This window comes from Poecilia mexicana, unplaced genomic scaffold (genome assembly GCF_051168715.1).
Source record: "Poecilia mexicana isolate PSO_F unplaced genomic scaffold, ASM5116871v1 scaffold_6, whole genome shotgun sequence".
In the NCBI taxonomy this organism is placed as follows: Eukaryota; Metazoa; Chordata; class Actinopteri; order Cyprinodontiformes; family Poeciliidae; genus Poecilia; species Poecilia mexicana.
The window spans coordinates 30,904,568-30,976,656 of record NW_028263375.1 but is presented as its reverse complement, the minus strand read 5'-3'; the positions used below and the strand labels follow the sequence as shown (position 1 = coordinate 30,976,656).

At 37.5% G+C, this 72,089-nt stretch overlaps 1 protein-coding gene, 1 long non-coding RNA gene and 2 other non-coding genes across 4 annotated transcripts; 2 read left to right on the top strand and 2 right to left on the bottom strand.

The window, feature by feature from the left end:
- The first annotated feature begins 19,171 nt into the window (after positions 1-19,171).
- Positions 19,172-24,315, top strand: LOC148159499 (uncharacterized). The gene is made up of 4 exons (XR_015763089.1): positions 19,172-19,897; positions 21,156-21,239; positions 21,826-21,917; positions 23,934-24,315. It is a non-coding gene; the product is annotated as an uncharacterized LOC148159499 (long non-coding RNA).
- A 10,393-nt stretch (positions 24,316-34,708) lies between these two features.
- On the top strand, positions 34,709-69,899 carry LOC106917190 (solute carrier family 23 member 2; the record flags this gene model as incomplete). The annotated part of the gene is made up of 10 exons (XM_014985974.2): positions 34,709-34,872; positions 36,904-37,087; positions 39,162-39,343; positions 43,271-43,388; positions 44,924-45,080; positions 55,632-55,885; positions 58,141-58,305; positions 61,270-61,378; positions 69,288-69,383; positions 69,463-69,899. Coding segments are annotated over 10 exons (1,614 nt in total), but the record flags the coding sequence as incomplete, so codon positions are not given.
- trnal-aag (transfer RNA leucine (anticodon AAG)) lies at positions 50,401-50,483 on the bottom strand. The gene has a single exon. It is a non-coding gene; the product is annotated as a tRNA-Leu (tRNA).
- Positions 50,819-50,901, bottom strand: trnal-uag (transfer RNA leucine (anticodon UAG)). The gene has a single exon. It is a non-coding gene; the product is annotated as a tRNA-Leu (tRNA).
- Positions 69,900-72,089: the final 2,190 nt, after the last annotated feature.

The window sequence follows — 72,089 nt, the reverse complement described above, 5'->3', positions numbered from 1 at the left end:
ATGTTTTCTACTGAAGAGTTCAGTTAAGCTGCACATAAATGAGTAAGTGTCAATGTAAATGACCTAAACCGTGAGCACCACATTTTTATCTCAATTCAATCCAACTCTAAATTGATTGAACCTTACTTGGCCTATCAGCAGGACAAACAGAGTTTGGTTGTGCTACCATCTGGTGGGCATGTGTGGAATTGCAGCCTTTAGATAATTAAGACTGCAAATAAATAAGCCTTTTAATGTAAAAAATATATATATTTTTTTATAAAATCAGTATAATACACATACTTATGAGTTTCAAACAATGAAAAGGGGATTATTGAAATATATTCTAAATTTAAGTGAGATGAAAATATTTACTGTATGTGGATGTGAAAGCTTAGAGAAACTTTTATCTTTTCAGGGTTGATGCCCATATAGCTAAAATATTTTTAAGAGCATCCTTAGGTGTGTATTCTTTTGAGTGTTTTGTGAAATGATTAAAGTCTGGTTTAGTTGGTTCTGTGTTTCTGTACATTTTCTGTTCATTAGCTGATTATTTTATTAGGTATCACTATTTGATTTTAATAACCTTACCAATATTCCTCTTAGCATATCTGGCATTACCATGTTTTTGTCCAACAGTCTACTGGATCACTGCCTTGTCCTCTCATCTTATCCAGTTTTTTTTTTACTGTTTCTATTAAATACTATCCCAGACTGCTGAAACTAAGACTGTTCCTCCTCTTTCTCTGTTTCCTAATTATCTTTCTCATTTACTATTCATTATGATAGATCAAAAAAGGAATGAAAAAAACCCCAAAAAAACTAATCACTGTACACTTCAAAAGTCTTCAAACACTAACACTTCTAAAGTCCAGAGTATGTAGGTGGTGAAAAGTTACCTAATAGAGGCAGCTGGTCCCTCTAGTGGTCACTAAAACAAAGTACAACTAAGATGTGTTAATTCTTTTACTTCCATTGTGATGCTACCATATTTTCCTCAGGGATGATTGAATCCCTACATGAATTTCGGTCTTGGTTACAGCAGGAAACATTTTAAATGTGGTGCTACATTCTTGAGGTGTGTTATGTTCTACAAATACAGACTGATCACAGTGAGGTTTGACTCGATCCGGCGATCTCTTTCTTCTTCCAAATATCTAGAGTGAGTCTGAGAACAATAGAAAACAAGGATAAACAAATGATGCACATCAATATCATCCTGCTGTCCCTGCTCTTACAACAGTAGAAATTATCATAGCCTTTGATTTCTCTGTATTTGTAACCAGGTTAATCCTAGTCAAACAGGACTGAGCAGCATCACTAGTACAACAAATGAATTGTGAGGAGTGAATTTCAGAACTAGGACCCATCCTATAAACAAGTCTTAGAGTAAGACTTGTTTCTGAGTCCTAGGCTCTCAGAGCTCCAAGTGACTATTACCAAACCAGTGAACCAGTCAGTCACCATCATCACCGTCTGAGATCAGACCAGCATCACAAGTCACTGTGCGGAGAGAGAAACAGGCTAAGAACATACCCCTGGTGGACACCTTTCCTAATGGTTGTATGCTTCCCAATAAATCTTGAACTCTTGTCTCTGCACAGATGTATGAAAGAAGAAGGTTGTTTAACAAAATACAGGATTTTTTTTACCAATGAAAAATATGTTTCAGCCCTAGGTGGCAGCCCTCTCCTTGGGCTGCCACCTTATCGTGGTGGAGGGGTTTGAGTGTCCCAATGATCCTAGGAGCTATGCTCTGGGGCTTTATGCCCCTGGTAGGGTCACCCAAGGCAGACAGGTCCTAGGTGAGGAATCAAAGTGCAGCCTGAAGACGCCTTATGATGGAAAACAACTTTGGATCTGGCTTTCCCTCGCCCGGAAGCGGGTCACCGGGTCTGGAGCCAGGCCTGGAGGTGGGGCATGATGGCGAGTCCCTGGTGGCCAGACTTTTACCCTCGGAGCCCGGCCGGGCTTAGCCCGAAGAGGAGACGTGGGTCCCCCTTCCAATGGGCTCACCATCTGTCGGAGGGGCCAAAGGGGTCGGGTGCTGTGTATTATGGGCGTCAGCCAAGGGAGGGGACCCTGGCGGTCTGATCCTTGGCTGCAGAAGCTGGCTCTTGGGACGTGGAACATCACCTCTCTGGTGGGGAAGGAACCGGAGCTAGTGTGCGAGGCTGAGAGGTTCCGGCTAGAAATAGTTGGCCTCACCTCGACGCATGGCTCTGGTTCTGGAACCAGTCTCCTTGAGAGGGGCTGGACGTACTTCCACTCTGGAGTTGCCCACGGTGAGAGGCGCCAGGCAGGAGTGGGCATACTTGTTGCCCCCCATCTTGGCGCCTGTACGTTGGGGTTTACCCCGGTGAACGAGAGGGTAGCCTCCCTCCGCCTACGGGTGGGGGGACATGATCTGACTGTTGTCTGTGCTTACGGACTAAACAGCAGTTCAGATTACCGACCCTACTTGGAGTCCTTAGAGGGGGTACTGGAGAGTGCCCCTCCTGGGGACTCCCCTGTTCTACTGGGGGACTTCAATGCTCACGTGGGCAATGACAGTGAGACCTGGAGGGGCGTGGTTGGGAGGAACGGCCCCCCCGATCTGAACTCGAGTGGTGTTCTGTTGTCGGACTTCTATGCTCGTCACGGATTGTCCATCACGAACACCATGTTCAGGCATAAGGGTGTCCATATGTGCACTTGGCACCAGGACATCGTAGGCCGCAGTTCGATGATCGATTTTGTCATTGTTTCATCGGATCTGCGGTCGTATGTCTTGGACACTCGGGTGAAGAGAGGTGCGGAGCTGTCCACTGACCACTACCTGGTGGTGAGTTGGCTCCGGTGGTGGGGGAGGAAGCCGGTTAGACCCGGCAGGCCCATTCGTGTAGTGAGGGTCTGCTAGGAACATCTGGCGGAGTCCCCTGTGAGACGGAGCTTTAACTCCCATCTCCGGCAGAACTTCGAACATGTTCCGGGGGAGGTGGGGGACATTGAGTCTGAGTGGACTATGCTCTGTACCTCCATTGCCGAGGCGGCTTATCAGAGCTGTGGCCGCAAGGTAGCGGTAACCCTCGAACCCGTTGGTGGACACCTTCGGTGAGGGATGCTGTCAAGCTGAAGAAGGAGTCCTATCGGGCCTTTTTGGCCTGTGGGACTCCAGAAGCAGCCAATGGGTACCGGCGGGCAAAGCGGCATGCGGCTCAGGTGGTCGCTGAGGCAAAAACTCAAGTGGGGGAGGAGTTTGGACAGCTTCCATACAGCTTCGAGGCGATTCTGGTCCACCATCCGGCGGCTCAAGAGGGGGAAGCATTGCAGCACCAACACTGTTTATAGTGGGGATGGTGTGCTCCTCTGACCTCAACTCGGGACGTTGTGGGCCGGTGGGCAGAATACTTGTTCACGAATGAGGGAAGAAGGGAGCGGGAGATCAACAGGCGGATTGGTGCAGCATCTGCAGTGAAATGGGCGTTGTACCGGTCCGTCGTGGTGAAGAGAGAGCTGAGCCAAAAAGCGAAGCTCTTGATTTACCGGTTGATCTATGTTCCCACCCTCATCTATGGTCATGAGCTTTGGGTCATGACCGAAAGAACGAGATCATGGATACAAGCGGCCAAACTGGGTTTCCTCCGCAGGGTGGCTGGGCTCTCACTTACAGATAGGGTGAGAAGCTCGGTCATCCGGGAGGGATTCAGAGTAGAGCGCCTGCTCCTCCACATCGAGAGGAGCCAGTTGAGGTGGCTCGGGCATCTGGTAAGGATGCCTCCTGGACGTCTCCCTGGTGAGGTGTTCCGGGCACGTCCCACTGGGAGGAGGCCTCGGGGAAGACCCAGGACACACTGGAGGGACTATGTTTCTGGCTGGCCTAGGAACGTCATGGGATTCCGTTGGAGGAGCTGGAACAAGTGGCTGGGGAGAGGGAAGTCTGGGCCTACCTTCTTAAGCTGCTACCCCCGTGACCTGACCCCAGATAAGCGGACAAAAACGGATGGATGGGATGGATGGATGGATGGAAATATGTTTATTAGCCAAATTATCTTTTTTGTGTGTGTTTGTATTCAAGTCCTGCAGTGCAATTTGAATTTATGCAGAAAGGCCCTTACTAAAAGAGGTTACATACCAGTGTTTTATATGATCCCAAAGGGTGAGTCTGGGTCACTTGACCCAGCACTAACTTCTCATGAACTTTGGTAGAAAAAGAGCTCTTCCTTTCTCCAGTTGCGTATCATTTAGAAGCACGCTTTTCACGCAAATGATCCACCGTAACTTTCTTCTTGTGACTTGACGCCAACAGCAGGTTACTTACATTCACAATGATGCAGGCTATTGGAAGCTGTTACAGTAGCACATGCTGGTCATTTGTTTAGCATGCATGTCATGGGTTACTGACGGAACTGCTTTTGTCTCAGGCATCACAAGAATTCATGCTTCAAGCCTGTAGATTAAGCTAAGGTTAATTTTATTCCACATATCTCATTAGCTACTGTCTATGAGAACGGTCTAACATTGGAAATTTGCAGTGACTTATTGCACCGTCTTATAATATAATGGCAAAAAGTAAATTTTGACTTAATACGAACACAATGACACTAAGGACAGATGCGCTTCCAGAACGGAGACAATTCTGCTCTACTTTATTGCACTCCTCCATGCCGACGGTACAAAGAATCCTTTCAGCCCATGTAGTACTGTTTAACATCTCTTCACACACCCTTTCTATGGGTTATAAACAGACACTTTGTTGAAAATGTAAAGCTCCACTTTGAAGTCAACTCCCACATTTGTGCTCCCGAGACATAAATACAGCAAGAGGCTCTAGTGTCAAATCCTCAATAAAGACCTCGGCTAAGGGTGTTCTTTGTGTTGAAGATATATGTAACTAGAGACACAAATGAAGTGTGCAGCGAGGAAAACATTCATTCTTCACAAAAGTGTCTCAGATGTTTGTTTTCATGTCAACCTAAATTTACAGACTCAAGCTGCTTTTCAGTTACCTCTACTGGGTTCACTGTGACTTCAACAGTGGATGTTGCCAAACGGCCCGATGAGTCTCACCAGGCAGCTTCTGGCTTCTGGTGGGTAAATCATGTTGTTCCATGAGGCAGTGCATGGAACAACATGGTATGCATTACTAGCTGCATTTCCATTGACCATATAATTACGCACTTTGACACTTTGAAAATAAATTTACTTAATGGAAACATGCCAATTTTGCGAAAAAAAACAACAAAAAAAACCTCTTAATTTTTCAATAAAATGTTTTGGCATGAGGCATGCTTTTTTGGCATTATTAAAATTTGTGTATATAAAAAAAGAAAAAGAATATATACATATATTCATATTTTCTTTAACACACAGTAGCTGTAGAAACTGCTGTATGTGTTGTAATTGTTCAACAGCACAGATGTGGTCATATCTCAGATTTAGTTTCTGTGTTCACAAGGGTGATTAAGTTTGAAAGAAAATGCAATTTTCTGAATAATTTATTTCTAAATGCATCATAGACTATGCACAAAATATAATTACAGACTTTAGCCTTTGAGACTTTTGGAAGCTCAAAGGCTTCCAAAGCTGCAGTATTGTCAACCAGTATTGGTTGGTGGTGGTGAGAATGAACGTGGAGACCCAGATGAAAATGATGAGTTTAATGATGAGAAGCGTACAGTCCAGGATCAGGCAGAATGGCAGCAAATTAGTACATAGCTAATACCGGTAGCAACTGACATAAAAGACTGAAACAAGCAACCTCAGGACTTCACAGTTCAACTGAGGAAAACTGGCTGACTGACAAGTGACATAGCATACGACGTTAGACAAGGATCTGACCAGGAACACAGACAACAGGTGGGACTAAATAGACTGGGAGGGTAATCACAGGAGCAAGACACAGCTGGGATCAATCAGCGGGGAGGACACAGAAACAGAGACTCACAGGACAGAAACTGAACACAGAAAAACCTTAAAAATAAATACACAGAAACACAGATCATGACAAGTATGTAACTTTTATATAAAAAATATGTATTTTTTTTTTTTTACACATTTGTTAAAACTGTCACCGTTTCATGAATGCATGACGTGAGACAAGTAATCTATGAAAAGATCCAGCTCCTCCACTGCCACCCTGAGCTTCTATTACCATCTGATGAAATGCATCACTCTCGACCAAAAACAACCTATCAGAGCCAGGAGGAGGGTCTCAACACTGCCAATCAATGCTGTTGAATGTGCTAATGGTAGAGAAATAACTTACCGTTGCAGAAAAACTGTTCATCCGCTGTCATCCGAGGCCATGCTAATTAGCCTTAGTATTCACCAAGAAGAGTACAGCTTCTGCTATCAAGAAGAAGCTGTACTCTAACACAGAGAAGTAAGGATTGGGAGGCAGGATGAGCAACACACACAGATGGTGATTAACATCACTAAGACCTGCCTCCAGACTCTGGTTGGTTCTTTCTAGTTAGCACTGGGACAAGGCACAGGATTATTTTTATTTACATTTTATTTGTCTCATATGTCACGACATAACGACAGTTTCAACAAATATGTAAAAAACTATGTATAAAAGTTACGTACTGCAGCTTTAATTCTAACTGAAAATACAAGAGAGAATATTACAACATGATGAGGTCACTAAGTTCCCTGTAAAAAGCAGCACTGAACCTCCTACTACTCCCACATTACAGGCTAATTTACGTTAGCAATTACAGTAGCACATGCTGGTCACTTGAGCACAACTGGATCACAAGATTCTGCGTGAATGCAGGAACAGAGAATGCTATTTCTCTGAGTTATCACAAGGATTAAAGCAACCTCAACCTTTAGAAACCTTAAGGAAGCATAAACTTTGATCTTCAGTCGCACGTATAGCTAAACCTAACGATACCCCAGCACTTTGCTACGTTTAGAGTAATTATTCTTCAAATTGAAATAGCACAGTTGCATTTGATTTGTCTTGTATATTGGTCACAACACCACTGTGTGTCCTGTGTGAAGATATTTGAGGTACAACCAATCAATTTGATAGTGATGTCACAGGAAGAACTGGACAGAAATATAAATCATGACCATGAGTTCATTCATGTTGAGTGATGATTCAGTGATAATTTATGATTCTACTTTTCCTTGTGCTGATGCATAGAATCAGCATAGAGTCCACTGTGTTAGTCATGGCAAATTATTAGCAAGTTGATAAATCAATCCCTGTTGTGCTTTAACTTCAGAATACCGATTGGAACTTTTACATAAATCAAATTTAAAAAAGCTTACACTATCATTCCACATTATCTGAGCTCTAAAAAAAAACATTTACAGCTCAGGAAAAAATTAAGTGGTTTTAAGAAACCACTTAAAATGATCAGTTTCTCTGATTTTACTTTTTAGAGGTATATGAATAAAATGAACATTGTTCTTTTATTCTATGAAGTACTGACAACATGTCTCCAAAATTACAAGCAAAAATATTGTATTTATTTGCAGAAAAAGAGAAATGGTCAAAATAACGAAAAAGACGCAGTGGTTTCAGATCTCAAATAATGCAGAGAAAACAAGTTAATAATCATTTAGAAACAGCAATACTAATGTTTAAACTCAGGAAGAGTTCAGAAATCAAGATTTGTTGGAATAACCATGAGGTTTTCAATGGGTTCAGGGCAGTGGACTCTTCATTTTTCCAGAGTGGTACATCATTTCTATTTACAAAAAAATGTTTGATAACTCATGACCTAAATTGATTAAAAGAGACCGTTAAAAAGGCAATAATTTAATTCCTTGAAATTGGGCCTCTGTCTCTTTACAAACTCCTGCTCTTTCTGAAACTCCACCTTCAGGTAGTCATCACAACATGGCTCCTGTATTAACCCTTTAATAACGTTTTAGCCATCATTGCACTGAGAAGTAGCTTGCATAATGAACTCAGCAAATGCATAGTTCCAGGTGTTTGCTAATTGCTGCTGGCTAGACTGACGGATCTGAATGGGGGAGTCATAGGAGAGAGCTGTAAGAATCAAGACAACACTCTAGGGATGATTTTGAAGAGGGAATAACACTGTAGGTTACTTTCTTAAATACAACATACATTTAAGGCTGATTTATTTGTTCCAGTTCCTCTTATCAGAGCCTTTGAGTAAAAATAGTAAAATGTCTTTAATCAAAGGCTTCGTTAGATCCACTGTCACCCAGACCTCCACAGAAGATCCTTCCTGCCAACAGTCATTAGCATGCTCCAGGACATAAAACAAAAAAATTGTATAGCTTGATACATTTAAATATTTCTTCCACTTGATTTGAATAATGTATGTTTGAAGTGAACTGAACTGAACTGAACTGTGCATGCACCACAAGTGTTCTGTTGACAATCTTTCAGTTGTCATGGCGCCCAACTGAAAGATTGGGTGCCATGAGAAGATAAACCGCTATGTAGTGTCCACTTTTAAAGAGAAACCCTGGGATTCTTTGAATTACACTTACGGCATAAATATTCTCACTCAAGACCTGCATAGAAGTGGATAAGTCTCACAAATTCATGTGACAAATTGTCTTATACCCTTGTTAGATCCATCGTCACACATCAGCAGACACATGACTGCAAGTCAAAGTAGCCCAAGCTTTCATTTGCTCACGAGCACAGCAAGAAACATTTCAGAGAGCGGGAGAGCAAGTTACAAAATACCAGAGCCACACTCGTTTTGAATGTGGCACTATGATCCTCTGGTGACGTGTGGCTGTTGTTCACCGGATCCCTCTTCCCATCTGCAGTCAGTTGAGAGCTTTAATCCCATCCGGTATCGTCACTGAGGGCCAACAGAAGAAAAGACACTCTGTCTTACCTCTGTCACCAGAATGCATCCCACTAAAGAAGAGAATATTGAGCTGGGACTCGATCCTGCATTTGGGGTAAGTAAAATGTCATCTGGATTCTCTTTAAAAGTTTCACCAGTGATTTGCGACTAGAACCTTTAAGTTCAAATGACATCATAACGTTACTAATCAGGATATTTTCTTTTAAATTTAATTTTAGTTATTTTTTTAATACAATGGACAGAGGGGTGAGATAAGTACAGAGTGGAGTAAAGGCTAAAAGTAAGCCACAGTGGAATGCAGTGACTAAAGCATGAATGAGTTTCACCAAGCACGAGAATATTTTAGTGGAATTGATTTTAATGCTTTCAAAACATATGGGTAGAGGGTTTTTTTCAATCTAGATGCCAGATTTAAAGTATTAAAAAGCTAAACATGAACCCCCAAAATAGACAGTTATAAATCCAGCTGGACGTGCAGAAAAGTGTGAACATTATTTTTGTCACAGTGACCTAAATCTGTTTACACACTCACATTATGGAAACTTTTCCTCCTTATAAATCAAACAATTGTTAGGGTTATGACACAGGGTTAGATGTAGGCCAGAACATGGAACAGTTATTATGAATAAGCTGAAAGGAACTTTGAATAAAATCATTTTCAGTCAGTTTCACGGCCTCCATGGCGACATGAACCCCACTGTGAGTGTGGGAATGGAGCAAAACAGACTGCATGGGGTGCACAAGTGTTCACAGCTGAGTCAGAGGTTGATCTTTTTCCTTTTTTCTTTCTTCCCTCAACAAACTTTTTAAGTTCTTCGGATGACAGGGAACATAAATGCTAGAACGCAGATGTGTGAACATGGCAGGCGGTCAACATGTGCACACACAGCAGCACGAGGTCTCATCTACATCCTCAACTGACAGTCATTGTAAAGCAGAACGTTAGGCTTCTAAATGCTGAGTTAGTCATTAGACAAGACAAAATGAGCCAATGCAAAATATCGAGTTGGTTAAAAAACAAAATGTTACCACTTTTTCACTGAGAATTAAAAGTCTCTAATCTGTTGCCTGGTTCAAAAGGCAGGATTTCATTTATTTATTCATTTATTTCAAACAGTTTTTTATAAACAAAGGAAACATCTAACAAGAGAAAACATATGGATACTTAACTAAGAACAAAAATAATTAGCATACCACTACTTTTCTGTTTGAAAAAGAGTAGAAAGAAATTAACACTTATTTAATCTCACCCCTTATCTCAATTTAATGAAATATATTGCTTACCAGAAATTTGTACTTAAGAACAAATTATGGTATTTGTATGACCTTTTCAGTTTACTGTGCTAATTTATGTAATATCATTTGAAAATAAATGAAATTACATGAAACAAAATTAATACAAATTGACTCTCATTACAGGACAAGAAAACTTACTGACCAGACTGTAATGATAGTAGTAATAATGACAATTGTAAATAATAACCGGACACAAAGCGTCAGAATAATTTAAAATTGAAGGCCATTTTTCATCCTAGTTATAACAGGTGTGGTAGTAGTGGTACACACACCAACACAAATGGATTTCCCTCACCAACATTCAGACATCAGATGGGAAATCTCACTAAACCTCTTGAGACCAAACGTGAGTTCAGAGTAAGCAAACGTGGCCGACTGAGAAGAAGCAATGGCGATAGTTTGTGGACATCTACCAAAGTTCCTGGTGTGCCCTGGCAGTTATTTTGTCTTCTGTGTTTTTTGGATTCACCTCAGTGTTTCCGTCATCTCACTTTCTTATTAGATAAACCTCATATGGAGGCTGTGTTTGGTTGTTCAAGACAACCAAACACATTGTATATCCTTGATTTACATCAGAGCGGTCCCAACATCCTTCCCAGCAGATCAGGTCACTGTTAACAAAACACACATGACAGATTATTTTAAGGGTCATCTGGATAATTGGACCATCCTTGGGTTTGCAAAAAGTGGAAAATTGTGACAAAAATTGGCATAAAATGTATTGTAAATATGTATTGAAAAACCTTATTTTTCAGAAACACAAAAAAGGTTTTTTAGTGGTGAAGTAGCTCATTTGGCTTTGATAATTCAAAATATTTTCCATTTACACCAAGAGATAAAGAGTTAAATTGTTCTTTTCTAAAAGGCTGATAGAAAGCACAACACCAACAGTTTGCCAGTAACTACATTCTCATTGTGTAAAAATGATGTCCTCTCTTTCCCTTTTCATTGGTAAAATATAATAACAATATATAAAAGTGGTGGAGTTTTCTTCAAAGCTTTGGTATCCAAGTCTTGAGGACAGCAATATTAGCACTATAAAGACACTTAAGTGAATCAATTAAAAATGTCACGGAACGTTTTCCAGAGTCCTGATACTAACTTGATTATTTGACTGGTAGCTGAAGCAAAGACACATCTGAAGGTTCCAGGGCTCCTGATTAATTTAGTCATCAATTATTCTATTGATTGTCCTGATAATTGATAATTTTTTCATTTAAGATTTTTCTCAAGACTTTTCATTTAAGCCTTTTTTTATACAACATTAGAAATATGATAAAAGATGTAAATAAACAATTATGTTTCTTTTTTTTTAATGAAAATATAATTTGTATTGCCTAAATCACAGCAGCAGCAGCAGCAGCAGCAGCAGCATTCCTTCAGTGAATCTGAACCAGGTGAAGCTAAAACTGCCACTTGAGGAGTTTTCAGTAGAATATACAACAGCTTGCAAAAGTATTCACACCCCTTGAACGTTTCCATATTTTGTCAAACTGCAACCACAAACATCATTATGTTTTGTTGGATTTTTATATGATAGACTAACACAAAACTGGAAAGAAAATTACACATGATTTGAAACATTTTTAACAAATAAAAAGCTGAAAATGCAAAAAATATTTGACTCCCTTTTCTCCGAGTACAGTCAGTTGCCTGATCACTGAATAAATCCCACCTGTGTGTAACTCAATCTCACTACATAAATGGCTGAATACTTTTGCGCACCGCACTTTTGAAGTTTTTATTAGTAGAAAAGTTTATGCATCATGTATAATCTGCCGTCTGGATCAAAACTGTATACAGTTTCAATGAAATATGTTTATGGTTTTAATATGACAAAATATGGAAAAGTTCAATGGGTAGGAATACTTTTGCAAGCTGCTGTATTTAGAGACAAAAAGTATTATTGTAGATTCAAAATGTACATATTCTTAGAACAGTTTTGGCTTAATTACTGACCTGATTGCATTTGTCTATCGGTAAATTGTCTTTTTTGAGTCTGTACAATTCACTTAACAATGAATTGATTACTAAATTAGTTGACGATTAGTTCTATAATCATCATAGCGATTGTTGAAATACTCATCCAGTTATTTCTATTGTGACAAATCACTTTAGCAGTAGAAGAAAATGGTCTCTCAAGGTATCAAGCTGCTAATCTCATGAGCTGAGGATGTATTAGTGTGCTGCAACTAAAAGGCTCTAAAAGTTAGTCTGCAGAGTTCATGACAAGCAGAGATACAAGTACAAGTAGTAATAATTACTGTTCACTACACTACACTGATTGATTTTTATGTCAATCATAAAAATGAACAGAGCAGGTATTTTATACTTATTTAATGCGTAGTTCACCCCAACTCCTCTGCTGTGTTCAGAGCTCTGCTTTATTAGGCAGCGGAAGTGGTTGTGTGTTCAGCTCGGCACACACAGATGCTAAGTAAGGATCTCTACCACGATTGATTCATTCACAATGAGCCAACAGTATTGATAATTGACTACTGCTATAACACTACAACTAAAACTATGAAAAATGATGCTTACGTACTAAAAAACTTGTCTCACACACAGTCGTGATCTGAAGGCTCCTACAGTTTTGCTATCAACTGGTGTTTCACCTAGTTTTGTTCTTCTTTAGGAAAATTAAATCAAAGCTAAATGAACAAGTTAAAATTTGTGGAATTTCAACATTTTTACTTTCATTTCTTAGAGTTTTAGAGCTGCTTTGATGCATCAGTGCGGCTCTTAATGACTCGAGTTCAATGTTGAAGTAAATAAAACTGAGTGTGGGTCTTGGAAATTCCACAGGTTCTCTTCACAGGGTCCAGGTTTCTGGCAATAATAATAATAATAATAATAATAATAATAATAATAATAATAATTGTTTATTTAATTTACCCTATTTTTTACATAATTATCATTAATGCAATTTTGTTAAATTTGGTCAAGTTCAGGAATGTCCTTTGAATCACAATTATAACAATAAAATAAATAAAGTAAAAACCTACATGTCTCTCTACCTAAAATAGATTAAAAATGTAAATAAGGAGTAAATTTTAACTCTTGACAGATAGGAACATCACTAAATGCTTTAGAGCATAGTATAAAGTACACAAAGCAAAAGTGTATATATAAATAAATAAATGAAAAATATGTAAGCACAACAATATCTTAGACTACCATTACCTTTAGGAAACAATTGAGGTGCTAATAACTGCAGTTTTTTGTTTTCATATAAAAATTCTCACCATTTTAATTCAATTCAGCCCGTGCTCTAAACTCTGGCATTTCTCTCTTGCACACGCAACTCAATTCAATTTATTTCTATAACACCAGTTCACAACAAGTCACATACAAGCATAAATATAATCAATTAAATATTAATCAACAATTTAATGTGTAATGACAGCAAAATGTAATTTTTCAATTGTTGACTGGGTTCTATGTCTTTGTATTTTTGTGTTTTTATCATTTAAAGCTCTTTGAAATGCCTTGTTGCTGAAATGTGCTATACAAATAAAACTTGATTTGATTTGATAAGTCACACATACATTCCAATCGATCCTACTTATCAAGCAGTAAATTACTGATGATTTTGATAAAACTGAAGTGAAACGAGAACAAGCGCAAATAGTAGCCTATCTAAAATTTCAGCCACTTTTTCTCTCTTAACCTTATTTATGAGTAAATTAAACGATGATTCGAAAAGCAGTGGCTTGCTTTAACTCTAATAATTGTTGCAAATAATGCAACAAATATGTGTGCATTCCTCTGCATGCGTTCCAGGTAACTGCTTCAGTGCCATCAGATGGCCAGTAGATGGAAGCAAATGCTTGCATATGCGACTTCCAGAGCCATTTTGTTTTTAGTTAAATACCTGCTGAGAAACTGTAAATATATAGTAAAAACAGAGAGAAAAATCCAGAACAGTAAAGTAGACGGTTTCTGTTTGTCTCACCGGTTTAAATCATGTGTAGCTTTAGTAACGATGAGATATAACTGAAGGTTCTTACCAGGCTGGATCTGATGAGTTAATCTCACACCCCCTCTTATTTAGTACCGAATCAAAAGGCTTTTTCCACAGAGAAATTATCGGTTTGTTGATTTCCGGAACACCATAGAATGTCCTGATGCATAACAGCAAACCTTGAAACATAACAAATAAAAAAAAGAAAAGCTTCCTGTCATCAATGCTTTTCTCTCTCCACCATTTTCCTGTTTCCTGTCCCTATAAAACAGCCACAATGGAGTTTCACGGCCTTTAAGAGACCAATTCCAAATTCACCAAAGGGTTTGTAAACTGGAAACCTTTTTTTGTGCTTCCAGGTCAAAGCGTGTGTTTGATGGTTTGTCAGGAGTCAGACACAAAGCAGAACTTTTCAATGTACATCTTCCACACAGACAGCAACGCAAGTTAGCTCAAAAATGACTATTTTCTGAAGATGGAAAATGTTTTTTTTATTTATTTATTTATTTATTTATTTTCTTTATAAAAATTACTTTATAATTACCTGAAATAGATAATACAATTTTACCTCAACAATTCTAATTGAAATCTGAAACACATGCATGTGCTAGTTCTAAAAACATATGATAAGATAATAAAAAAAGTTAATCAAGACAAAGACAAGAACAGTAAAATCGTTCCCCAGTAACAAATCACCCACAGCCACTACAGCTTCTTTTTGGATGGAGTCCCTCTGCCCCATGCAAAGTAGCTGTGTTTTCATTACAAATGTGTGCAAATCTTTGTCTATATTCTGCTCATGTCAAAACAACACAACTTTGCAATTTTGCTGTTTCCATTAAATAAATAAAAAATGATAAGATTCTTCATGCGATAAGTCACTAAAAATCATGACACCGACTAATGTAACATGAGTTATACTGTATATTCATACTTCAACCAAATCATGGTGGAAGTATAGCAGGACCAATAATGACTCATCATCTATCAGCCATCAGAGGAGATGTCTTTCTTAGCTGTTGGCGCAACAAGCCCCGCCTACTTGGGAGCCGCTACATATGCCGTGATTTAAGGGGAAATTATAATCTGTGGTTTTACAGAAGAGCTGCGGATTCAACATGTTTTAATGACACAAAACTTTTCATGAACTGTGTGATACTGTGAGAGTTCTGGTGGAGCCAACTGGACATTGGCTGCAAAATAACAAAAACAATCCATCATCCTCCTGCCACTCTCCGTCGTCTTCATTGTGGTTGTCGTCAGTAGAAACATCCGGCTGTTGATCACGACAAAAAAACCCTTATCCCATTGTAAGAACGTTTTGTCAAAAGAAATGTGTTTTATTTTTTTCTAAATTGTCATACCACTGAGCGAATTTATTAATGCAGCTATATAGTTGTCATGATTTCAGTTCCACCTTGATTCTTGTTGCTGATCTTCTGCTGATTGCTTATTGCACTCCATTTTTAAACACCTTCTCTTCACCTGCTCAGTGTGAGACTGCATGATGCCTTCAAGCCCTGGTTCATGAGCCAACAGTTTACTGGCCCTGCTTGTCTCACACCACTGCTTTTTGCCTTGTCCTTACCGGTATGACAGTACCGGTAAGGACAAGGTTTGAGCTGCCATTGCCAAACCTTGCCTGACTCTGACCCCGTTTCAGGCCTGTTGTATTCTGGATATTTTTCCCCTCTTGCCTGAGACCCTCCTGTGCATGACCCTGGACAGTTTATGAACTGTGAATAATTGGCTCTTGGACGCAATTATCTCTGCTCTCAGTGAACATCTCTGAGGCCCTCAAGGCCAGTCTTTCACAGATCCTCCAGCCCTGCAGAAGCTGGATTCTTGGACCCTGTAAATCCCTGATTCCTGGTAAATCTCCTTTTTGTTTTCCTTGTGTCCTGGTTCCCATCCAGTCATGTCACTCATCTTTGTTTTTTTGTATTCCGGGACCACTTCAATGACATCCCGCTGTGTTTTGTAATAAATCTTTTGGAATCTTCCCCGGCCTGGTTTCTGGCTCTTAAATGTAAATGTTACAATGATCTTCAGCAGTTGTAATCTCTGTCTCTGCTTCAGCTAACGTTTACTTTGTTTTTGCTATTTCACCCTTGATGTCACTTTTTGAAAGCCCTTGAAACATAACAAATAAACAGAGGGGTTTATTTGTTATGTTTCAGAGGGATCAGACTTACCCCTCTGTTGTCCTCCATACAGTCAGCTATCTGCCTTACAAAGACCATTAGCACTTAGATGTGGTCATTCTGCGTTCTCCCCTGGTGAGCTTTCTTGACTAGGATGACTTCTAGGACTGACAGATCTGAGGTTTTCTTAGCTGCCTTCTGCCACCCGGAAGTCCTTCCCTGTAAAATGTTTAAAGTTCAGGATTTTGTTCAATATAACTCAAAACTTTGATGTGGTTCCTGTATACATTCTGCACTTTTTCAGATTTTCATGTTAAATGAAGTTATGCTAAGTGTACATGTGGAACCAGTTTTAGTAAAAGGAATGCAAATATTAAATGTTTCAAATGCTTAAGACATTGTTTGCAACAACATCTTAGAATACACCAGAGTTTCCATATTATCTCTTCCAGAATTGTGTGTGTGTGATGTAATAAATATAAGTTTTTTGTAATCAAGTTTTCATTTTCAAAACTTAGTGTTTTGCTACAACCAGTGTTTATCCCATGAGGTTTTGTAGACTTCATTGTGGTGGCTCTGGTTAAATGTGTTAAAATATATATTATGGATGCACAATAAATTTCCACAGTTAATTACAAAATTAACTTTCCTGGGTGTGGGAATCTGTCCGTTAGCCCATCGTAGGCGTTTCTACTCATGGATATCTAAGGATTGAGCCTGGGATGTTTTTAAGCAGCTCTGGACTTTAAATGTGCACTGCTATGTAAAATCAACTTGTACATAATAGTTTTACATCATGTTATTAGGCTATTCCCTCATCAAAAACATACCTGGAGTGTTGCAGTGATTCTTCCATGCATATTTGAGAACTCTTTTAATGTCCTGTGGACAGGGAATATGTAAGGGGAGCTGAATTCATCCTCCTCATTTGTGGTTAAAAAGTGAGGCAGTAAAGTTTGTGAGAACGGTTTCTGTCGGTCTCCGAACTTTTGGCACCAACTCTGACAACACAGTCTGGTAGAGCTGAAAAAAGCCTTTCAAAAGCCTTAAAGGACAAAGCCGTAAGCCAAAGGGAACAACTTGTTTTGTTGCAAAACCTGTAAAATAAAACTGTAGAACAGCAAAAACATAATCCCAGCTTTTTTGAGCCAAAGCTGGGTTCATCTAACCCTCCTTCTGTTGGGTTAGACCAAGCCCAGCACAACCTCCGTATTCTGGGAGTTTTTACCCCATTTATTTACTTTTTTTTTTTTTTTAACTTGACTTCGCTGAAAATAATATCATGTTCCAACATGCAGATAGAAAAAGTAAGTTCTAATAAATATTTGTAAGACAAATACTTTTTTCCAATCAGTCATTTCTCTTTCCAGGAACAATCTGCATATCTGCATACACTTGGTTCCAAACCAAGCAGTCAGTGAATGCTGAAATTATTCAGTGAAAGCAAACAAAAAGACATAGTAGACAAACATTATTGTCATTCAGTTGTGCATTTAAAATGTACAATAATAATAAAATGAATTATTAATAATAACAAAAACTATCAAAAAGTAAACCAATTGTTGAATATTTGAATGTGACAAGTGCATCTACTTGCCCATTTCTCCTTCTTTGAGTTCTCCTCCTCTGTTTTTAATGTTGAGACTAAACCAGCAACAAAGCTAAAGCAGAATTCAAGGCAGTCACAGTTCTTTTCTTGGTTTGGAAAAAGGCTTAGACTGGAATTCATCACCTGTTTACTTTTCTTTCTGGCTGTGTTTATTTTCAAGGGCAGTGACGAACAGCCACAGCTAACCGACCCTGTGGAGCCACAGACTGATGAGCCTCTAGGACAGACGGTAGACAAAGATGTCAACTTGGTTTACTCCCTGAATGACAGGCCACCGTGGTACCTTTGCATTCTCCTTGGCTTTCAGGTAAATGAATACCAGCTTATCACTGTAAGATGAAACAACATATAAAAATAACATGAGTCCCTATAGTGGGTTTTATTCATTTGTTAAAGGGTAAGATATCCTGTATTGCACTTTATCAAGTTCAGAGAACCCCAAAGCGCTTTGCGCTGCATTCAGCCATTCTTCATTCACACGCTGATGTGATGGTGGCAAGCTGCTGGATTGTGGCTCAGCTTCCACCTCGCCTCAGTCTATCTGAGGCTGCCTCAGATAGATTGAGGCCAGGCTGCCAAGCACTGATGTCCATCATTTCCCCTTTCAGTTGTGACATGTTGGGGGTTTCCTTGCATGTACAGCCTCATTAAAATCACTCAACTACATCTTAATAAAATCAAGACCTGAGCTTTGAGTTGGCCAAAGTTATTTCATAGTTCTAAGCCAGTCTCTGTCTGTTGGTATGTTTTGGATCAGTGTCATGTTGCAAAGATTAGTTTTGCTTCAGTTATTTGCTTTTTTCTTTTCATTTACAGCACATGGATACTTCTCATATTTTTCTCCAACACCCTCAGAAGCCCACACTCAAAAAAATGAACTTAGGGGGTTATTAGATTAATAAAAGAATATCATGTACTTTTAACACAATAATTTCATGTTTTAAACAAAAACGTGATAAAATCATGTTGAACAAACAAGAAATTCATCAACTTAACGTTTATGAAATTGAATCATGTTGAGATAACACGATTCATTATAGTCAGACTGATCTTGTGCTGGAGGCGACGAGCGAGATCACGGCAGATCCCGCGAGATCATGTGAAATCACACGAGGCCCTGCGAGATGATTGTTTTTCGTGCCAGGAAAACGCCAGCTGCAGTTTAGAGAATACTAAATTTTCCTGGCAGGATTGTGCACATATCAGTGTTGCTATGTACACTGAAAGAAATAACTCTTTGGATTAACATAAAAAAAATCATGGAAAGATTTTCCACCTGATTACTTTGCTTTATTTCAGCACTATGTAATTCTGTTACTTCAATTTAAAGAAAATGTGTTGGCTCAACTTAATTTATTAAGGTTATTCCAATTTAAAGAAAATGTGTTGGCTCAACTTAACTTTTGTGGTTGATTCAACTTATTTACTTTAGTTGGACCCAATGTAATTTAATAGAACCAGACCAACTAATTTGCAATGTTTTGGACCAAATTGACTTTACTTGATTAAGATGAATGCAAATTTAGTTGAAACCAACTTATTTAACAGTGATACCTTCACACTATGTAATTGATGTACTCATGTCAGTGGCTAACATGTGTTAACATCACATGAAGTGATGGTTAGCTGGTAATTAATCAGCGTTTTTCTAACATTTGCACCATTTCCTGCTTGCTCCATGCTTGTGTCAAAGCACAACTGAATTGAAGTGGTTATTGCATTTATAAAAAATAACATGTTTAACAGAATTATTTTATGTTTCAAAGGCAAATATGACAAAATCACGTCAAATAAACATAAAATTCAACAACCTAGCGTTAATAAAATGTATTCAAGTTGAGACAACGTGATTCAATTTAGTCAGACTAATCTCCCGCCGAAGAGGGTCTAGCGAGACCCGGAGATCACGCGAGACACTGGCGAGATTACGGAAGATCACGCGAGATGCTAGCGAAATTATGGAAGATCACGGGAGATGCTAGCGAAATTACGGAAGATCACGCGAGATGCTAGCGAGATCACGCGAGATCTTGTGTCTGGGAAAACTTCAAACTGTTCTTTCAAGAGAAGCGGGAAGATTCCTGATTTGGATCTGCTTAATTTGAAAAAGGTAAGATTCAGTCTACTTTCATCCGTCTAAATCAAAATAAAAATCGAAATAAAAAGATGCAAATTAAAATCATCAGACTTTTTTAAAAAAACATTTTTTCTATGTTCGGTCACGTTTCTATGTAATTGATGTACTCAAATCATGCTAACATCACATGAAGCAGTGTAAGGGTCACAAAGCTGCTGTCAAGACAAAAAACGGACCCCATAAATGTCACAGTTTTGCTCCTCCTCAGGTTGTTAAAACTCCCTGGAAAAAAGTTGGACTGATGTAAATTCAGCATCTGGTGCCATACAAACTCTGAAGTCTGAGGTTTAGTGGATTTTAAACACTGGGGCCAAACATAAGTCTATTTAAATGTTTTTTTATTATTATTATTATTTAATTTCAGTACTGTTATTATGTAGGTAAATGCAGAGTGGACATTGGATGCACACAAACTTTTGTGGCTTTCTATCGTAATACAGATTCTTAATTTATTAATAATAAAAAGTATTAAATTTGAGTCAGAGGAACCTGCTTAAACCTTTGCTGTTAGAGCTTTAAATGTGCTTGCAATGTCCACATAAATGTCCACCTTCTAACTATGGATTTCTAGTATTGTTTTCTGGCTGAAACACTCAGAGGATTGTCCATTATTCCTATTAGTCCATGAACAGGCTTTCTTTTTTTTTTATGCATATATTCCTCTGCTCTAAAGATGTATTTTGTTATTGTACTTGTTTTTCCCCAAATAATTGTAGTTCAAAAACAATTTTTAAGTTTATCGGTTTAATTTTGAAATGTTGAGGTTTTTGTTTTGATTTTTATGTTTTATATTTTTATTGCTTTCTACCATGTTCAAGTCACCACTGTTCTGCACATACATGCTTGCATGTGCCCAGTGGTTATATTCAGTTTCAGAACAGCTGAAACACTGGGTGCCTTTAAATCTCAACTTAAAACCCACCTGTTTAGAGTTGCTTATAGCTAAATTAGGCTTAGTGTGGTTTTAATGTCTTCAATGTTTTTAATGTTTTTGGCTTTACTTTTTATCTGTTTCACTGTTTATTAAATGTTGCATGACTCTGTGTTTCTGTTTTTAATTATGTAAAGCACTTTGAAATGCCTTTCTGCTGAAATGTGCTGTACAAATAAAATTTGATTGATTGATTCATGATCCATTGAAGAGACTTGTACTAAAAGTTTGAATGTTCAGATACAACTCTGCTCACGGTGAATTACATATTTTAATGTTTGAAAATCTGATCTCTTTCAGAACATCACCTGTCTGTTATCCACCTACCTAAGCACTGGTGAAGGGGGTCATCGGCCATCAAGTTTTAGATTGCAGTGGCTAATGGTAAGTTTTGCCAGATCTAAAATGACTGAATCTAGTGTTAGAGCGATCATAAGGGTTCAGCTGAACTTGTATTTGGCAAGTCAGTTTTATTTGTCTTTATTTGCGTGGGGATGTGGAACTGTAAGGAGTGTTGTCTCTCTCTGTCTAGTAGATATGAGCTGCTATCAGCCCTATGCTAGCTACAGATTAGTACAGAGCAAGGGGGAAGAAGGATGAGCAGCAACATGAGATTGTGATTGACAGCACTAAAACTCTCCTGCCACTGACTGGTTGTTTCTAGCACTGGGAGAAGGCAGAGGAAATAGATTTTTCACAGTATATCCCTCTATACTGTACCCTTGTTTCAGACATAAATATTTCTTAGGTGACAGCTTCAGTTAGAAGTTTAAATAAAATGTTAAACTTAATTTTAGTCATGGCATAATGAAAGGAGAATAACAATTTTAAAGATCTTTCAAATAGGCTGCAAGCCACTGATCACTTTCGTTGTGACTTCATTTGAATTTAAGTTTTCAAGTGTGTGACCCTATAGTATACTGCTGGATTTTGGCGGTTGTTCTCATTGTTTTCTGATCTGCATATTTAGGAAAACACGGCTGAAGTCAGACAAGGGTGGATCCTAAAAGGATGTGTGCATACCTGGATGAAGATCCAGAGAAGCTGGAGAAAGAGTACATGGTATGTTAATTTATCTTTGTGTCCACAAAAGAGGTGATGATAGTTGGAGTTAATTGGACTTCCTGTGAATTACCAACAAATTTAAAGTAAGAGAAGATCATTAAAACTCTTCATTTTTTTCACTTGGGTACATTCAATTCAATTTGACTTTTGAGATGCTTTTAGATTTCTCCAACAGAAAAGGATAATCATTAGTAAGATTGATATAATTACAGTTATTGTTAAGTGGGTTTAAAATGAGGATTTTTAGGTGAGTTAAACTCCACAAAAGATCTTTGGCCTGTTTTATTTAGCCTTTTTTTCTAACAGCATTGTTTCATACGCAGACAAAAATATTAAGTAACTTTACCTAAGATGTTAGTACTAGGGCTGAAACGATTCCTCGAATGATTCGAGTACCTCGATTACTAAAATTCCTCGAGGAAAATTTACCTGCCTCGAAGCTTCGTTAATTTGTGTTTTATTAGTTAGCGCACCGTGTTCCGGCCGGGACTTCATTTGCGTTGCGCGGAGCTCTCACTTCCGCCTCTGAGTTGTTGACAAAAGCTAAGTCTCAGCGGCATAAAGTCCAATCTTCAAGATTGGCCCGTGGGGATTTTATTGATTGATGATAATGCCCGACTTTTTATCGTTTTTTGGGGAACCAATAAGCATCCTTAAAATGACTGGGGGAATGCCTGGAGTACGGCAGCATTTCTCCTCCGGGGCTGCTGGTTGAAAGCGAACGGCGGGAAGAGCGCTGAGGTGAGCGGATAGACTGAACAGGGCGGGCGGCTGAGTAGCTGATGCTTACCGTGTAAATGTAGCTTTACCGACGAACCGCACAATAAATTTCATATCCCGGTATGAAGAAACGGGTGGCGGAGCGCATCGTACATGGCTGGTAGATGAGTTTCTGAGTGTGACCAGTGAAGGTGTCGTAAATATCCCGTATTGCTTCCCCCCGTGTTCGTCCCCCGGTCTAACGGTTCGTCAGTCCGCTGGTCTATTTCCTCCCCTCCACCCCATGTTCGTTCATTCGCCCTCTCCTCCCACTCCAGGCGGCATTTCCCGTATTTTCAAACCCAAAGCGTGACAGGTTAGGTGGCAAGGTGCGTTTAATTAATCTATTAAACTCACTGAAGATGAATACATAAACTAAAAGCTGGATTGTAGACATTTTTTATAAGCATATTTGTGAGCCTGCCTCTTTGTTATTAAATTCAATATAATTTCAGATTTTTCTATAACTTTTCTTCTGGTTAACTTAGAAAGTGAGCTATTATTGTTACAGGTTAGTTTTCTAAACTACAAAAAAGCAACTGTTAGGGATGCTCAAATATGAAAAATTGGACTGATATTGATATCTGATAGTAACACCGGTATTATGCCAGATTTACCAATATTTCATTTTATTTATTTTTTTATCCGATTACTCGATTAATCGTAAGAATAATCGATAGATTACTCGATTACTAAAATATTCGTTTACAACAGCCCTAGTTAGTACTGATCTATTTGGAAATAACTACCACACATAGTCATGACATTTCCTCCATCCAGGAAATAAGACAGGTTCTTCATGTATAAGATGTTTTTTTTGTGTACAGTCAGGGCTTTGTACTTGCACATAAATTGGACTGGTTTGGAATGACAGTCTGTGTGGTGGATCCTCAGACTGTCATTTCAATTGAGGAGAACAGGCCATGGAATATGGGGCCTATTTGGGATTCATCCCTTCTCTTCGTGTTTTTCCATATGAGACAATATACCATATTTTCCGCACCACAAGGTGCACCGGATTATAAGACGATTTTTGTGAAAATGTAAGGCTTTTAGGTGCACCTTATGGTGCAGAAAATATGGTACCTTTTCTAAATGGAAAATCTTACCACTGGACTCACAATTAACACAGACAGGTCTTTGATGGACCTTAGCTGTTGTTGAGTCAGCCAAATAAGTGTAAAGTTATTTTTTTATTTAATGAGATGTGAAATCTCTCCCCTCCAAAACCCCACCCATGTTCCCATCATCAAGGTGCACAAATGGCCGAGACCGTCTGTGGAATCTGTTATTCGACCGGAGAGTGCAGAGCCTGGCGATGCCATTGAGGATGTTGGGATTGTCCTGGAGGCGGTGGAAGTGATGAACAACTTGAGCAATCTATCTTTACATGTTTTTCCAAAGACTGCAGTCGAAAACTAAATTTTAACTGTTACAGTTCGCAAAGTTGAGCGAATTTACTGACACTTTTTATGTTGTTAAGAATTTGATCTATGCTAAACACAGCCCAGTTTTTTTCTGGAAAAACAAAACTAACCTTTTGTTGTTTATTTCAACTTTCAACTCAGCTGTTTTTTGTGCTGTGTAAAAAGAAAATGGATAACAATTTTGAAAATACAGTTCATGTTGTACTTTTTCTCATTGTTGAGTGTTCTTTCTTCTTTCAGTGTGGTCTTAAAACACTTCATTTAATAGCACTTAAGAAAATGTCTTTGATTTAACATAATTCAATCATGGAAAGATTTTCCACACGATTATATAGCTTTCTTTCAGCATGAAGCATGTTTGTTCAGCTAACTTAATTTTCATGAGTTGGATCAACTTAATTAAGTAGTGTGAAGTTATCAGTGTAAAATTAGTTAGGCTGGCTCTATTAAATTACATTGGGTCCAACTAAAGTAAATAAGTTGAATCAACCACAAAAATTAAGTTGAACCAACACATTTCCTTTAAATTGGAATAACCTTAATAAATTAAGTTGAACCAACACATTTCCTTTAAATTGGAATAACCTTAATAAATTAAGTTGAACCAACACATTTCCTTTAAATTGGAATAACCTTAATAAATTAAGTTGAACCAACACATTTCCTTTAAATTGGAATAACCTTAATAAATTAAGTTGAACCAACACATTTCCTTTAAATTGGAATAACCTTAATAAATTAAGTTGAACCAACACATTTCCTTTAAATTGGAATAACCTTAATAAATTAAGTTGAACCAACACATTTCCTTTAAATCGGAGTAACAGAATTACATAGTGCTGAAATAAAGCAAAGTAATCAGGTGGAAAATCTTTCCATGATTTTTTTATGTTAATCCAAAGAGTTATTTTTTTCAGTGCAGTAGAAGTAATGGTGGTTTATATGATCTATATCTGGAAAGTTCTGCTGCAGCAAAATTTTATGCTTCTTGATTTGTAGGAGATGTTTGTTTTCCTGAAATGCTGTATTTGGTTTATAATAATTTCATTGTGTACATTTTTGTGGCAAACCTCGGTCTGAATTTTATTTTATTTTTATTTTTTTTCTAGAAAGCAGAGACTTCCTCCCTTAAACTTGTGAATTATCTTCTATTCTAGCCTATTCCAGGTCATGTGGTGACATTTCAGGATCTTTTGAAACTTTTAGTTTCATGCTGTAAGCTTGGTTAGAAGGCCAGACTTTCATAACATTGAACATTGTTAGGGATGTCATTCAACTGTCTGATTTGAAATAATGTTGATATGGCTTTAAATCCATTACTACACTCATAAGCTGCTACAATCCTGACAGACAGCCCTTTTGATCACAGTAGAATATCTATATAAATGTGTTCTTTTATTTTATATATATAAAACATACTATTTCTTATAATTATGCATTTACTTATGTGGGTTTATCTTTATCTTTACGGGTTTCTCCATTGTTTTCCTTAAAGTCAGTTCAGGTTCCATAGACAGACTAAACAGAGTGCATATAAAAAAAGTCATCAGTAAATCTACTCAATTAATGATTTTAAATGTGGATAGACGATGAGAAAATCTCTGTATTGAAAATTAGGTCATAGCATGTATCCAATATTACATAGAAACAGTAGATTATCTAGCTCTTCTTGCAAACTAATAATTATACAGGTTTTTATTTTGGTACACCCACAGCATTCTTTCTGTTGTGCTGTTAAAATCAATCAGCAAACACATTTTTTTTCTGAGCAACCTCACTGAACTGACTCCAGCATGTCTGTGTGTTTACCACATCAGATAAAGTTCTCATGTGAAACCCTAATGGGTTTAATGCAAGCACAAGACAGCTACTGTGACATTGTTGTTTTGGTTTTTCATTTTTTTAATATGCATTCGGCCCTTATTGTAAATTCTTAAAACACATAACAGACATGTAGTATTCAGTGCATTTTTTTTTCTGTTTGTATTAACTTTATCAAAAATTTTGGAAAAATTAACCAAGTCTGTCAAATCTAGAATTGGTTACGATGATTTGTTTCGAAGTACTTCCATATGTCAAAACATACACAACAAATTGGAATAAAGGTCAAATTATGTTAAAGGTTAATTTGTTATATCAAAAGGGTACGGCTAAGGTATTGGAAAAATGACGTGACATTGTGTCGTGCTTGTGCTTACACAAGGAAATCAGAGGACCAGCGGGTCATGAGTTTGTTTCAGAGGTAAACAACCATGACATCTGAATCATGCCGTAAAACTAGTTACAAGGAGGCACAGCAAAATGGATAAACATTGGTTATGAATCAGCGATTAGATATTTTTAGAGCTTAATCATTTCGGCTTTGGCCCTCCGCAAGGCCCCGAGAAGCACCACAGATGAGGATGTACTAGTGATAGAAACAATGCTCATATCCTCTTAGCTTTTCCTTATTTTGTCATGTTACAACTACACCCTTCAAACAATTTCATGTGAAATGAGTTTTACATAGTAAGAGAACATAATTATTACCTTATGACTGAATTTATATCCAATTTTACAAAAAAATGTGTTATTTCTGTTTCTGATGTTTTCTGATCACACAACTGGAGGCTCACCAAAGATCCTCATCTGATTTGTGGTGAAATGTAAAGGAAACCTGCTCAGCTTGAAAGTAAAAACATGCTTTTGTTCATCTGAGGACATTATTTTCTGACGTTTTTTGGCCCGCTTTAACATTTGCAGCTGAAAAAACACTTCTCCGCAGTGAATTATTACCTTGCAGCACATTTTAATTTTTAAAGCCAATAGCACTCATTGTGATTATCGTAATGCCGTTTTCATCTTATTAAATAATAAGGTTGTTTACAGGCATATCAGTGTGCGTATCTTTTTCATTTGTGAAAGGTTTCTGTGTTTAATTTGGACAGAGTACAAGTGCCAGATACCTCATAGTGAAAACTATAAAGATGTCGGCAGTACCTGTCTCTTATCACAGGATGGTGCCTATCTACATATGGGAGAGTCATATTTATTTTTTCACCTGAAAAGGAAAATAAGAGGAGCTGTAAATTCCCAGGTGGCTGACTCAAGCAAAGATAAAAGACTATGTCTCCATATTATCTGGATCCCCACAGCAAACGCCTGAAGACCAGGGCTTAACACATGTTTTACCACACTAAATCACAGCTTGAACTAGGCTGTTATAAATCCAAAGGACATTCAGACCTCACGATTCTCCAGTCACCTCATCATCAGTGAGGTCAACAGGTTGTTTTCTCCCTGAATCTAATCGGATGAGCTCTGCCTCGCACTTTCTCTGCATTACCGTTAGAAGGCTCTGGATAAAGCGCTGCGTCGCCTTGTAAAAGTATTCCCACCTATTGAGCTTTTTAGCTATTAGTCTTGTTACTATAAGCTTCGTTGCATTTTATTAGGATTTTATTTGACAATGGAAACACAACAGGAAGTAAAATTACTTGTTTTCAGTGTTGTAGTACAAGTAAATATCTCACCAGCAAACTGCATTTTCTTTGCAAATTTGCATAGATTCTTTTGATATTCTTCTACTGTTGAAACTTATTGAAATGAAAAGGGCAGTATGTATTTTCCAAATGCATAGTGGCATTTTACCCTACCTTTTACCTTTTACCTTACCTTACTGAAGTAACCATGCTCTTATAAAAATTCTATATATATCAAACTCCTGCTCTTTCTGAAACTCCAGCTTCAGGAAGTCATTACAACTTTGCTCTGCTAAACCAGCGATCCACTGAGAAGTAGCTCCTATAGTGAACCACTTGTTCCAGTTCCTCCGGGGGAATCCCAAGGCGTTCCCAGGCCAGCCGAGAAACATAATCCCTCCAGCGTGTCGTGGTTATTCTCTTGTGCCCCCTCCTGGTGGGACGTGCCCCGAACACCTCAGCAGGGAGGCGTTCAGGAGCCATCCTGACCAGATGCCCGAGCCACCTCAACTGGCTCCTCTCGACGTGAAGGAGCAGTGGCTCTACTCTGAGTCCCTCCCAGATGACTGAGCTTCCCACCCTATTTCTATGGGAGAGACCAGATACCCTATGGAGAAAACCCATTTTGGCCACTTGTATTCGTGACCTTGTTCTTTCAATCATGACCCAAAGCTCATGACCATAGAAGAGGTACTAGGAACATAGATCTACTGGTAAAACGAGAGATTCGCCTTTTGACTCAGCTCTCTCTTCACCATTACAGACTGGTACAGCACCTGCTTCACTGGAGATGCTGCGTCAATCTGCCTATCATCTTCCCTCTTTCTTGAACAATATCCCAAGATATTTAAACTCCTCCACTTGTGACATGATGTCTTCCTTTCAAGACGATGGCCTTGGCACCGATCCTAATCACACTCGACTGTGAACCACTACAGCGAAAGCCGTAGATCACAGCCTGATGAAGCCAGTCGGATCACATCATCTGCTAAAAGCAGAGACACAATCTGAAAGCCATCGAAACAGATCCCCTAAACAGCTTGGCTGCGGCTAGAAATTATGTCTACAACCCAACCCTGCACTGAAAAAAATAACTCTTTGGATTAACATAAAAAAATCATGGAAAGATTTTCCACCTGATTACTTTGCTTTATTTCAGCACTATGTAATTTTGTTACTCCGATTTAAAGGAAATGTGTTGGTTCAACTTAATTTATTAAGGTTATTCCAATTTAAAGGAAATGTGTTGGTTCAACTTAATTTATTAAGGTTATTCCAATTTAAAGGAAATGTGTTGGTTCAACTTAATTTATTAAGGTTATTCCAATTTAAAGGAAATGTGTTGGTTCAACTTAATTTATTAAGGTTATTCCAATTTAAAGCAAATGTGTTGGTTCAACTTAATTTTTGTGGTTGATTCAACTTATTTACTTTAGTTGGACCCAATGTAATTTAATAGAGCCAGCCTAACTAATTTTACACTGATAACTTCACACTACTTAATTAAGTTGATCCAACTCATGAAAATTAAGTTAGCTGAACAAACATGCTTCATGCTGAAAGAAAGCTATATAATCATGTGGAAAATCTTTCCATGATTGAATTATGTTAATTCAAAGACATTTTCTTAAGTGCTATTAAATGAAGTGTTTTAAGACCACACTGAAAGAAGAAAGAACACTCAACAATGAGAAAAAGTACAACATGAACTGTATTTTCAAAATTGTTATCCATTTTCTTTTTACACAGCACAAAAAACAGCTGAGTTGAAAGTTGAAATAAACAACAAAAGGTTAGTTTTGTTTTTCCAGAAAAAAACTGGGCTGTGTTTAGCATAGATCAAATTCTTAACAACATAAAAAGTGTCAGTAAATTCGCTCAACTTTGCGAACTGTAACAGTTAAAATTTAGTTTTCGACTGCAGTCTTTGGAAAAACATGTAAAGATAGATTGCTCAAGTTGTTCATCACTTCCACCCCGTCCAGGACAATCCCAACATCCTCAATGGCATCGCCAGGCTCTGCACTCTCCGGTCGAATAACAGATTCCACAGACGGTCTCGGCCATTTGTGCACCTTGATGATGGGAACATGGGTGGGGTATTGCGGGGGAGAGATTTCACATCTCATTAAATAAAAAAATAACTTTACACTTATTTGGCTGACTCAACAACAGCTAAGGTCCATCAAAGACCTGTCTGTGTTAATTGTGAGTCCAGTGGTAAGATTTTCCATTTAGAAAAGGTACCATATTTTCTACATTTTCACAAAAATCGTCTTATAATCCGGTGCACCTTGTGGTGCGGAAAATACGGTATATTGTCTCATATGGAAAAACATGAAGAGAAGGGATGAATCCCAAATAGGCCCCATATTCCATGGCCTGTTCTCCTCAATTGAAATGACAGTCTGAGGATCCACCACACAGACTGTCATTTTAAACCAGTCCAATTTATGTGCAAGTACAAAGCCCTGACACTGTACACAAAAAAAACATCTTATACATGAAGAACCTGTCTTATTTCCTGGATGGAGGAAATGTCATGACTATGTGTGGTAGTTATTTCCAAATAGATCAGTACTACTAACATCTTAGGTAACGTTACTTAATATTTTTGTCTGCGTATGAAACAATGCTGTTAGAAAAAAAGGCTAAATAAAACAGGCCAAAGATCTTTTTGTGGAGTTTAACTCACCTAAAAATCCTCATTTTAAACCCACTTAACAATAACTGTAATTATATCAATCTTACTAATGATTATCCTTTTCTGTGGGAGAAATCTAAAAGCATCTCAAAAGTCAAATTAAAATTGAATGTACCCAAGTGAAAAAAATGAAGAGTTTTAATGATCTTCTCTTACTTTAAATTTATTGGTAATTCACAGGAAGTCCAATTAACTCCAACTGTAATCACCTCTTTTGTGGACACAAAGATAAATTAACATACCATGTACTCTTTCTCCAGCTTCTCTGGATCTTCATCCAGGTATGCACACATCCTTTTAGGATCCACTCTCGTCTGACTTCAGCCGTGTTTTCCTAAATATGCAGATCAGAAAACAATGAGAACAACCGCCAAAATCCAGCAGTATACTATAGGGTCACACACTTGAAAACTTAAATTCAAATGAAGTCACAACGAAAGTGATCAGTGGCTTGCAGCCTATTTGAAAGATCTTTAAAATTGTTATTCTCCTTTCATTATGCCATGACTAAAATTAAGTTTAACATTTTATTTAAACTTCTAACTGAAGCTGTCACCTAAGAAATATTTATGTCTGAAACAAGGGTACAGTATAGGGGGATATACTGTGAAAAATCTATTTCCTCTGCCTTCTCCCAGTGCTAGAAACAACCAGTCAGTGGCAGGAGAGTTTTAGTGCTGTCAATCACAATCTCATGTTGCTGCTCATCCTTCTTCCCCCTTGCTCTGTACTAATCTGTAGCTAGCATAGGGCTGATAGCAGCTCATATCTACTAGACAGAGAGAGACAACACTCCTTACAGTTCCACATCCCCACGCAAATAAAGACAAATAAAACTGACTTGCCAAATACAAGTTCAGCTGAACCCTTATGATCGCTCTAACACTAGATTCAGTCATTTTGAGATCTGGCAAAACTTACCATTAGCCACTGCAATCTAAAACTTGATGGCTGATGACCCCCTTCACCAGTGCTTAGGTAGGTGGATAACAGACAGGTGATGTTCTGAAAGAGATCAGATTTTCAAACATTAAAATATGTAATTCACCGTGAGCAGAGTTGTATCTGAACATTCAAACTTTTAGTACAAGTCTCTTGAATGGATCATGAATCAATCAATCAAATTTTATTTGTACAGCACATTTCAGCAGAAAGGCATTTCAAAGTGCTTTACATAATTAAAAACAGAAACACAGAGTCATGCAACATTTAATAAACAGTGAAACAGATAAAAAGTAAAGCCAAAAACATTAAAAACATTGAAGACATTAAAACTGCACTAAGCCTAATTTAGCTATAAGCAACTCTAAACAGGTGGGTTTTAAGTTGAGATTTAAAGGCACCCAGTGTTTCAGCTGTTCTGAAACTGAATATAACCACTGGGCACATGCAAGCATGTATGTGCAGAACAGTGGTGACTTGAACATGGTAGAAAGCAATAAAAATATAAAACATAAAAATCAAAACAAAAACCTCAACATTTCAAAATTAAACCGATAAACTTAAAAATTGTTTTTGAACTACAATTATTTATGGAAAAACAAGTACAATAACAAAATACATCTTTAGAGCAGAGGAATATATGCATTTAAAAAAAAGGAAAGCTCAAGTCTGTTCATGGACTAATAGGAATAATGGACAATCCTCTGAGTGTTTCAGCCAGAAAAAAATACTAGAAATCCATAGTTAGAAGGTGGACATTTATGTGGACATTGCAAGCACATTTAAAGCTCTAACAGCAAAGGTTTAAGCAGGTTCCTCTGACTCAAATTTAATACTTTTTATTATTAATAAATTAAGAATCTGTATTACGATAGAAAGCCACAAAAGTTTGTGTGCATCCAATGTCCACTCTGCATTTACCTACATAATAACAGTACTGAAATTAAATAATAATAATAATAAAAAAACATTTAAATAGACTTATGTTTGGCCCCAGTGTTTAAAATCCACTAAACCTCAGACTTCAGAGTTTGTATGGCACCAGATGCTGAATTTACATCAGTCCAACTTTTTTCCAGGGAGTTTTAACAACCTGAGGAGGAGCAAAACTGTGACATTTATGGGGTCCGTTTTTTGTCTTGACAGCAGCTTTGTGACCCTTACACTGCTTCATGTGATGTTAGCATGATTTGAGTACATCAATTACATAGAAACGTGACCGAACATAGAAAAAAATGTTTTTTTTTAAAAGTCTGATGATTTTAATTTGCATCTTTTTATTTCGATTTTTATTTTGATTTAGACGGATGAAAATAGACTGAATCTTACCTTTTTCAAATTAAGCAGATCCAAATCAGGAATCTTCCCGCTTCTCTTGAAAGAACAGTTTGAAGTTTTCCCAGACACAAGATCTCGCGTGATCTCGCTAGCATCTCGCGTGATCTTCCGTAATTTCGCTAGCATCTCGCGTGATCTTTCATAATTTCGCTAGCATCTCGCGTGATCTTCCGTAATCTCGCCAGTGTCTCGCGTGATCTCCGGGTCTCGCTAGACCCTCTTCGGCGGGAGATTAGTCTGACTAAATTGAATCACGTTGTCTCAACTTGAATACATTTTATTAACGCTAGGTTGTTGAATTTTATGTTTATTTGACGTGATTTTGTCATATTTGCCTTTGAAACATAAAATAATTCTGTTAAACATGTTATTTTTTATAAATGCAATAACCACTTCAATTCAGTTGTGCTTTGACACAAGCATGGAGCAAGCAGGAAATGGTGCAAATGTTAGAAAAACGCTGATTAATTACCAGCTAACCATCACTTCATGTGATGTTAACACATGTTAGCCACTGACATGAGTACATCAATTACATAGTGTGAAGGTATCACTGTTAAATAAGTTGGTTTCAACTAAATTTGCATTCATCTTAATCAAGTAAAGTCAATTATTTGGTCCAAAACATTGCAAATTAGTTGGTCTGGTTCTATTAAATTACATTGGGTCCAACTAAAGTAAATAAGTTGAATCAACCACAAAAATTAAGTTGAGCCAACACATTTTCTTTAAATTGGAGTAACAGAATTACATAGTGCTGAAATAAAGCAAAGTAATCAGGTGGAAAATCTTTCCATGATTTTTTTTAATGTTAATCCAAAGAGTTATTTCTTTCAGTGTACATAGCAACACTGATATGTGCACAATCCTGCCAGGAAAATTTAGTATTCTCTAAACTGCAGCTGGCGTTTTCCTGGCACGAAAAACAATCATCTCGCAGGGCCTCGTGTGATTTCCCATGATCTCGCGGGATCTGCCGTGATCTCGCTCGTCGCCTCCAGCACAAGATCAGTCTGACTATAATGAATCGTGTTATCTCAACATGATTCAATTTCATAAACGTTAAGTTGATGAATTTCTTGTTTGTTCAACATGATTTTATCACGTTTTTGTTTAAAACATGAAATTATTGTGTTAAAAGTACATGATATTCTTTTATTAATCTAATAACCCCCTAAGTTCATTTTTTTGAGTGTGGATAAGCGGAAGAAGATGAATGGATGGAGAGAAACAGGGACGTATTCCTCCTCTTGTTGAAATAATTATAAGCACATTGGTTTGTCCAATCAGTACATTCTTGTGTTGCTAGCATGCAGCGCTCAGTACGTTGTTCCTCTTGGTATTTCTTTAATTATATGTGCAGTACATAGTCAAAACAGTGTGAAAGAGACTTTGAGCTTTCATTATCACAACACGACATTTCCAGTGTGTCATGATCATGTTTTACAAATGTGAAATCAAATTTGTGCCAATCTTAGACATTAATCCCAGACGTAAATATATCATGATCTGCAATCAATCTGAAGTAATCCTCCAAACAGCCATCTAAAATATGCTGGCTTTGTTTGTGGGAGTTTAAAAAGTGCCTTCATTAATCTGCTCCAGTTTATTACCATCTGTCTTTGGTTTGTATTTCCTTTTACACAAATTCTTTTTAAAGAGTGGTGATCTTCACCAGCAGAGACGTCCTAACTCCCCTCAACACACACAAAGGTTAAGCCTGAAGTGTGAGCTGAAAAAGTGGAAGATGTAGAGGAATTTCTGGTTTGAGTGTATACAGTCCTCCACTCACATTTTTCTTCTGTTATCTGGTTACTCTAGATTTGCCTGCATGCAAGATTGTCCGTCCTCTATGCTGCCCCCTGATGCACTGGTACATATAAGAGAGCATAGATGATGGATAAATTGAACATTTCTCTTAACCTGTTGCCAGTTGTTGCCAGACATTTTTTTTAACTTACAGTAAAAGGAAAACTGTTAGAGTGAAATTCCTTTCTGAGGATACTCCCACATCTGTGAAAAACAGCTGTACCTGAACTTGACCATATCACATAGTACTGTAGCAACCAGTAGCACTTGTTCTGTAGCTGAAGTTTGAGGTCTTGTGATCAGTGCTAATCCCTCAAAATCTCCTCTGTCCATCTTATCATTCACCATCCACAGCACTATGTCCTTGCCTTCGGCGGAATCATCGCCGTCCCATTGATCCTTGCTGAACCTCTCTGCATCGCAGACAACAACGTGGCCAAAAGCCAGCTCATCTCCACCATATTCTTTGTGTCAGGATTGTGCACACTGCTGCAGACGACCGTTGGAACCAGGTAACAAAGCCCCAGTGAACCAGTAAGCCACCTGGCTTACACAAGGCTCAGATCCATAAACTCGCACTTTCAAATGTATGTAAACTTCTTAGGAAGGTACTTACCTCAGTGTAAAAGGATATTTATCACTGTGCTGTATGTGTGGGTGGGTTCCTGTTTGCTCTTTCCCCCCTTTTTTTGATTGAAGCATGTGTAAAGTGAAGAAATATCTTACCTAACAATGCCTCCTCTGTGCTCAGGTATATTTGAACTTTTAACTCTTGCCCTGAGTGTTTCCTGCAACGATAGAGGACACATTTACATTTTAGTTTTTTTTGGGGGGGGATTACCTGAAAGTAAATCTCTGTCCACCTCCATGTTTGCTTTGCGTTGATTTGGTGTGAGTCAGATTGCCACACAAATGCAAAAAGGAAGACTTTCTCTTCCAAGTCTAATCCCTGCACTCCCTTTACTGTACCTGACTTTACGTGGCCGTGTTTGAAGCTTTCTATTTAATTGCCAATAGTTTCTGTGACTAGAGTTTATTGAACTTCATAGTTACTACATATTTGCCATTCTGCCTCGATGTGGGGTCACAGTGTTAGAAAGTGCACATACACATCTGTGCATCAGTCAGCATGTGGAAATAACTAAAGCTTTTGTTCAAGTTCTCCACCTACATTTGTTGGCAAATACTTAAAAGGTCACAAGTGATCCAAGCAAACAAGTTGACAGTGAGTGATAGTTAATCTTTAATTTCTTTGCATATATGTTCAAATAGCTCTCTAACATCTGAAATATGTGAATCTCCAGTGCCTTGCAAAAGCATTTGCACATCTTGAACTTATTCACGTTTTGCCATGATTCAACCACAAAGGTTAATGTGTTTTACTGGGATTTCATGTAATAGATTATGAAATGGGAAGAAAATGATGCACTTTTTTGAAAGCTTTTACAGAAAAAGTTTTAAGAGTAGCTGCATTTCCATTGCAAATGTTTACAAAACTTTTTTGATATTCCGCTAATGTAAATAAAAAAAAAAAACAAAAAAAAAAACCAGACAAACATAAAAAAAAAAAAAAAAACATAATGCCGAAATTGTTGTGTTTCCATTTAATAGGAAAATCACACGTGAATAACTCTTCAATGAAGCGGCAAGCCCCTTGGGAGGAGCTGCGTATTTATGAAGCGTTTTGCAAAATTGCAGTGGACAAACACAACTTGGGATGCACTGTGCGATGCTTGAGACCTCTGGTGGGCCAACTGCACATTGTCCAAGGAGGCCAGTGCCTACAAAGAAACATGTTGCTGTTTTTTTTTTTTTTTTAATTGGCGCATTTCCATTAAGCAAATTTAGTTTTATAATTCCAATTTGCTCAATTTTATGTGTCGGCGGCATTAACCGTCCAGAGTCAGCCCTAGACTGGAAGCTATTTCTTTTATTTTTACCTCATAATGACCAACTTTCTATTATTCCTATCTCACAATATACAGTAAGGCAGAGGTTCCCAAACTGTGGGGTGCGCCCCCTAGGGATGGGTGGGGGTGCGCCGTGCCATTGCAGGGGGGAGGACACAGAAACCTCTACTGAGTGTGGAAACTTCTACTGAGTAGAGGTTTCCACACTTCCCATGTCTGTGTCCTCTCTCACTTTTATCAGCAGTTAAAACTGATTAATCCGTTGTTAACATGTGGTAACCTGTTTTTCCGAGCCGCCTTTAAACGCAACATGAGCGTTGGGTTTACACCTGTGAAGGAGACCTGCTGCTGCTGTGCGGAGCTACGCAGGTTTGTGTTAGAATCATGGCAGCAAACCAGCAAAACGCAAAAAACGTTTCACAGCTTTTCCCCCAAACTAACCGACTGAGTTGAGTAAAGCTGCTGGATGCAGGTAATGTTAGCTAAAAGCTGACTAGCTAGCTAATGCCAATACAGCACCTTAAGCTTAACAAGTAGCCTTCTTCCATCTCTAACTTTGCTTGGCTCCCGTTCCACCCATTAAGGTCGCCCTGCTCTGCTGACTTGTAAACTCTCGACTTTACTGATTTACAGGTTACCAATCCTTCAGGGAGGGACTTTCAGTTTCATCACCCCTACTTTGGCCATTCTTGCCCTGCCGAAATGGCAGTGTCCAGACCCAAATGCACCTGCGACCCTGTCCATGCAGCTGTTGAATGGCACCGGTCCACTGCCACTGGAAAACTCAGATGAAATCTGGATGCCACGAATACGTGAGGTTAGTAAAATATTCGCTGCAAGAAGGCAATCATTCCCAGTAAGATGGATTAGCGACACTGTGCACAGATTGCAAATTTCATGAGCCAAAATACCCTAAGAAAATTCACATTGAGCTCCATAATTTGTAATCTTTCTTAGTGTTGGTCAGGAGTCTACATCATTTTGGATGAACTCCGCTTTTAAACAAGTTTCTGAAAATTACAGCTTGGTAAGAGCTGTTATGCAAGACTATTTTTCAATGATTTTTTCCTCCCTGTCAATGTACTTTATACTGTCAGTCACAGAGTTCCCAAAGAAAAGGTTTTTACCTGTGAATTCATCTTTGCGCACTTTTTGACACAGTTCTGCTTCTCTGTGCACGAGGCTGTAATTCCCAGATTTTTCTGCATAATACACATCAAGTAAAAATGTGCTTGGCAGGATTTATAACTGTATGGTGTTTAATGACAGTGGAGGCAGTGATGTTTAAGATACTTAAAGATGCAGGGTTATAATCATAAATCTGTCTGTTGCAGTGAATTTATTAAGGAACCTGCCAAGTTAAGATACTTTGTTCACATTTGAAGTTCTTTTCCCTATTGACTTAGCTGAGAGCTTGACTTGCATACTTTTCAGCTCTTGATGTCTTTATTTACTCAGCTGGAAATTATAAAAAACAAAAAAAGAAAAAAGAATCTATGTGATGGGGTCTCAAACTACTGTAGCTGCACATATTGAAATATTTAAACAGCACATATGTAATTAGGATTTTGTGCATAAATGCGTTTTATTCAAGAGTTATTTTCAATACCATAGATCAAAATATTTGCTACGCAATATTTTGTTACGTGCATTTCACAAAAATTGCTCAAAATAATTTATCTTTCCCAAATTCAAACCGACTGCTAACTTCATTATGTTTTCAGTTATGTTGCCCAACATAACTGAAAGAGCAAAGCTATTTTTTTAGGACTTTCATGTTAATATACTGGATGTAATAGGACTGACTTCAGTTTTTACTGTGTCGTAAAAACAACTGGAACATAGAAAATTGTTCTCTCAGATTATAAGCTTAATAAAACACACAGTAAAACAATTGTCTATTTCCACTTCTATGTGTATCTTATGAAACCTTCTAAACACACGGGTGTACAACCACATTTAGTGAGCTGCTACAGTATTTGAAAGCACAAAATGCAAAAAAAAAAAAAAAAAAAATTTAGTTTTTATTATTAAAACAGTAAACCGAGACACTGAGCTTCATTCATTCATTAGGAAATGTTGAGGGATTGGTCACGGTCTGTGAGTATTTGTGTTTCAGTTTTATGTTATTTTCCATCGGAGTTATTATTTGATATTTCTAATTCCATTCAGAAATTGTCATCGCAGTGTTTCTCCTTTATTTGGTGTTTAGTCTATGAATTTTACATTTGCTAGATCCCTTTATGCTCTGCAGTGCCAAAACACAAAATCTTACCGAGTGTTTTTGTTTGGGTTTTGAACTTGGAATTGAACACCATTTGGTTTCATATTATTTTCCAGTCGCCATAGAGGGCATCCTAGAGAGACTATACATGAATAAATAAATAAACCCAATTTAAACAGGTTTTGAAAACATTATTTTTATATGTCTTCACTATTGCTGTTACAGGTGTATTAAAAAAAAAAAAAAAAACTATGCAAAATAAACAGGCAATGCTTAGTCTGGTAGCCCAACAGATTTATAGAATACAGGGTGGAAACTGTGCATTCTGAATGTAAACTTCTGATTTTAAGAGTGAAAAACCCACCAATCTTTGACATATCATGTCTCTCCTTTTTGTGGCATTTAGCAAACATAAATTTCAAAGTGACCTAAAACAAGAGAAGTTTGGTCTGATTTAACTTTAGACAGTGTGATAAAAGGTCTGCCTTTTTTTATGTATTCAAGCCAATTTCAACTGTATGAAATATATTTATGAGTGTGTTCTAAAGGATAAAAGTGGAACACATTATATGCAAATGATGTTTGTAAGTGGTGTTTAACTGTGAGTTACAATCTCTTTCTCTGGAATGTGAGTTCAAAAGTTTTCCTCTTTGGTTTTTTCCTACAGATTCAGGGGGCCATCCTGGTTGCCTCTCTAGTTCAGATTGTCCTGGGCTTGTCTGGACTGATCGGCCTCGTGCTTAAATACATCGGCCCTTTGGCTATCGCTCCTACGATCACCCTCATCGGCCTGTCACTGTTCATTGAGGCTGGGAAGAAATGTGGCAGTCACTGGGGAATTGCTGCTCTGTGAGTGTTTCATTGATGCACTCAATCAACACTTTTCAGAGCGTTGCCTTCTTACTGTAGAGATTTTAAGTTTCTCATGTGCCCCAATGTCACACCAGATGTGCTCAATTAGCGCCGTTTCCATTACAAATGTGTGCAAATTCTGCTTATGTGGAAAAAACACAGCTATGTATGAAGTGTGTGATGCTGAGAGCTCTGGGGGAGCCAGCTCACATGATCTGAAAGAAACAAAAACAAACCATCATCCTCCTACCTCTTTGTGTCATCTTATTTGTCGTTTTTGCCAGTAGTAACATCCGACTCGTTTGATGCGACAAAAGGTGTTTCCATTGCAGTTTTGCTAAATAATCTATTTTGATATGGCTGAAAAATCACCTCATGCAAAACTTTATCGAAAAATTTGAGGTTTTTCAAAATTGTTGTGTTTCCATTAAGCAAGTATCAGTTTGCACAATTTTATAGTTAATGGAAATACAGCTACTGTCATTAAAGTAATACATATTTCTTAGGGTCATGTTTGTTGTTATCAAAGTAATACCACAAAATATCCTGACAAAACCTGAATTCCATATCATCCACCCCTAACTGAAGCACAACACAGATGTGTTTTCAGGCACTTGATGAGTCTGTGCTGTTGTTTTCGCTATCATTACCTATTTCTACCAAGATTCATCCTCAGTTTGCCTTTTCTGTGGCCTGCAAATAATTAAGTTTGGGTCCCAAAAAAAAAAACACACAGTTTGAGGATTAGGACGTGATTTAAGATACAGTCAGTATTTGATATGGTTGGCTTTTGCTTGTTATGCAAATATGTTCATAATTTTGCCTTTGTTAGATGATGGCGCATCAAAATAAGCTCTTTCTGTGGATTAAAAAGCTAAGCTGTTCTGGGTCATGTTTCAGTGAATGTCCACCAAGACTTTATCTGCACATGTACAAACCAGCCACCTAATATATTACATTTAATTTCTGATAGAGTGGAATACATTTGATATGTGTATCTGCAGTCATCAGTTTTATGGCATGAAATGTGAATCCAGATGAAAGTCTAGTTAGAGATCAAATTTCCTGTCCAGTCTCATACATGAACAATTAGATACTGCTGATGCACAGCAATATTGAATTTCTCCAACAAAGGTAATGGATTGCTTACATTGTCTGAGTGGTGCATATTTTATAATATTTGTCACAAAAAGAAATAAATACTAATCCTAATAAATAAGCATCTGTTGTTTTATTGACAACAGACACAAAGGACAATACCAGGAGAATTATGCTGATATAAAACCCCTCATTAACACAGCGCCCCTGGAGAAATAGATCCGCTCTGCAGCACATTGCTTTTTATTTGCTTTTGTCTTTTTTTTCTTCAGCATAGGCAAGATCCTAAACTCTTAAATGTTTTTCATTTTAAAAAGATCAAAGATATTGCGTTGTTGGCTAAATGAAAACTCGTAGGGTGCCATACCACAGCATAAAAAACAATACATAAAAACCACAGGGCTGACCAAAGGGCTGTATATTAAAATCAAACACAGAAAAACAGATCACAGAATAAAAGGTGCACAAATTCACAATAGTTGTAAAAGTTAAAACAAACAAGAAAAAAATGCACAGAGTAAAATTGTTTTACAGAGTGAAAAAGGTGTGTTTTTGAAGCACATTGCTTAAAGCATTTCACTGTGTAGGAACAACAACAGAAAAAACTCTGTCAACAGTTTGCACATGAGATGCTTTTTAAATGAACAGTTCAGACAGATGAATTGGAGCAAAACTGTTAAGTGACATAAAAATGAAATATTAAAGACTCTTAACTTCCTTTAATATGCATTTAATTATTTTTTTAGCTTAGGGTTAGTGAGAAACATTAAAAACATCACCTTGTCTTATCTTTGAACATGGATAATTTAAAAAGACAAAAAATAAAAGTCCACAAAAGAGGACACTCGGTTTGCATTTTCTCTGCACATCAACACACTATTGTGTAACAAAGTGCTATTTGTTTCTCTAGCCTATAGATTCACATGGATATGGACAACAAAATATGCAAAAAAACACCAATGTGTATAAATAAAACTACACTTTATCTTTGCATTGAGGCCAACAAATGCATGCATCTTAGATGAGTGGCTTCCCAGTTGTTCCCAGTCCTGGAGGATTGGAGAGTTATCTATTCAGTTTCATCACAGCTTCATTGATATTTTTTGTTTATAAAAGTTACAGTTTTAACCTCAATAGACTCAAGAAACTGCAGTAAAACAATCAGAATGACAAACAGACCTTCCTGCAAAGCATTTTCACATGTTTGGGAATCACTTAAATGTGTTTCTTGGAGTATTGCATAAATAATTTTAATGTGTGAGAACAAGTAACTTACTTAGGTTGTTCTTAATTATGTAAACTTATCCTTTTTGAGCTTTACATCATATTATGATGTTATTCCCGCAACAAAATCATACCTGGAGTGTTGATTTGATTCTCTCATACTTGTTCGAGAAATCCTTGAATCTCTTATGGCAACCATACTGGGGTGCCTAACTGCTTGCTCTTATCAAGTGCGGCCTTCCATGCAGCTCATCCTTGGAGCTTAACTGGGACTAAAGCTAATGTCACAAGCTGTACTGTGTAGAGAAAACAAAGGAGAGATTTTTGAACCCTTAGTCCTGACATCAATCAGTCAAAAGTTTATTTGTATAGCACATTTCAGCAACAAGGCAGTTCAAAGTGTTTTACATCATAAAAACATAAAATAATAATAATATAAAAAAAAACATCATACAGTGTGCTACTTCTCCATGTTTGGTTCTGGTTCTGTGGATGTAAGGCCTCCAGAAATGAGTGGATACAACAACATCCAGTTGTTAATGCAGTGCTTCCCAAACTTTTTCTTCTGCACCCCCCAGTGGTTTCCAAACATTTTCTGCGCCCCCCCTATGGATTACAAATGGCTGTCTGGTTGAAATGACGCCTGTGATGGGGGGGATTGACTTTTTTGGGGGCAAAATGAATGTACGTAGCTGAAAATAGACACCAACATCAGTAGCCTACAAGGTACTTGTTAAGCTTAAGGTTCTGTATTGATATTAGCTAGTCATCTTTTAGCTAACATTACCTGCATCCAACAGCAGATTTCTCAGTCGGTTAGTTTGGAGGGAAAAACTACGAAAAGTTCTTTGCGTTTTGCTGGTTTGCTGCCGTGATTCTAACACAAACCTACGTAGCTCCGCACAGCAGCACCAGGTCTCCTTCACAGGTGTAAACCCAGCGCGAGCGTCGTAGCGCTCATGTTGCGTTTAAAGGCGGCTTGGAAAAACAGGTTACAACATGTTAACAACGGATTAAACAGTTTTAACTGCTGATAAAAGTGACAGAGGACACGAATATGGGAAGTGTGGAAGACTCTACTGTATCAAATTGACATAGGAATAACAGAGAGTTAGCCGTTCTAAGGTAAAAACCCAGCGCATACAGTGTTCATGTTTTGTTTTGTTTTTTTTCATCCAGACGGCTTCCCGCGCCCCCCCTGCAATGACACGGCGCCCCCCTTAGGGGGCGCGCCCCACATTTTGGGAACCTCTGTGTTAATGTGTTGTGATGCTAAGTCATGCAGTGATTTATAAACAAACTCATGTATTTTAAAGTTTACTCTCTGAGCTACAGGGAACCAGTGGAAGGACTTTAGAACTGGGGCGATGTACTCTAACTTCCTGGTTTTAGCGAGACATGTCTATGAAGGGGAATTTAGAGGGTTCTGCTGCATCATGACCGGGTATATTACTTCTCTACGATGTCACCTTAATTTTCTATTTCATATATAAAGATCAGCTTACCATATTGAAGTAAAATTTGAACTCTGACATGTGATTGTGAGTATTAATATATGAGCAGTGTCTACATGAACATTTTGTCCTGTCTTCTGTTCTGCAGCACAGTCTGTCTCATCCTCCTGTTCTCCCAGTACCTCAGCAAAGTTCATGTTCCAATGGTTGCATACAAGGATAAGAAGTGGAAGGTTTTCCAATATCCACTGTTCAGGCTCTTTTCTGTGAGTCGCCTCAGATTATCTTCTGTATTTGTTTTTTCTCACAGTAAAGTTTTATATATATATATATATATATATATATATATATATATATATATATATATATATATATATATATATATATATATATATATATATATATATGTTGGAAAAATGTCAGGTTTAAGGTAAGAGAGGATGAAATTCATTTTAACAACTGTGCTCAAGTTGGAATTTATTGTGCAATTTTGCTAATCACCACAAGGCAAACATTGCTTTAGGCTAAAATAAATACACCCCATGTATGAGCTGTAGGTGATGCTGAACAAATCAGTTTAATGTTAACTGTAAGCTGCATTCAGTCCTGATTGCTTAGTAGTTGCAGTAGGCCCTGGCATTGTCAAGTTAAAATATATTCTAAATCTCTCAGAGCATTCTAAGAGAAGTGTGTAAGGATTAGAGAAAATCCATAAAAAATTCAAACAAAATTAGGATTTAAGAATCTTAGTTAATAATACTGAGTGTACACATACATGTTTGATCAAAAATAGAATAGAAATTAAAAAAGCAAATTTACAAATAGAAGTTTATTTAAAAAGATTTAGAGACAAAAACGTCTTCAGAAAAAAAAAGTCTTCAGTCAGTTACATTCCAGTGTTGATAGTTTTGAATTCAATCTGCTTTTCAGTTTATCTAGTTGCCACATGTCTTAGCCAACTTTTAGAGTTGGCAAAGACTTGCAGCAATTATCAAGATTCTGCAGGACAAAAACCCCAGCTGTGAGTCTTAAACATGTCTGTAGAATTATTCATTTGGACTCATGTCTGAGTTATGTCAAGGGAATACACAACATGTTCCACTTAATGGTTGAGGAAATGAAGCCAGGTATAACATCAAATGAGACCACATGTTTTTCAGAATGTAAACAACTTTCATAAAATTGTGGAGTTATGTTCTCCATTAAGTGATATGATGCATGACATTATGCTCTGCAGGATTCTCTTTAAAGAAAAGAAAAGGTGGCAGTTAGTCACGTATCATGAGATGAGCGTCCTTTGTTTTCCTTTTAACCTCCAGCTCTATTGTGGTTGTTTTTGTTATGTTGTATCATTAAGCATGTACTTGTATATGATAAAAAGCTGTTGTAGCTCCAACCTAATCCAAAATGTCAACAGAATTACACGCTAATTGTTTAGCATTTTTAAGAGTACATGCACACTTGGTTTAATTGTAAAGATGTTTTTCATATGAGACTGAACTCAGAATCAAAACCATTTGTGGACTCCTCTGTGTAAAACATTCAAGCTCATGAAAGGCATTTTTTTCAAGGAAACATATACCTGATTCTTTCCCCCTCCTTATTGGACAACATGATTGCAAACAGTTATTTATTAGCTTGTATTATAAATTAGTGAATCTACGGGAAATGTTGACCACTTGAATTTCTACTTTATGTATCAACCTTTCTGCTTTTTTACTTTAGTAGCTTTATATAGTCACACAAAAGAACCTAAGTTAAATAATACCAAGATGCTCTTGACTCTGATCTTAAATTCCAGGCTTTGTTTGGAATGTGTGGTGCCTGGCTGATCTGCTTTTTACTGACCGTCTCTGACGTCCTGCCTTCAAAGTCGAATCAGTATGGCTTCTCAGCAAGAACCGACATCAACCTGAATGCCCTGAAAAACTCGCCATGGTTCCACATGCCTTATCCAGGTAAGAAATCCTACTTTATACCAAAATTTAATCTTTAAACATGCAAATACAAAATGCAATTATCGATGTTGGCCAAAATGCACAACTAGTTTATGATTAAGAGGGAACACAGACTATTGTAGTTCTGTAATTTCAGGCATCAGAACATTATGAAGCAATCAGGGCCTCATGTACAGACACTTAAATAAGGAAAGTAGTGTATGCAAAAACAGGTATAAATGCATCACGCTTTCTGGACACATGATCAAAGCATATTTTCTATATTTCAATCAACACTGAACAGAGCACACGAGTGTGTTACCAACTCCTTCTTGGACATGCAACTGTTAACATAAGAAAACAAATAGAACATGTCATCAGGTCTGATTTTGCAGAGGGGCCAAGGCTAGAGGCAGAGTTGCTGGGTTGGGCTTGCAACCCATAGATAACTTCTTGCAGTTCTTGTTTTTTTTTTTGTTTTTTTTTTGTAGCAATTGCTTTGAGCAATGCAAGGTCAGACATTGGAATGAACATGCTGAGATGTCCACTACTGAGAGGATCGGCAACATTTGGTAGCACATTAATTCCTGGGAAGAATGAATCTCATGGTTTTCTCAAGGTTGTTGGCAACTTTTCATTGTAGAATAGGGGACTTCAGGTTGATTGTAAATGGCTATCAGTCCATCCATTATTTTCCCCTTATCTCTAAGTGGGAGCCCAGACACACTGCGGAGGAAACTCATTTCAGGTACTTGTATCTGCAATCTCATTCTTTTGTTCATGACCCAAAGCTTGTGACCATATATGAGGATGAGAATGTAGATCGACCGGTAAATTGAAAGCTTCGATTTTTGACTCAACTATTTCTTCGCCATGAAATAGCTCTTTCTAACTCTTCCATGATAAATACGGAGCAACAATTGCTTTTATAAGTATATTGATGATGATTTGTTTTTGTGTCAACATGCATGGATGCTGCACACCTTCAAACTGTCAAAGTCTCTGCTTGCATAGAAGTGGTCACGCTTTCTGGACACATCCAAATTTGCAGTACTGTAATTCCGCCACAGTTGGCGCTATCTGAAAAATTCCAACGGTTTCTGAAAGGGGAGACATTGCACTTTCCAGCCAATATCGGGTTATTATGGTAATTTCACAGCTGCAGCTGCAGAGAGTGAAATTAATCCAGGGGGCACTCGTTTAATAGACGGTAAATTGTGAAAATAACTTTCTGGATATTGAAAGTTCCAGTTGTTATGGATAAATGGGTAAATATATCATCTCACAGGACATTTAAAAAACTACTTACAATTAAAATAAGGAAGAAATATATAGGCAGACATTTGAAATTCAGGCGTAAAAGGGTTAAATTATGTAACGGCAGCAAGGATTCAGATGGTTCCTCAAAAATTGCTGTACTGAAAGCCCTAGAATTCAAGAGCTGTACATTACTTTCACTCTAAAATTCTTCAGTGAGCCTGGCCTGTATTTCAGTACAGTCAGATTAAAGAGATTTAACACCTGTTTCAAATCCTGTATATATTAGTCAAACATGTCCAAGTTTAAACCACTGCAATATGTTTTACATAAGTGTAACTTCAGTACTTTAAGAAAGAATGACATGTCAGCTGAAAACTGGGACTTCTTTTGACAGTCGCCTTTGAATTGCAAATCTTTATATTTTTTTCACCACTTACATGCATGTATTCACCATGTAAGTGTGTGCATATGCATTAGACAACCACTTTCACAATACCTATGGGAGAAGTTGCATTACTTACAATGCAACTTGAGCAGAGTGTTGAGTAGTTCAGCAAGGGTTTAGACACATGCCCATTTACAGAATGTATAACTTTTTAGTAGAGCTCAAACTTTAGGTTTGCTGGGGTCATGTGAAAAGGTACCCCAACTTTCAGGTCAGTGTTGCATTTGTCAGAATTTTGGAGTTGCAGATCAACTGGATTGTCCACCAAAGTTGGAATTCCATCTTTAAAGGTTGGAGGTCTGGGTCACTAACCCATACTTCAAAATTGAATATAGCTCCCAATCAAGTAGAACACAGTAATAAAAAACGATAATTTGATGCACTATTGGAATTGAATGTGATACTGACGTCATTCTTGAATTAAATAAGGCTCATGGTTTATCCACCCATCCACATGCCAAAGTTTGGTGCTGCTGCAGTTCATGTTTTGACTTATTTTATGCTGGAAGTTAAAGCATTCAGCCCAAATTGATCAATGCCAGATTCGTTTTCCGGTGCAGCTCACCCTGGCTATTTTCAGATTGTCGCACCTACTACAGGGTAGTACTAGCAGCACCGAACAGGGTATGGTACGGAAACAATTTGATTGACAGCTTACCGTATTCATTGATTGGCTCGTTATTTATGCTTAGCTGTGGACCATGGACGTGCTGTCTGCTATTACAGAGCTGTTCAGTACAGATTAGTTTAATTATGAGTTTAATCAAAAGCAGCAGCAGGAATATATTCAGTAATTTTTGCAGCAGAATGCCAGAAGCATGACTGCTAGCTAGGGCTGAGGGATATGAGGAAAATCTAATATCCTGATATATTTTTTGCTATATCACGATACATGATATATATCACAATATTCTTAAATGAGCTCCACAATGTTATTTTAAACCATAGACCCCTTGCAGCATGATGTCACACTCACAAATTCCTGCCCCCATTTCCCTGCTAGACGTAAATGTAAGGTCATATAAAAAGGGTTGCAGTGTTTTGCTATGAACTGTCTACACTATGACTAGATAACAAGGTGAGAAATAAGTTTTAACTAAGAAAAAAATAGTGAGGGAAAGGGAGGTAGATCAGTTATGCTTGACTTTGACAAACTTAACATAGATTTGCTGTGGAATAAGGTGTGTTTTGGTTCAGCTTAAAAATAAAAAGGCGACCTACACACAAACTGACAGATCAGTAAAGCAGGTGTTTAAATTAGCTAATCAGCCACCGCTGCTATTGACTGATAGATAGCTAATCTACCACAGCAATCACTCATTAATAAAATTAGCTAAATACACATCAAGCCTAAAAACCCAAAACTGTAACAAATTGAATGTTATGTTCTGAGTGTTTTTAGTGCTGAATCCTGATGCATAAAGTTGTGTTGTCTTCAGTTGCTATGGCAACATGTCTACATGTAAAGCCAACATGGGGAGCGAGAAAAAAAGAATGGTTTTGAGTTATTTTTCCCATTGCATAGCACTAAATGAATCATACCTACGTCTCCAGGTTTCACTTTAACAGAACGGCATGTTAGACAATAGTCTTATTAGTTGGTGAAATAAATTTATGGTACAGCCTTTTGTGGCAAAAGTTTTACATGTTTCGCAAATTACCTCATTTTGTTTGACATCCTCCATATAAAATCTGAACTACTGCCAAAGTATCGTTCCAGCGCTGTTTCTCTTCGGAACTAGACAAGTTCATCTGACTCCTCTTCAGTTACCGTCTCATTCACCCGCTTGCCTCAAACTCTCATTGTCACCATCTTGTTTGCTTTCTCCGAGCAGCGTGATTGGTAGAAAATTTTCATAATGGGAGGGGGAAGGGACTAGTGATACATTCATAGGGTGTCGGATAAACCATACTCACAGTGAATTTGACGGCGAAAGTTTATTATTTGAATGACAATTTATACTCGATGGTTGCGATATAGCCATTTTAACTAGTGTAAATTAAAAATATCGTGATACATTGAGTATACTCGATACATCGCCCAGCCCTACTGTTAACTTGTTTTTCTGAAATACGGACAGTAATAAACAAGAGAGAAATGGTGCAGCGGTGGTCAGCTTTCTGTGTGAAACAACAGAACTACATATTATTAACTTGTGATGTGAATATTACTTTTGATTTGTATTTAAAAATATAAAATTTTTGTGTGGCTATTGGATTACATCTTTTTACAGTATTACCTAAATGAAATAAAGAAAATAAAGTGGCAGAATGTAATTACATGTTCAGCAAAATAATCCACTGATCTGAGCCTTTATCATTATGCTTGGGTAAGCAATGAATGTCTAGAAGACAAAATGAGGTATCTGGGTTTATTTAAGCTCATCTGATCCAGAACCTGAAGATTCTCATTGATGAGTGTCACTGCAAACATCAAAAGGCCCTGCTAGACTTAAGTGTAAGCTCATTAACACAATTGCTGCACGTACCTCACAAATGTTGTTGGCAGACTTGACCACAAACTCTCTTGCCTTGTGTTACAGTCCAACCAGTAAGGCACAAGGACAAAGGCATATATGAAAAAAATATTTTCTATTTATTTTTCCAAAAAATCTTCACAAAAGACTTTCACCAACAAATCTAAAAAATATATCAAAATGGCCCTAAAAGAAATAATCAAATAAGGCAAACCTCACTCAGGTTAACAAATCAAATCTGACTTCACACAATGAACACACAGGGGAATTTATGCACAAAGGATGATGGGTGGGAGATGAGACAAAGACAAATGATGCATAAACATAAATAACTAATTTAAGCTAAAACATTTTGACTTTAACAGTACTGTTAAAACAACCTGACACCAAAAATATTGTAGCAGTTGTGGTATTAGTAGGGAGAGGCAGACTCTTAATCATCAAGTCCCCTGCTTCCAGCAGCCTGATGGATTGTTCGACTTCCTGGTTTGCCTTACAATCAGTCCTCTCCCAAAGCCAGTCCTTTAAACTCAGCAAAACAAAATAGATAACGATCCAAATAAACATGAGGTGCTTACCAAATGTGTGCACCAATAATAGTAAACAACCTAATGCAATAGCCACCACAAAAAGTGAAATTATAAATATAACGTGTGAAAAATTCTAAATCTATAATGTGAAAATATTTACATAAATACTAATACTGGGGAAAAGATGGAGAAACCTCCAAAACTTGAATAAATTAAGAGGCACAAACATGATACCAAATTACAAAGAATCACTTTCTATTACTATTACTCAAACAATACTGCAAGAAGTGACATTCAAACCCATGACTCCAGGGGAGACTGCTCAGCCATTCTGATGTCATGTGGTATGCTCAAAGGCTGAAGAACCCTTGACAATTCAATAAGGACTATGCCAAACTGCTGAGACGGGCAAAATCATGCAGTTTTTTTGCCAAATTATGGGTTATGTAATTGCATTGCACCCATGGCCCCCTTATAAATTGTTAGCATAGTGGGCGTTGAATATTTTTATTCTGGAGAACCACTGAACATCTCCCACAAATGTTAGTGGCAAACCTGATCATAGACTCTACTGCTCTGCCTCAAACTGCACCTTTTTCCAGCACTAACATGATGCACTTTCTTAAATGTGTCAGAAGTGGGATTTGAACCCACGCCTCCATGGGAGACTGCAACCTTAATGCGGCACCTTAGACTGCTCGGCCATCCTGACTTCCATGAGCAGTGTGTCAGATGCCTTCGCATGCGGTATGCTCGAAGGACGAACAACACTTGACAATTCAAGAAGGACTATGGACTATTTGCTCATAGCGAGAAGCATAATTTAGCACTTTTTCTGCCAAATTTTGGATTGTGTACTTGCATTGCACCCATGGCTGCCTTAAAAATTGTAAGCATAGTGTGCATTGAATGATTTTATTCTGGAGAACCACTGAACATCTCCCACAAATGTTAGTGGCAAACCTGACAATAGACTCTATTGCTCTGCCTCAAACTGCACCTTTTTCCAGCACTAACATGATGCACTTTCTTATAAGTATGGAAATGTGTCAGAAGTGGGATTTGAACCCACACCTCCATGGGAGACTGCAACCTAAACACAGCGCCTTAGACCGCTCGGCCATCCTGACGTCATGCAGATCTGTCAATGTTGTCTTTGCTCTGAGATTCCACATACGCTTGAAAACCTGTGTTGATTGAGAGCTCTGCAAAGTGTGCTTTTCTCTCTAACTATTGGGATCATTTCAGTCTTTACATGTGTTAATACCAAAAGCAGAGTCAGTAAGTTGGTTCTCAATTTCAACACCTTACTTGCTTACACAAAATGTCCAGGAGTCGAGTTAAAATGATGACTCTGAGAGTGGAGTCCAGGCAAGAGAGAAAAGGTTTTTTGTCCGAAGTGGGATTTCACCCCACGCCTCCAGGGGAGACTCCGACCTTAACACAGCGCCTTAGACCGCTCGGCCATCCTGACTTCCATGAGCAGTGTGTCAGATGCCTTTGCATGTGGTATGATCGAAGGGCGAACAACACTTCACAATTCAAGGACTATTTGCTCATAGCGAGAAGCAAAATTTTGCAGTTTTTCAGCCCAATTATTGGTTGTGTACTTGCATTGCACCCATGGCCGCCTTAAAAATTGTTAGTATAGTGTGCATTGAATGATTTTGTTCTGGAGAACCACTGAACATCTCCCACAAATATGATTGTCAAACCTGACCATAGACTCTATTGCTCTGCCTCAAACTGCACCTTTTTCCAGCACTAACATGATGCACTTTCTTAAATGTAAGGAAATGTGGCAGAATTGGGATTTGAACCCACGCCTCCATGGGAGACTGCAACCTTAATGCAACGCCTTAGACCGCTCAGCCACCTGACATCATGCAGATCTGTCAATGTTGTCCTTGCTCTGAGAATCCACTTACACTTGAAAACCGCTTGGTTGATTGAGAGCTCTGCAAAGTGTCATTTTCTCTCTAACGATTGGGATCATTTCAGTCTTTACATGTGTTAATACCAAAAGCAGAGTTAGTCAATTGGTCCTCCATTTCAACACCTTACTTGCATACACAAAATGTCCAGGAATCGAGTTAAAACGACAACTGAGAGTGGAGTCCAGGCAAGTGAGAAAGTGTTTTTTTGTCAGAAGTGGGATTCAAACTCATGCCTCCATGGGAGACTGTGACCTTAACGCAGCGCCTTAGACCACTCGGCCATCCTGACTTCCATGAGCAGTGTGTCAGATGCCTTTGCATGCAGTATGATCGAAGGGCGAATGACACTTGACGATTCAAGAAGGACTATGGACTATTTGCTCATAGCGAGAACCAAAATTGTGGAAACGTGTCTAACAACACTCCTCCTTGCTCTCATTGGTTGTTTTTGATGAGGAGTGGCACATTTCTTTATACGGCTATAGCAGTACAGGGACGAGGTGGAGGAGCGTGATCTTTTCACAGATTATCTTTCTTAAGCCATACTGTCACAACATGGTGATATTTTTCGCAATTATTTCAAAAACATATTCTTTTTAAAAGTTAATGTACATACTGCAGCTTTAATCAAAGGTATAAATTGAAGACTAGTCTTATTTTACTGACATGTAAAAAATGTAAAAGAGAGTAATTTCTTTTTACTCTCATTGTCGATTGTTAGATATGTAATATTTAGCTTTACTTTCTTAATCTTTACTGCAACTTTGGTTCTCATGTTTCAGAGGTTAGGGTACCATAAAGGTCCTTTCTCCTACATATACTACAACTTCTCTGCCAGTATGCCATTCGTCCAGTCTTTGACGAGCATCAACACTGAGTGTAAATCGAGGGCATCATCTTGTAAATGATTTCGTATAACCATGGCTATGAGATTTCAGTATATGTTTCTTGTTCTCCCCCCGCCCCTTTAAACCATGTCCTTCACAATATGCCGTGTCAAGTCAATGAATGCAATGCACATCTCACCTAAAGTTAAATTCACTATTGGAACCGGAACAAAGGACAAGGCACAATTTATGATTTCACGGCATCTGCAACACACCTCCTGTTGAGTAGAATATATTTACTGAGCAAGTGTTCACGTTTTCATATCCTATAATCATAGTTTTAGGATATGTGATGGAGTTTTTACATGATATGCCAACATAAAGTGGTAGATATTTGTAAAGTGAAATGACAAGAAAGCATGGAGTTTCCCAAAAGGAAAGCTGAAAAGTGTGTCTCTCATTTAACCTCCTTGAGTCAATACTTTGTAGAACAACCTTTCCTTGCAAGTACAGAAGCCTATGTAGGTATCTAAATACTTCTACCAATTTTTGGGGAAGCAGTGACTTAGTGGGAAGAGTAGTCGTTTGACAAATACCAAGAAGTCTGTTTCCCATGCTAACTGTCAATGTGCCCTTGAGGAAGCACCCAAAGGGACCCAAATTTGCCTAGTGATCTGCATATGTTGGAAAACAGAGTTGTCAGTGTACTATAGTAGTTGAATGCATGTTCACTCAATTACCTGGTTTAGCATCAGACAATATAGCATCAGAACATGAGATATTTTACAAAGAAGAATTGTCAAAAATGTCACTGAACAAAATGTAGAACATCTGGGGAAAAGCAGTTTCGTTGCCACAGATTCCCAATTCAATTTAGTTCTGGGCCTTGACTGATCCTTTCTAACACATGGAGATTTTTTCATTTAAACTATTTAATTGTAGCTATGGCTGCACGGTACATGTAAGTAAGTCACAATATTATTAAGGTGTGCATTATGACTACAAACCCCTGCACTGCAAATGCAAATTTGTGTTTAATTGAAAATAGTACGTTGACTTAAATTAGTTTTCGTCAAATTGCTGTCAATATTCACTTTTAGTAAGTTACTTGGAATTTGTGATTGAAAATTTTCAACATGAGCTGGATTAATTTAGAAACAGTAATCATTTGATAACTATGCTTTTATCCGGGTTGTAAATTTGTTGACTCAATACTGCATGCGCATCCAAGTCCTGACAACTGCTTTACTTGATTTTTTTTCTTTTCTGGAGCCAGTAATTTATTTCACCTGACTCACAAAGAGAGACTAATCCCGGCATTTCCATGAACAGGAGCGCATTCACATAGCAGAACATCAGAACAACTCTCCATGTATCATTTTGTATTAAGTTATGCTAATTTTAGTTGCCAACAATAACAGTCTGTGTTGTCAAAGACATGATTACCACTGTGTGTTGACCTATGATTAGGGATATCACCACAGTCAGCTATGTTAATGGGTTTTTGGCCATTAATGCTATTAATTTCATTTTTAATTCATTTGCAAAAGTCCCAAGCCGGAACCTTTGTATCATGTTTCTGGTATTCCTGTAAGTCTAACATAAAATTGATACCTGCAAACATCCTATATTTGTACCTTGACATTCCAAAATGTTATAGATTAGAATTTCAGGCTACTTTACAAGTGATGCAGTACCAAGTCAAACTGCATCACAGTTCAGAAAAATACAAAGAAATCACCATCTGCTTTCAAGCCATGGATCCCACAAGCCAGAGTATCTTTGTTATCCATCTGAAGAATTAACATACTGCAAGTGCATCTAAAGACTATATCATGTCAAATCCTCCACTTGAAGAAATTGTGAACATCTGTTGGATGTTTTACATTTAAGTGCATAGAGCAACGGTGTCCAAAGTCAGTCCTCCAAGGTTTTGTATGTTTTAGTTGCTTCTCCTGTTCAACATACCTGAATTAAATCATTGTAATCAGTAGGCTTCTGCAGAACTTTGACATGCTGAGCAGGTAGTTGAACCATTTGAATGAGCTACGTTGGAACAGAGTCACAACTAGAACTGGCAGAAAGCCAGCCCTTGAGGAATGGAGATGTACACCAATAGCATACAGGTTCAAATTGTTATGTTGTGGTGTGTTGTTTTCTAAAGTACTTAATGCTAGGAAAGAAAAACACTTTCCTAAAGCAGAAATGATCCCTGCTGAAGTTTTGCAAAGACTTTTTCTTTTGGCAAGCACAAGGTGGGTCATAGACTTGCATGAATAAAATAAAACAAAACAAAACAAAACATTCATACAGAGCGTCAAGAGTTACTTCAGTTACTTATTATAGTTGGAACAATAGTTTTGGTGTAAAAAAAACCTAAAGACGATTCTTTACAAACTTACTGTGTTAGCCTGTTGTATTGTGTAATGAATGGCATCCATGCTTCCAGTTCTTACAAGGTTTTCATCATGTTTATTGAAGGGACTGCAGTTCATGTTATCCAACAGCAATGATCTTTATATTTTAAATTTCATAACTGAACTGTCGTAAAATTGAGGCAAACTGTTTACTTTCTACATTTCCATTTGGTTTTTATGTGGATTCCATTTTTCTATGCTCCTTGTAAAAACATTTTTCCCTCAGAGAAGTGGAAAATGAAATACGAGTAGAAACTATGAAAGGTCTGATGATGACTCTGTTATTTTTTCCCCATTATTTAATTAATGACCGAGTCTAGTATTAAACCATCTAACCAATTACGTTCTATACTTGATTAATTCTATTCTGGTATGACAATTCAGTATGTCTAAAAAAATTGAAGAATTTGTCCAGTGGACACCATGAGCGTTTTACCCTGTGTGCGTTCTGCCGGGGTTGCAGTGACCCTGCGTGTGCTTTTACAAGGTTGTTTTTTTTTTTGTTGTTGTGTGTGAGTGTGGGGGTGTGTGTGTGCGTGTGTGTGTGTGTGTGTGTGTGTGTGTGTGTGTGTGTGTGTGTGTGTGTGTGTGTGTGTGTGGTTTCGGAAACTGATGGTATGATGAGGAATGTACAGCCATTTGGAAAATGAAGTGTGATAAATTAGTTTTCTATCCACAGGTCAATGGGGTATTCCCACTGTAAGCCTGTCCTCAGTGTTGGGAATGATGGCAGGCGTTTTGGCATCTACCATGGAATCCATTGGTGACTACTATGCCTGCGCTCGTTTGTCTGGTGCTCCTCCACCACCCATTCATGCCATCAACCGAGGCATCGCCGTTGAGGGCATGGGCTGCTTCCTGGCTGCACTGTGGGGAACTGGGAATGGAACCACTTCCTACAGCCAAAATATTGCTGCACTTGGAATTACCAAGGTACACAGCTCTGGTTGGGTGCCATTTCAGTCTACTGTTGTGCAAAGCTAATGAAGATATGCCCAAAAACTTGAAATGGTGATTACACTGAAAGGGATCATATTTTTCACATTTGACTTGTAAAAAGAAGAAATGAACACCCTGTTTAATTTTCCTTTCACTTCACAATTATGTAATACGCTGTGTTGTACTATAAATTTGTGGTTGTAAAGTAACAAAATAGGAAAATCCTCAACTATTATAATTACTTCTGCAAGGCAATGTATGTTAAAGGGGCAATATTGTGTAAAACTGAAGATTTTGAGCTTTAAATCATGTTACGTTATTCCCTCATCAAAAACATCCCTCATCAAGGTGTTGCCTTGATTCTTTCATGCATGTTTGAGAAATCCTTTGATGTCCCGTGGCAACCATTCTGCTGTGCAAAACACCTGGTTGGACCTAGCACCAATTTGGAGGTGCAGCTTCTTCTTTGAGCTTCTTCAAGCTACCACAGAGGATCCCTCTGCTCCTGACTCCACCACTCAGCTCCTTCAGTCTTGCCAGCAGCAATAAGCAAACACCTGCACATCTGTTAAGCTCAGCGTACAAGCTACTTCTCAGTGAAACGCTGAAAAAAACATTGTTAAAGGGTTAATAGAGGAGCAATGTCACAATGACTTCCTGAAGTCTGAGCTTCAGAAAAAGGAGTCTTTAAAGTGACAGAGACCCAGTTTTAAGGCGTTAAATTAGCAAGTAAAATATTTGATATATATAAAGCATTTTTATAACTGAAGTTTACAGTGCCATTTGGTAGAATAATAAAGTGACTGTGCCTGTAAAACACATAATACTGCCCCTTTAACAAGCTGCTGTAAACCTAATAGGTTCTGACTTACTTTTGATTGAAGACTTCTCACCTTCTGGCATCATAAAATTTAAGTTCAATTTCCTTAAATTATACATTAGAAACATTATCTCATTTTGTTGAGGGGATGGCCTGATGTCTAAAAGCGGACAGCACAGTTGATTTGTGAAACCTGTTCTCCAGTGAACGCATCACCTTTAGAAACATCAACATTCCTGCTTTTTGGACACTTGCCGAGTGAATCACAAAGTACATTTGGCACCGTAAAATTTAACTGCTAACTGAAACTTTAACAAGAGTCTTCATTTCTGTCTTTGAAGTAGCGCTGGTTTATTCAAATATAAAAAAGCAAGCAGAGCTTCACCTGATACATGTGGTCACATCCTAAACCAGTGTGCTCATACACATACATCATGTTGTGTGACACACTGTCCTGCTTTCTGAAGCCAGTACACTTAAACAATGAGTTCACTCATGTGACAGGTAGGAAATTCATTACTGTTATCTGTTCAGGCCTGCCAAACAAATATGAGGAAAGGAAATAGAAATAGAACGGAAACGAACACTCAAGGTTGAGTGTGTGTCTAAGTAGGTAGTTAGAATGTGAGTCTGTTGTGAGCTTCTACTGCACCGATCAAATCTGCTGGTAATCCATCTCCTGTCAAGTATAACTCAGCTATTGTAAGTTTTCTAAAAACAGGGTGAGGCCAATGTGATCTGTGACGCGAGTGAAGCAAAAAAGTGTTTCCAGTGCAGTTCTAGAAAATACAACACTTTCAATATAACCAAAATCCACCTCGTCTTACTGCCAAAACTTTTTATCATAAAGAGTTTTTTTTTGTTTTTTTTTTTTTCAAAATTGTTGTATTTACATTAAGCAAATTTATTTTTGAAATTGTCAAATTGCAAAATTAAATCATCATTCGAAAAGCAGCTACAGTTGTTAAAGAGATAGGAGCAAAACATTATGCATTTTGCTCCAAAACATCTAATGTGTGCACCACAATATGTGGATGCATGCCCATGTACTGCAACATAGGTATGCAATACCATGTTGCATATATGCAACATGGTATTTTACTAAGCTGAGATCAATGACTGTCAAGAACCTTTCTGTACTTTGTCTTGGATTTTTCCAGTTGAGCTTGATTTCTCATGATTAATTTCAACTGGGCCAATCAGCGAACAGAAGTAGAATTTGTTAATGGTGATTCTGAGTTTCTGCACTGTTTCAAAATTATAGTTTGGCCGCCGTTTTTGCAAAGTCAGAACAAAGCCGTTCAGTCCATGCTGGCCACGCTTCCAAATATTCAACAATTAAAGTCAGACCAAGAGGAATGTTTAAACCATAAATTTCCAAATATAATCAGGGTTGCCAAGTATCTTCATTTTCATTGCTTCATCTCAGGTTGGCAGCCGTCTCGTCCTTCAGACAACAGGAGTTTTGATGATTGCCCTGGGTGTCTTTGGGAAGTTTGGAGCAGTTTTTATCACCATCCCGGACCCAGTCATTGGAGGAATGTTTCTTGTCATGTTTGGCATGATTGCAGCCGTGGGGATATCCAATCTTCAGGTAAACACATTAAGTTGTTTTTTTTGTTTGTGTTTTACAGACGCTTTACAAGCTGATTCTACACTGTATTGACTCGGTGGGTGCTAAATATTTATGCATACAACACCAACACTTTTTAAAGAAAAAAATATCATAATTTTCCACCACCTAATTTTATTTGTTTTAAGAACTTCTTTTACAAAATTAATTTTTGTATTTAGGCCTGAATTGCCTCTGGGAATCAATAAATGAACACCTCTTTTCAAAGCAATGTTCACAATAACTATCCAATCAGAATGAGCTTCAACTATTTTGTAAAGTCAAATCAAGTTTTTGTATATCACATTTCAGCAACAAGGTATTTTGAAATGCTTTACATGATACAAACATAATATATTTACTGATTATGAAACAAGCAACATTAAAATTTGTCAAATGCTATCATCAAGAATAATTGTCAACAAATATTTTGATCAATGTTCCAGTCAAAGGCAACTCTAGACAGGTGAATTTTTATCCTTGATTTAAAGGAACTAAGTGTTTCATCTGTTTTGAATTTTTTTGGAAGTTTATTCCAGATTAGTGGAGTATAGAAACTGCTTCTCCAAGTTTGCTTTTCATTTTGGGGATACAAAATAGACTTGAACCAGAAGACCTGAGTTTTCTGGAAGGTTGACATGACAACATCAGGACTGTAATGTATTTTGGTGCTAAGCCATTCAGTGATTTATGAACTAATGAAAGTATTTTAAAGTCTATTCTCTGAGCTACAAGGTGCCAGTGTTAGAACTTTAGAACTTTGTGATGTGCTCTACCTTCCTGGTTGTAGTGAGAATGCCAGCAGCAGGACTCTGGATCATGTGGCGCAACTAAAGATAAAGACTTGGATGAGTTTCTCTTTATCTTGCTGGGTCTTTAGTCCTTTAATCCTATCCTCCTGACTACCAGGAAAAAAAGATGTTGTCCAATCACCATTTTTTTTAAATCCCACATTCTTTGTAAGGTAATAAAAGGTTTTATGCACTTACTTTGTCTCTTCCCATAAAATGTGTTATTACTGATGAACAGCATTTTTATGAATTAGAAAAAGGTACGTACAAAAGTCCCACTCCTTCACATGTGATATCATTGAAAAGCCCTAAATGTCCTCTCCAGATACCAAAAGGAATTAATTCAGTAGAATGCAGGGGGTGGGAGATATTCAAGTCTAGAAATGTCCTCTACAAAGGCCAAAAATGAACTACTGGTAGTCAGGACACTATAAATGCTGTTCAGGTGATAGAATCCCCCTGATTTCAGGCTTGATTGATAGTATGTAGCTGCAAAATCTGAAGTTGCATGCTGATCATTCCTCTATTGGTCCAAAGATAATAGTTTCAGTTTCATTTCTGTTTCGTTTCTGTTCAGCAGGAGAAAGCAAAGACACCTCCACACATTGATTTGTTCTAAAGATCTGTTCACTACATGGACAGGTTCGGAGTCGTTTGATGACATTGTAATGTAGAGCTGTGTATCATCTGCATAGCTATGCTAGCTAATGTTATGACTTGTTAAAATCTGAGCTAGCTGGAACCTTGGGATACCCTACATGCGACTTCTGTGTGTCCCAATGAGAAGTTACCTTTTGACACCAAGTCCCTGTTTATTAGCTAAAACCCAAACCAGTCAACTACATGTGCAAAACTGATGTACCAAAAGACTTAGAGGTCTAATGGCAGAAAAATGTGCTTCATGAGTATTGAATCTGGAGGGCTTAGTGTAAATACGCTCCACATGGTTTACAGATTTTTACGTGGAATACCAAATGTTATAAACTTTGCATTTTCTTCCACCTCTCAATTAATTGTGTGCTTATTTTTATTTGTTGCATAAAAAATGTGGAAAGGTTTCGGAAAGATTTTCTATCAGAAACGGCTCCTATCAAGTTTCAGCCTATTAACTGAGGTCTTTAGTTTTAATAGCAAGCTTAATTAGATGTTGGTCTTTCCTTCTCCGCTATAGACAAGTTAATATGAGATCTGGCAGAACATTTGTTGAAATTGAAAAATATTGGAGTGCTCAAATAACAAATAACAACTATTAATAGCTTTGTGCTGGTTTTATTTGCGTTAGACTATAAGTGTTTGGCTGGTTCATAGAGGTCTCACGCTGCTTTTTAACAAATGTTAAAGAAAACAAGCAGCAGGGAGTCCAGGGAAGCTTTTGCAAGAAAGTAACACCCAGAACATAGAAATCTCCACTTAGCTCTCGCAAAGCACTGACTCACCATCTCATTAGTGTTTGAAGTCCCGCCCCAATGAGGTATTTTTCCTTTAAAGACTTTCTTTTATCAGTCTTTGTAAAATAGTTGAAACTTTATACGTTTTGGCTCCTTTTTTTATTCATCCAACAACTGTTTTGTTTGCATTGAACGACTACATCTCCCTCGAGTCAAAGTTATACGTAGCAAAACCTGGAGGGAGCTGCAGTTCAGTGTACCATTTACACAATGCCTGGTTGCAATATCAAAGTATTCAGATTTAGCATTGAACTGACACCTTGGGTATTGTATTTCAGTTTTTAAGCAAATGGAAAAACACACAAGGGCCCAATGCAGATGGAACAGATATAAAGTTTCTGTGTGCATTTGTCTTAACCTGCTGCTGTTGAGTACTGACAATTTTGTGTCATGGGAAAATAAAGATTCTTGCTTGTTTCCCCAATCTGATTCAATTCTGAGTCTAAATACTAGGGGCTAACCCCACTTTAACATTTTTAACCTGTTATGATCAAATATGAATCCATCTTAAAATAGTATTTGACTCATAGGCTTTTTTTTTTATTATTCCCACATTATGTCTAATTTCATTTTAGATCTGTTCCAAAACAGAGTTGGCAGCTCATTTTCACAGAACAACAAAATAGTCTAGAAGTAAAAGTCAATAAACCAATTTATACAAGTTGTGTTACATAATGTCATTCTCCCCCCCACCTCCTTCTCTTTAGCATGTTGATCTCAACTCTTCCCGCAACCTCCTCATCCTTGGTTTTTCTACCTTCAGTGGACTTGTGCTTCCTACCTGGTTTCATTCCAATCCAGGCATCATTGACACAGGTAAAGTTACCATAGATGCTCTTTTAAAAGCTTTTCAGGTTGAAAAACATTACAAGAAAAAATAATAATTACCCCCAATAAAGTGCATTTATGCACATCTCCTACACCTTTGTATGTTATGCCTAGTCCACATGTAGCCAGATATCTGGGAAGTCAAATAAATTTTTATTTCTTTTTTTCCTTTCAGCCACATAAAAACTTTAATTTCACAAACAACAGTTATTTATAACAACTCCAACCAAAGAGGAGATTTGAGAAAAGTCTGTTTTAGTGTTGGTGTGTATACACAGAAAAACTGAGATTTAGGGGGCCGTGCATTACAAATTTGCAACAAATAATTTGGCAATATACTTTATATTCTAATATGCTACTTAAAATCAGTTTAACCTACATAGATTTCCTCACAAATGAACCTCTTGGCTAAATGTCTCATTCCTAACAGAAAGTTGTGGTTATTTTGAAACAAAAGGTCTTTTTTCTATCGACTCCTTTATAAAGGCCAGGTTGGAGGGAGATTCGCCAGATTCTCCACCCTGAGCTGGATAGTTCTGCAACTTCACCAGAATTATGATGGGCTTTTTGGCTCCTTCTTTAATAATGAATTAAGGCCTGTAGGTTCTGATTTCTTCTTTTACAAGATGTTGGAAGAATAAAACCCTTTCAGGATTTGACAAAGTTCATAAGAACACAAGTGGATAACTTTTGCTGAATCCTAATAAGTTCTTCCCACTGCAGCACTGTAGTAAATGTAGTGAATGTTTGCCTTTTGTGGCTTCTTGTCTTGCCAATTTTCCTGTTGTGTTGCTTTGCTTTGTGCGTTGAAGTGTTTCCATTGCAGTTTTGCAAAATATACCTATTTCGGTTCAACTGAAAAACCTCCTCATCTTAGCACAAAAACGTTTTACCGAAAAACATGTTTTTTTGAAATTTCCGTGTTGCAATTATCAAATTTATTTTGGTACTTTCAATTTGCACAATTTTATGCTTATGCAGGAATTGCAGGTAGTGAGACAAGTTGTTGTACTGGATTTTATTCGGGGGGTACCAGTTTAGTTTGTCAATAAAATGTATAAACCATGCATATGTTCCTACTTTCTGCTGCACTTTTGATTAAAATCATAATAAAATGCATTGCAATTTGTTGGTTGTAATGTGACAAAATTTGGTAAGAAAACTTTCACAGAACAAAGTAACAACCAGCTCGCCGTTTTATTTTTTAAATGTTTTTTCTCATTTAACCATGTGTGTTCTATACCTGTGTTAAATTGACAGGTTGTAAGATCACAACTTGCTGTATTAGCCAACAACTTACTGGCTTATCGTTTAGGAACTACCATATTTTCATCACTGGTTTATCAGTATCAGCAAGACTACTATGCTTGAATGACATTTACTGTATCTGGTTGTTGTTGTTGTGTAGCTCTCCCATGAGAAGTAGCCCTTGTTGGTGCCAGTGTTCTTTGGTATGCATCCTGAAGCAGTCACGGTCGTTGGCTAAAATGAAACCACCATCTGATTAATTAAAGATAATAGCTTTGATTTGCCAAAAAAAATAACACTTGTCAGGCTGATGACTGAAAATATTAGTGTTCTCCCATTGTGTTTCCACTTTCAGATTACACTTGAAAAGTGCCAGCCTAAGCTTCTAAAGGGAAGGTGTTGCCAAATCCCAGAGGCCCCAGATGGCAAACAGTTTATCATTAGCCTTCAGCCTGGATTTCCAAGTGACAAGGACAGAGTTTACCGTTGTCTTACCTGAACAGATCTAAATATGTTGTTGTTTTTCCATCATTTTTCTACTGCTGTCAGACTCAACAGAGGGAGTAGATGGATTTAGTTTGTTGCTCGTTCGGTCAGGCCAAACCAATCAGATGAGTTCCATTGGCATGTAAGGACCAGTTCAGCCTGCTGGGGGCAATGCTGTGTCTTCTATGCCCTTGATCTTTGATTCCTCTCAGATTTTGTACTCTTTGGCTTGTGTTTTGTTAGGGTCTGGGTATGGAGGAATTTTTTTTTGTTTTGTTTTGTTTTGTTTTCCAAGCTTCCCAGCACAACCAGATGGACTGAACAAGCCTTATTAGCCCCCACAAGGTGTGCCCACTGTGGGTGAGACTGTGAAAAAAAAACATACAAGTTTAAAGAAGACGACAGATGAAATAAAAAGAGGATCACAGGGGATGTTTTATACTCTGGAACATTAGTGATCCTTTCTGTTAATGCATTTAACCATCTAACTAGATAATTGTCGGTAAAGCTGGTCTGCTGTGCTCCTCATATATGTGTGGGCTGGTGGAAGCATAAGCAGAATGACATAAGTGGTGCAACGGGTCAAAGGCAAGAATTAAACTGTTGAGGTGACAGGTGAGCATTGTAACCTATGCCCAGGGTTTAATCTGGGTTAAGTCCAGGTTAACTGGAACCTCTGGGTTGTTTGTGTGTACCAGTGTCCACAAATGGTGGTGGCTTTGGGTAGTGTCTTTGCTGCTTTGCAAGAGAGAGACAGAGACTGCAAAAAGATGAAGAGACAAAACATCAGGAGGAAATTAAAGTAGACTTCTAGGTGTAGGAACTAGTCAATGAGTCTTTTGCTGTACTTTTAGTTCAGTGCAGCTAATCCAATATCATTTGCGCCACTGGGTGTAAATAATAAGACATAATAAGATTTTTTTTTATTCAATCTACATGTTTCTTGTGAGTGAAGTCATATCCATGTTTTTGAGTGACCAAGATTGAGTTAAATCTGATTGAAAGGGGGTTTGAAGATTAGGGCATTGACTTTTCAACCTCATAGACTTAAAGCTTATGACCAAAGATGAATTTTCAAAAAGTAAAAGCATGGGGGTAAAATTGCTCAAGAATTGTAAATAAAACATCAAAAGACATTTTCTTTAACTTCCTTTATGGTGTTTATGTTAAGTTTTTAGAAACTTAACATAAATCTCAGTTCACATAAGAAAAATTGTCTTGTTGGGGTTGGTGATATGGCCTTCAGGTTTTATCACTATTTTGTGGTACTGTTTTGATAACAATAAACAAAACAGTTCTTAGTCAACTGTTTGACTGTGACTGCATGACACAACATTCATACCCCCACAAATACTAGTCTTGAAAAAAATTCCCATTTTTAATATGCTTCTTTAGCACACCAGTAATATAAAGAAGGGGGATTTATATCCATAATCTGCACACTGTAACTTAATTTAACTATATTTTCATATTTATTGGTATTTTGTGTTACTCTCATTGAATAAACAGTGGAGAAAATCATAAAAAAGAAATAATCTGAACAATACATGCAGTTTTTTGAACTTCATTAATAGGAATTTATTGTTACAACGATAAATCTAAATTTTTATCACAATACGAAATTTATAATGATAAATGATAAACAATACAATAAATTCCCACCCATACTATACAGTATGGTATCTATACCCCTGTGTATTTATACAGGGGTATAGATATGGCCTCAGCCAGAAAAACACATCAATCCAGTTGAAACAGACGAGGAGAAAATGTGCAATGAGTTGAAGACGTCAAAACCACGTCAGTCGCAGGCTGTTAGCTGCTCTTGATGCTACGTCGACTGGTTTTAATGAGACCATTTGTGGTGGCCCTCTATGAAGGCATTGTCAAAAGAGCAATCCCAAAGATTAAACAGTTCTTCTATGCAGACCTAAGACTTTGATCCTATAAGTCATGTGATGCGAGTGTCTCCAAGGGAAGTGCTAATCCAGAGTCATCACTGGACATAAAGGCTTGTCTGGTTTTCTCAGGTCTAGGCTGCTTACCTCCCAAATCCTCTTGGCTGGCCCCCATGACAGTGGCTGTAATCTGCCCGGATCAAATAAAGCACCCTTCTCTAGAGTCTTTCTCTAGCTTCAACACTCAGCTGATTTGTCCACACAACAAGATCGAGGCCTCTCGATGCTCTTTGTAAACAAATCGTCGCCTGTTCCAGACATTCTTAAAACTACCGGCTGTGTGAGCTCCAGTAAGCTCAGCAGGTACCATGAACTTTTGACTGGCATCTCTCTGGGCAGGAGAATTTCCTGTTTGCGCGTGTGTGTGTGTGTGTGTGCGTGTGTGTGTGTGTGTGTGTGCGTGCGCGGGTGTGTGTGTGTGCGTGTGTGTGTGTGTGTGTGAGCTTGCTTGGGCATGCTGGCGTGTGTGTGTGCGTCTTGGGTTAACCAAACAAGAGTGCGTTCAGATTAAAACTACGTCATTGCTGTTTTCAGTTCTTTATTCAATTCGATACAACTTCATTAGGAGGTTTATTGCCGGAGGGAAGTTATGAAAGCAGAGTGTCCAACATGCTGGCATTCGCACTCAATAGTCCTCTGTGTTTACCCTTATGCTGGTGGTCAAACATGCCACATAAAAGGCCAACACTGACTGAGAAATTCAGTACTCAAGGGTCTGGTGACAACAAAGGGTTCCCTTTTACCACCAGAAGACCTTCTTGACTTCTCTGATTTTTAATGCTTGAAGACCTCAGTCTTCTGGTGATGTATTTTTTTTTCCTTGAATCTAACATTCTTCAATCAGTCCTGCCATGTTACCTTCATAAAGCTACAATATGCAACTTTGACAAAAATATGGTTCTCACATATTTTTTCAAATTGTCACCATGTTGCGACAGTATGGTATGACACAGATAATCTGTGAAAAGATGGAGCTCCTCCACCTCCTCCCAGAGCTCCTGTTGCCGTTTTGGATAGATGTACCGCTCCCGGTCAAAAAACAACCAATCAGAGCTCTGAGAAAGGTCTTAGCGCTGTCACTGAACCATGTGTACATACACATACATCTCAATGTGCTAATGGCAGAGAAACAACTTATCATCACAGAAAATCTGTTTATCCGCCATCATCGGTAGCCATGCTAGCTAGGCTTAGCATTCATGGCAGGCTCTGTTTTGGTGAACTAGCTGTAGCGTTGCAGCTAATAAAGTGAAAAGTGATTGACAGCACTAACACCCTCCTCCTTTCTCTGATGGTTGTTTCTGATAGAACAGTGTATTTGTTTGGATGACAGTAGGCTCATAGGAGAAGGCAGAGCAGCTTGATTTTTTTTTCACAGATTATCCGTCTCATATTGTACTGTCACAATAAAGTGATAGTTTTAACATAATGTGTAAAGACCGTGTTTTAAATAAAAGTTAAATACTGCATCATTAAGGGTTTCATACGCATTCATTTATTTTCCTAAATTCCGGAAGAAAAAAGTGTTGGGCAAAAAGTTGGGTAAATTATTTCCAAACTTCAAGGAAAGCTGAACTGTGAACAAGCCAATTTGATAAGGGTTTGCATTTGTGTATGGAAACCTTTAAACTAAGGCTTTTTTTCCAGTGTAAGCATTCATTCTTACTGAGGTCAACCCTCCAGCCAAATACAGTAAATCTGGTAAATAAAAAAAAAACACTCCAGCTAAGCCAAACATGATTTTGCTGATACCTACTCATCAGTGCAATGAAGCCATAGCCACAAAACTATCAGCTGGGAGAAGGGTGTAAAAAATATTCCACACCATATCAGGATTTTACAAATTTCTGGAGCAAGAAGTATTAATACAAAACAGATATCTTTTTTTAAACACTAAGTTTTGCTGAAATATTCCAAAGTCATGTGGGAGAATATGCTCTAAACTGGGAATTTTAGACCACAATTGTAAAATATGTGTAACACAAAAACACCAGTATCGCATCGCCCAAACAACACCAAACCCACAGGGGACATGGTGGTGATAACACCATGTTCTGTGGGTTTTTTTTTTTTTCAGACCGAATTTAATTTTATTACTTTTTGGCCTGCATGGATGAACTTGTGATACCACATATCACAGCCTTTTGTGTTTTATCATCAAAGGTTTTGGGCTCATTGAACCTTCAATGTGGCTTACAGATCCAAAATCCACATGTGATCTAACCAGAGTCAAAATTCTAAAGGGAGCTGGGGAGAAGGGATGTGCTAACAATCTATGATGATCAAAGTGAATGTTGAAATTAAACCTGAAGATTTTCCTACACAGAGTTAGTGTTAGTATGCAATCAGGTCGGTGCACACTTTTTGTTTTTTTATTTTAGAGATTTGTTTTTCATTATAATTGCCACAGTATATATGCAACATTAATTGGTGGAAAACGTTTGGAAATTACTTATCACGTTCTCAGCTTTTTAAAGCTCTACACCCTGGAATTTTAACAAGAGTGTGTGGCCACTGGACTGTTCCAAGTTTCAGAAAAAAACATTCTTCTCTCCCCTTTTTTGATGGATTTATTTATTCCTGGACCTTAATTTAGTTTTTCTTGGCAATGACGAAGATATTCATTTCCAAGATTAAGGCTTGAACAAATACTATAAAGGTTAATTGGAATTTTGTTTGTGGCACCTCCAGATTTGGAAAAAAAGGAGCTTTTGAGAATAGGCCGTTCCAATAAAAACATACGAGTTAAGTTTTTCAGCCGAGTAACTGACACACAGATTTATAAAGTGAATTGCCGTGGGATTTCTTTAATGTCCTTTTTTGTTTTGTTTTGCTTTCTTTTTGACGCTTTAATCACCCACTCAGGAAATATCCTCATCCCGTACGCTCACGTTCTCACAGGAAAGTAAGCAGCCATTCAGTCCTCCAACAGTTTATTTTTTTTATCCCTTTCATAATCTTCATCTACTATCAGCTTAAATTTTGTTTTTTCTCATTAGCTCTCAATGGTTAGCTCATGAGAGCTTTAATGGTAAATAAAGAAAACAGATACAATCTTAAGTTTACATTTTGAATTGAAGTTCTGGATGAATTTTGAATTTGAACCATTCTTTCTCCAGGGAGGAATGATTGTGATAATGATTTTTAAAAGAAATAATTAAGTCTACAGATTTTAATTTACTGCTTGATATACTGTTTGTTTTAGCCAACAGTAAATTAGCTAAAACAATTTAGCTAATTGACTGTTAAATTTGTTAAGTTTAATGTATTTAGCTAATTGTTACAATTGTATATGCTGGTACAATTTTACATATATAATGTGCTGTACATGTATTATACATTATACATGTATTTACGTACATCAATGTAAATGACTTTCCAAGTCACACTGAAAAGTGACAAGGGCAGAATCTATTGACGGGAATTCTTAGGCATTTTACAATTTGATTTGATTCAGTAGGCTACGATGCGATTATAAATCAGATACTGGTGTAACATGACAGAAATGTCACCAGTATATATATATATATATATATATATATATATATATATATATATATATATATATATATATATATATATATATATATATATATATATTTCCCACACAATTAATTGGAACTTCAAAGAGAACATGTCCTGATCCAAATTATTGACCAGAAACTCATCACTGAGAAGAAACAAGCTAGTGTTAGCATGCTAGCTACTAGCCTACTGTTTAAACACCTCCCAGATGTTCTGAGCAGAGCAATATCTGTGTTCATTTCTGGTCCAATTTCTAGGTGTTAAATTACGAGGTCAAATTTATTTGGAGTCATATTTGATTTATGCAGCATTTTTATAACAAGGGAAGGAAACATGGTTACTTTATTGTGCTTTAAAATTATTGGCTGAAATTCATATAATACTGTCCCTTTAAAAGAATAGTTCAAAGAAGAGTGGGCTTAAACTATTCAACTTTTATTCAACATTAAAGGGAGTTTGTTTGTTTGTTTGTTTGTTTTTTTCCTGTAATGAGCTTACCATTTGAAAACTGCATATTAAATAAGTGAAAAAAGAAATGCCAACAAAAATCTCTACTTTTTCATGGAATTATTGTTTCAGAAACTTAAACTTAATTGACCAAGACCTTTGACATTTATACGGTTCAAGATACTGCACAATCTTTTTAAAGGTGCTTAACCTTTTTTTATTCCCTCCTAAAGGAATAAAAGAGCTGGACCAGGTGATCACGGTGCTGTTCACAACACATATGTTCATCGGTGGATTTTTTGGGTTTCTTCTTGATAATACGATTCCAGGTAGAGAAAAAACATATAAAACATCAAATTATTACTAAATTCATTGTTGCTGCCAGCTTACCCATTCTTCTCTTTTTAGGCACGGACAAAGAAAGAGGCATCAAGAGCTGGCAGGATAAAGTGCAAGAGGACGGCTTAAGTTCCTCTGATTTGTCATGCTACGACATCCCGTTCTGTAACAGTTTTCTAAAAAGGTTTAAATGTTTCCAGTATCTACCATTTCTGCCGACTTACAAAACCTCAAATGAAAGAGCGTCAACATGAAGAAGTGGAAACTTCCTGGGCAATATTAATCCCAGAATCCTACATGAAGCCACAAATGTTTTTACCATTGAGTCTCACTGTGAGGTGATGGTGCTTTTATAAGACCTAACCTTTATGTTGAACTAATAAAGTAAAATGTGAGTTGTCTATTTTTTTAATAAATATTTGGTTTGACTTTGTTGTTGAAATTAAAGTATTTGACTTCATTTGCATTGATCTGAGTTATTCCCAAAATAAACCAATTTCTCATCTGATTATTACTACCTCATCATTAATACTAGCTTACTGAATAGGAAGGATTTAAAAAAATATATGTGTCTTAAGTACATATACAACTGTATATTAATGTGAAAGTTACATATTAATGGCATTGTTTAAGAGCTCAACATTTTAAAGCGACTTTGCTTTTAATAACTTCTGTTCTAATACTCCTGAACTGTGATAATAAAGAGTTGTTCAGATTCAATAAATAACTTTTGAAGATCGAATGGCATACAGTAATAATGCTCACAACTCGGTAAGGAATCACGTCACTGTGTTTTACATTGGAAAACCATGAAACAGTCCTTAGAGCCTGATGATCAACTTTATCAACACATACTAAAGAAATATTTCAAGATTTTTTTATTGTGATAATTGTGGCTTACAAATGAAAACTGAGAATCAATTTATGTTACTTCAGATCAATAAAAAATTGATATAACTATATATATATATATATATATATATATATATATATATATATATATATATATATATATTAAACAGTTATTCCTTGTGCATGAATTTAAATCTGTGCACAATCTTGATTCCATCCTCAATACACTCCTTGTGAAGCTCCCTAATCCTCTTGAATGAATTTTGTTCGACTGTCCTCTCAAGACTGTTTTTATCCCTGTTGCTGCTGCACATTTCTCTATTACAGTTCTTCCTTCCACTCAACTTTCTGACTCGATAAACCTTTGCAGGTGTTTTGAGTTAATCTGCGGATTAGGATGCGGCATCATGCGTTTTCAATATTTAACTTTTTGTCAATTTTCTAATTTTCTGAGACTAAATTTTGGGTTTTAACTTGCAAGTCGTAATCATCAAAATGACAAGAAATAAAGGCTTGAAATAAATGTCTATATATGTGAAGTCTATGAGTTTGGAACAGACCATTAGAACAGCGTATTAGGGGCATTGTAGATGAATTAAAGAGAGTAAATTTCTGCCAAAAATTAATCTTTGTTTTTTTGAAAATACATGGATATTTCTGATATTTTTGTTTTGTTTTTGTTTTTTTGCAAACTTTCACATTTCAAACCCAGAAATGTCCATATTTCAATCTTATTTTTTTTTTTCCATCAAATTTTTGACTTTGCAAACTTGGAATGTTCTTTTCTAGATTTTTCTGCAATGGTCCTGATACACCATCATAAGATATTCTTACAGCTTCACATAGCTAAAGTTAAACTCAACTAAATTATGGGCAATTATTATGGTTATCTCGCTTGATTTAGACAGTATTTTTGTGTACGTAGAACAAGTCTTAGATCTTTTAGTTCTACCTATGCCCAATGGGGTCAAAAATAAAAGTGGTTTATGATTTTCTTGACGGTTTTTATGTCAACAGTGACAGCTACTGGAACTTGTAATTATTGTTTGAAACCTCCAAAAAACAATGAAAACTGGTGCATTTACAGTTCACTGAGCTGGGCTTATATGCGACGAACCAACTGTACACTCCCTGCTTTACTGATCCATGAGCTGAAAGCCGCCGTTTTGCTCATCACTGATGTCTTTGCTCTGAATACCTCAGGTTGAAGTATTTTTTAAACAATATTAGATCAGTAACAGTCAGGATTAGGACTGCGGAGGAGGTTAAGTGGGTTAACGTAAACGCTAAGATTAGGCACTCGAGCTAAAGGTGAGTTTTAGTCCCTGGATAATACAGCTTTACACAAACTATGTATCAAGGTTTTAAAACTAATCTTTGAAACTTAAAAAAAACATTTCTGATTTCTGTCTCGTATTCACACATCCTTATGGAAATTCATACAGAAAGTTGTGGTATAAGGAATGGACAGCTCTTAACTGTCTCTAGAGTTCATTTTTGATAAAAAGATTCAGATTGTGATTCTACTCATGAAGGCCGAAATGTCAAATTTAGGAGATGCAGCATGTGACAGTAGGAGAGAACTTAAGGACCAGTCACATGTTGCTCCGTCTCCATTCGTTTTCTGCGCGAAGAAGCGACAATCATTTTGAAATTTGTGAATTTTCATTCTCGTACATGTCGAGGTGCACACGAACGCCAGCGATGCGCCACAAGAAAGCAGAAAAGTGTTAAACTTTCTTGTGGTGTTGCTGCCCTTTCATCACATCTCAGGTGTTGATGAAGGAGACTAACTTACCGCTGTCGCTCATCACTTTTCTCCTATGACATTTCACAATGTTAGA